General features: G+C 37.2%; 2 protein-coding genes and 1 pseudogene across 5 annotated transcripts; all 3 read right to left on the bottom strand.

Annotated features, from left to right (window-relative positions):
• Window positions 1-22273: 22273 nt before the first annotated feature.
• On the bottom strand, window positions 22274-25605 carry LOC115991491 (annotated as a pseudogene).
• A 2004-nt stretch (window positions 25606-27609) lies between these two features.
• Window positions 27610-34605, bottom strand: LOC115991487 (ABC transporter C family member 8-like). Of its 3 annotated transcripts, none has more exons than XM_031115226.1 (12): window positions 34411-34605; window positions 31754-33696; window positions 31350-31670; window positions 31154-31240; window positions 30405-31025; window positions 30110-30274; window positions 29719-30013; window positions 29404-29519; window positions 28981-29286; window positions 28817-28880; window positions 28463-28702; window positions 27610-27848 (listed from the first exon to the last, which is right to left on the bottom strand). In XM_031115226.1, the coding sequence occupies exons 1-12, from the start codon at window positions 34433-34435 to the stop codon at window positions 27721-27723; spliced, it is 4311 nt and encodes a 1436-aa protein (XP_030971086.1). In that variant the 5' UTR covers window positions 34436-34605; the 3' UTR covers window positions 27610-27720. The 3 variants fall into 3 exon arrangements, with proteins under 3 accessions (XP_030971086.1, XP_030971085.1, XP_030971084.1); XM_031115225.1 differs by having other exon boundaries at window positions 29404-29618; window positions 34411-34604; XM_031115224.1 differs by lacking the exon at window positions 34411-34605 and having other exon boundaries at window positions 29404-29618; window positions 31754-33757.
• Window positions 34606-39025: 4420 nt separating this feature from the next.
• Window positions 39026-45365, bottom strand: LOC115991486 (ABC transporter C family member 8-like). 2 transcript variants are annotated; one of them, XM_031115223.1, is made up of 12 exons: window positions 45130-45365; window positions 42798-44740; window positions 42391-42711; window positions 42193-42279; window positions 41469-42089; window positions 41174-41338; window positions 40790-41084; window positions 40474-40688; window positions 40056-40361; window positions 39892-39955; window positions 39536-39775; window positions 39026-39446 (listed from the first exon to the last, which is right to left on the bottom strand). In XM_031115223.1, exons 1-12 carry the CDS (start codon window positions 45152-45154, stop codon window positions 39316-39318), a joined length of 4413 nt encoding a protein of 1470 aa, XP_030971083.1. In that variant the 5' UTR covers window positions 45155-45365; the 3' UTR covers window positions 39026-39315. The 2 variants fall into 2 exon arrangements, with proteins under 2 accessions (XP_030971083.1, XP_030971082.1); XM_031115222.1 differs by lacking the exon at window positions 45130-45365 and having other exon boundaries at window positions 42798-44801.
• Between the last annotated feature and the right edge of the window lie 26724 nt (window positions 45366-72089).

Genomic DNA, 72089 nt, shown 5'->3' with positions numbered 1-72089 from the left:
AGTGGCGGCACCAAATTGCAGAAATTTTCTTCAATTTTTAGATTTTAAGAATAGATATATACATATTTTTTGGATAAATATGACAAATCAAGTAATGAAAGAAATTAGTATTTGATTTACAACTATAACAGTTATATCTATCTAAAATGTTATCAACAAATGTAGTTTAAGTTTTATTCTCTATTGTTTAGCATATTGTATCTCTTCGTAGTTAAAGCTTTATCATCCATTTGAAAAACTTATTTAGTGACTGTTTGGATTCAGCTTCTGCGTCCACGTTTAGCTTTTCATGCGTTTCAGCTCTTTTTTTTTTTTTTTGGTAGCCGCACTTGTTGACTTTTTGTCCGTGAACAGTGCATTCATGCACTGTTCATGGACCCACAAATTACACTTTTCAGCAACTTTTTCATTAAAAATTGATCTCACGGTACTATTCACACATTTAACAATTATTTTGCTACAGTGTTTTCAGTTTTCAGTTTCAGCAAAATAAGTTCTATCCAAACACACCCTTAGGTGAACTAGATAGCAAATATCATACTAAGCAGGTTTTTTTTTTTTTTTTTTTTTGTGCTACTTATTTTGTTTTGTTAATAATTACACAGAGAGGTTGAGATCAAATAATAGAGATTATTGTTCACAAGCCAAAAATGACCTACTATTGAAAGGTATAACTTCTCAATTCTCATCATATCTCAATGCTATATTTTCAATTGTGGATGAAAACTTATTACCAATGTCTTAACTCTTAGTTTTTCTCAACCAAAAAATAATAATAATAATATTGAAGTTTATATCTATATATATATATATATATATATATATACACACATCCTTTTTGTTTATTATAATTTTTTGGTAGGATGAAAATCACTCAAGTTTTGGTGTCTTCTCCCATGCTTTCAAGGACAAAAATTAAATTTTCATGTAAGTCTCTCTACTTCAAATTCTTAAATGTTTATTAATTTAAATTGTTCTTAATTATTGAATTAATGTTTCCACTTAAATATGCTTTCAATCATTTTTTGGATAGTTTTTAATTACTAAATTTAAGGTTTTTCCACTTAAATATTACTTGAGCCCTAAATTTTAGGTATCTCCTTTCATATTAGTTGCAAGCTATCTACCATCTTCCATTCAATTATTATATATATATATATATATATATGCCTTTTATAATACATTAGTCTTACACAATATACATTCATTATATAACTTAAAAGTAAAATAATCATTTATTTTTATTATCTATTTTATAGTTTACATATGAATTTTGATTAAACCGTTTAGATTTTAAGAATAGATATATACATAGTTTTTGGATAAATATGACAAATCAAGTAATGAAATAAAGTAATATTTCTTTTACAACTATGACAATTGTGTCTATTTAAAAGAATTACCTAAGGATAGAATTTAAACCAAGAAAAGAGAGGAAAACAAAAAAGTACTAATATAATAATCTCATGTCATGAATCGTGATTATGCTAATGGCTAAGTGTTTCTCTTTGATTTGCTACAATCTTCTTCATCACTCTAATTTATTCTTATTATTAAATAAAATTAGATTAACATTATTTTTTATTTGTTAGAATATATTTCTTAAATTAAGGAATAATATTTAACATACAAAAATTTAATTTAGATAATATTTATCATCTAATTAACATTTTTTTTATTAGAATATCAAGCTACAAAACTTGATTATTAAGGGATAAGCACAATCCAAATTCTTCAAGAAGTGATTAATATAAATCTATCTCAAGAAATAGTATATATCTCCAATAATTTGATAATCTCTATCTATCCAAAAAAACTGTATATATCTCTATTAATTTGATAATTTCTACGTTTATGACATTAAAATATATATATATATATATATATATTTAAATTCCTTATAGTTATTGTAGGGGTGAAATTTACAAGTCAACGGTGGGCTTTGGGCCCCGCGTGGAGTCTAGCCATGACAAGAAGGGAAAACGGGGCCAGAAGGTTTCCAGCCCAATCCTGTTGGGCCGGACTTATTTAAGGGGCGTCCGAGGAGGAATGCCTCCTCGGACACGCCAAATGGGAGTCCAACGTACACCCTGCACACAGTGAGGAACCATCCCAAGCAAGAGGAAAATGTTAGACGTTCAGGAGGCAACCACAGCTGCCGCATTAAATGCAAGGGAGCTACTTTTCCAGCCACATTAATGTAGAGAAGACAGGTGAATAGTGTTATCTTGGCCAGTGCAACTCACAGAAAGATAGGGTGGATGTCCGATGGAACAGGCACTCAAGTGAAAGTCCAGATGGTTAACAAGTGTAGGGCCCTTATCAATTTGAGGGTGCTATATAAGAGAAGGAAATCCCCATGAAGAGGGGATGGGAGAATTGAGAAAAAAAAGAAAGAGAGAGAGAGAGGTGAAAGAATTCTGTGGTCTGTAACCAAGAGCAAGAGGTGCACTTATACGTCTCCTCGGATCGATACCTTGTGAACTAAAAAATGGAATGTTCTCACGTTCAATATGCTGCATGGCATACTTCTAACTAACGTTCACTTCGTCTAGCCCTAGTTCTGTAACCCGCTCTCTACAAATTCATTGTCTGGGGACTTTTGGGCCAAAACCACTTACTTGCTGGGCCTGGGCCCCAAAAACCGCCCCTACAGTTATCAACCACGTTCTCTTTCTCTCTCTTTTTTTTTTTAATTTTTTATATGTTACGTTATGTTGAATCAACTCTTTATTTTTTTTCTTTTTTCTTTTTTTCATTCTATTCATATGACCTTTTTTTAATTCCAATTTTTATGGGATAAAAACAAACAAATTGATTAGATATCTTTAATTTTAATAAGATTTAAATGAATTATATTTCAAATGGAACTCTACCAATATCTATAACCCTATATATCCTTTTTGGAGTGAAACTTATTTCAATATGTGAATGCCTAAATCTCATGACAATGCAGGTATGTATTCTTTCTTCTTTTATTATTATTATTTTTATTTTGTTTATTGTCTTTGGTGTTATTATTGGTTTTTTTTTTCTTCATGTAATTTTAATAAATGAATTCAAAACATTCGAAAATATTGTCAAGTTTCTAAAGGCTCCTTCTTTGTTTTTGTATTTTGTTTTTATTAAATTGATTAGGTTTTGTGTATTGGTTGCCTTTTGTTTAAACTAATCTTCTTAGCTTTGATCTAATTTATATGCTTAGGGTTAGGGTCTTAGAATTAATGATTAAATATGGTTAGAATTAATAGATTAATTTTAACAATTTTCTTATTTGATTTTTATGTTACATCAAATTATCAAGATGTTCTACACGTATATTCTTGAATTATCAACTTTAATTTTAATTTAAAATATTATCAAGATTATATTAATTTTAGATTTATCAATTGTTCAGTAAGTTTTTAAAAATAATTATCAATTTAAAATTCAATTTGGAATTATCAATTTAATTTAGATTTAGGAAGAAATATTACCCCTTATTTTAGTGAGATAATTACTTACATTTGATAATTTTTTCTTTTATCTTTATTGAATCTATTAAAATATGTAATTATTTATACATTTATTTTATAAGCTTTTTCATAAAACCGTGCAACGCAAAGGCCTATAACTAGTATATATATAAAAGCAGAGACCTTATGTGGGAAAGCATGAGATTTTGCAATGTGGCACACTCTATGAAGAGAATTGAAATATTCTCAAGCCACATTAGAGATAAGAACAAATTTAAAAATCAAGACTCTTTATTTCCTTTGGTTCAATGTTTCAAGACTTCTTTTTGTTACATTTTTTATTCAATGTTTTAAGACTACTATTTCTTTTATTTGGTTCAATGTTTCAAGATTTTTCCTCTCTCTCACACATAAAAAACTCTTTGCATTTATATTCCCCTTTTCACTTCTACTCTTTTATATACACATGCCTACAACCCTTCATGTCATTTCATCTCAAATACACTCATACAAAAACAATGTCATTTACCTTTAGCCTTTCAAAGACACGTACATAACTTCAACATTGTGGTACCATTTGATTCTAACCTGTGTGAGTACGTAGACTATGACCAAGGAAGAGGGATTGCATTTTTTTTTATTCAAATGATGGAAGCTTACGGTTTTGATGTTGAAGTTGTGTTGTGGATTTTGTGAAGGTTGTGATTTGCTTTAAATCTTTGGGTGTTTGAGATTTTGGTTTGGGAAATTCATAAATGTATTTTATTTGGGAACTAAAGAAAAAGAAAAATAAAAAGAAACATTCTAATTGATTATATATGAAGTTAACTATTTTTTTATTTTGTGTTATAACTCATAATTTGTAGGTTTCTTTGTAGGATTTTTTACTATTGTTTTGTGTGGTATGAGACATAGTAATAAAAATAAAAATTGATGATAATTTCAAAGTATTTTTTTCTTTTTTAAAAAGGACACAAATTAAAAACAATTAAATTTTGATAAATTGATGTGTTTTTAGCCAATGTCTCTTTGTTTAATTACATTCTTTTTATGTTGATACTTAAAAATGATTTATTTAATTTCATTGAGATAGTGACTTGGGTGTTTGCGATTGAGGTCTTCATATTTGGTTGTGATTATAGAGTGGTTGAGGAAGTGTTTGGTAGGTTGCTTAAATTTATGTAATTTTAGAATATAAAAATATTTTATTCTTTAAATTCTTATTTTTAGATTTCAAAATCATTTAATTAGTTTTAAAAATAAAGTTTACTTAATTTGAATGGCAAATATTATAATATTTTATAGTCTTATAGTGTTATACAAATTTTTTAATAAAATATGAATTAAGAAAATCAAGTTTCAAAGTATTCAACTATATTGTGGGCAAACATAAATATTATATAACAAAATAAGTACTATATGTAGGTCTTAATATATATAAAAATGATTTCAAAAGAAATTGTAAAATAGTTTGTGCATCGCACGAGACATCATCTAGTTAGAACCAATAACAACTTACCATTTAGGATTTGTTATAAAAGTATTAAGAAAATGTTGTGGATATAGCACTTCTCAAAAATTGCCCAAACAAATGCAAATTAGTCCAAAAGCCTAAATCAAATGTGTAATTGTGATTTTTTAAATTGTGTTTTCAAAAGGCATATTGTAAAATCTTTTTTTTTTTTTCCTAAAAAACACACATTTTCAAATAGTCAGTCTATTAGTGTTTTCTTTAGTCTTTAACTAAATTTGTTGAATTTATTTGATACATTTTCTACACACGCATATGCACCAGAGTAATACCTAAATACTTTGTAAAACATAATTAATGTAACAGTTGAATACCTAAGTTGAATATATTGAATGAACTTATAGTTTACTGTTTATTCTTTTGCTAGCACTGCGAACAAATTTCCTATAATGAAATCACTTGTATTGCAAGATTCATTTTCTAAAAAAATTCATATTGACTTAAATAATCTTCTTTCTTATCCTAAGCTATGGGAACATGTTTCATTTTTTCATCTTAATGATCGAGATGAAATAAGAAGAGCATATTTACAAAGAGGTTCTTGTCAACCTCTTGGCCATAATTTCCCTTCAAAAAGAAATTAGTTGAGCATTGTGTCTGTTTAATCCTAATTAATTCAAAGAATACAAAAATTACTTGAACATATCAAAAAAAAAGGATGATGCATTTTGTTTATATTGTTACTTATTTTGGTCAGGTGTTAGTAATTGAATGGGAGATCAATAGTTTTATGATTGCTTGGTTGTGTATATTTACAAAGATGATGTAGCTAATAGCATTGATAATGAAACTATCATATAACGATTTCATAATATGAAAACTCGTAAAAGAAAATTTTAAAATTTTATATATTTGTGTGTGTGTACGTGTGTGTTTTTTTCTTTTTTGGTGATATCGATATATGCAAGTTTTATTTTTATTAAATTTTGTTAAATTTAAATTTTTTAATTACAATCTTGAAAAAAATTCCTGGATCCGCCACTGTCTATTGTGAGGCAAAATTTTCATGTAAGGCTAGAAATTTATGTTAAGGACATTTGTTTAACACTTAAAGACTCATGATTGAGTCAAATCTCGTGTGTATGTGCTCTTAATGACATGATTCCATTAGTAGTCCAGCAAGTATGGTGCCCTCAAGTAACTTTTCTATTTGCGTAAACTTGGTTCACTAATACAAGCCATCTCATTTGAGGATTCCCTAGAACAAGTGCATTTGTGTAGGGTTTCTTTTCTCACAACCCTAGACATATATAAGGATTATTTTAAGGGCCATCAAAGGTGATGCAAGGTTATGCAACTTGATGCAAAGTCATTGTGCATGCAAATTGTGACCAAAGACAATTGCCCTAGTTCATCATATTCCTTGTAGAAGCTACTGCGTCTTTGCGCCAAGGGTTTTGTAACCAAGGAGCTTCTTGATCTTCATCGTTGGATGAACTGAAGAACTTTGCAGCCAACATCTTCCTCAAGTTGGTGAGTTAGTCACGTACTTGGCTCCATGCATTGATTGGTTAGTCACGTACTTGGAACCGTGCATTGAAATGAGAGATTGTCACTACATTGTAAGTCCAATTGGGTATTGGAGTAAGGGTTCAACTGTAAGTTGGTATTAGGTACTGGGATTCATTTTACTTGTAACCTATTGTTTTGATAATAGTGGATTGTTGGGAGTAATGACCTTAAATTCACTTGGTGGGGTTTTGCCTCGATGGTTTTCCCCATTCGTAAACAAATCACCCGTGACAAATTTATTTTCCACTGCATTTAGTTTAATTGGTGATTTGTTTGTGCTACCAAAATTATTGCATGTAATTGAATATAATTAATTTCACTTGGCTAAATTAATTAACTAAGTTACCAAAGGGGTCAATACATTTGTGGCCTATCAAGAATAATGAGTAGGGAAAGGATGGTAGAAGATTAATTTTGAGTCTTTGTGTTTGCTTGGACTCTTATAATATTTATTCTTTGCTAGCTAAATGATACGCATTACTAATAAAACACATATGTACTTTTGGTTTCAGACAAACGTGCCCATTTTCGTATAATTGGAAAGGAAATGTGGGACAAGAATTTTCTTGAATTTTACAAACGTACATGTACAATACGCATAACTTATGCCTACTTACTATATGAATATTATTAAATTGTCGAAGAAATATCTAATTTTTCAAAGTGATCAAAAGTTAAAACTCCCTCTCATTTCTAATTGCAATGATTCTCTTCCTATTAATCTCACTAGTTCACAATTCTTTACACTCTTTCCCATATCACAAATCCTTACACTCCATCTAATTGCAATGATTCTTTTGTTGACTAATCCTATCCCTTTTTGTGTGGCTTCTCCAAACTTAATGTCCTAAATCCCAATCCTATATTATAAGACCATACCTTTGAGTACACCCACTCACAAAACGTTAAAGCTTGCTAAGTTAGGATTGAAGTTTGTTTTAGATAATGGGGAGAGGGGGGAGGGGGTAAGATTTGAACCATAAATGTTGGACACTCATTATCACTATTGTTTGAACACCATAGTGTGTTGGTACCTCCCCAAATACAAGCTAGGGGGAGGGTGTGGGTTCGAGCGGCAAGAATGACATATTTAGTACGTAGCGTTTTTAATCACCTTTTTTTTTCTTTTTTCTTTTTTAAATCTTGCTTGAGCGAGAAATTAAGCCAGCGTGGGCTAGCCCATCAAATTTCATTCGTTGAACTAAAAGAGTGTCAAGAAAACACAACTAGAAAGGAAAAAAGTTTAGGGAAAAGTGCAATTTAAAGTAGAGCTTCATTGCTGTAGAGCCAAGCAGAAAATATCAAAGAGGAGCTTTTATTGCTTTGTAAAGCTTGAGTTCTTTTGGGGGACTGGAGAAGCAAGGTGTGGCTTTGTGAGTAAGCACTCTAGCCATTTATTTTTGGGCAATCAAATTGAGATTGAATGATAGAGTTTCATTAGTACCCCCATGTCATTGCCAAGATCATTAAAAAAAACTCATGCTAAGTGCTTGATAAAATGCCCCTTTTATTATCGCACTCCACATAACTTTTTTCCAATGAGATTCAAGAAGTTCTAGCTTTTTCAAGCAGGGAATTCGCGAAGGAAATCACTATTGAAAGATTGCAAAGGTTATGGACTAATGTGGTAGGAAGGCAAGCAATATCATTCTATTCTATTTGAAGTCATACTCTTTATTACTTCCTTAATCGACATATCTTTTTTTTACTACTACTTATGCTATTTTGTCTTTTTCTACCTCTTGTTGTCCCCTCGACTTAAATTGACTTACTCTTTTGCATCCATGCATTTAAAAATTCCTCAATCAAAGCATTAAGATAGTGACGCAAAGTGGAAAGTGGAAAACCAAAAGTGATTCTCCAATGGAAAAACCACGATGAGACACAAACATATTCCAATACTTTCACAAAGAGTCCTATTTTGTGATGACACCGTAGGATAACATGTGTTACATTTAATCACTCATTTTCATGCCAAATTTGTGCTTTATTTATCGTTATCTACATTATTATTGATATTTGTTGAAATCCTGATAGGAGTTCCTCCTGCAGCTGGACCAGTATTCAGCTACAAGCTTAGCAAAGGAGGAGTTAGTCTCAAGAAGCTTCGAAGGCTTATCATATTCTATAAGTTTCCCTGCAAGACCAAACCAACTCAGATTAGCATAAGCTGCCTCAACATCAATACAACTTTGTCAACTAGTCCGGATGGAGACTCTTGGGCATTTCGGACTCAAAACTAGCTTTCCCATGTATCCCTAGGTACTTACAATTGATCTTATTGTAATTGCTTTTTCATTCAGTATATTTCCACTTATGATAAGTTTATTATTCAGTTTATTAATTTATCTACAGTTCTTTAAAACCTCACTCTTTCTAGATACAACTTATTTTACCTATCTTATTTTTTAAGTAAAATAAGCCATTGAAAATTTTCTCATCCAAGCACATTATTAGTTTTGATCAGTTACTGATTCACACAAACCCACCAAAGAGCCAAGGCAGCCCTTAAGCTAAAGCAATTCTTTTAAAATCTATATATATATCTAAAAGCTGAAGCGTAGCATTTATTGTTGCTACGCTCCAGTTAAGCCACATCAGCGCCATGTCATCATTTATTTTCTTTCTTTCTTTTTTATTTTTTGTTTTACTAATTGCCATTTATTGAGTCTCTTCTTAATTTCAGGTGTTACTTTATCTCCATATCTATTGCGTGTCGCTCTATTAACCCAAACTCTTGAGATGCTACTATTATATAAAGACTCTTGAGATGCCGCTATTATATAGAATTCTTATAGTCACTGATACTTTATTTCCAAATCTGTTGTGTCTTTCCATTAATCCAAACTCTTGAGATACCGCTATTATATGGAATTCTTATAGTCACCAATAGATCGCAACCTCCTCACCCCCTCACCTCTCATTTTTTTTTCTATAAATTTTCAATTGTTCTCTTTTTATAAATTGATTGGTATGGCCTTCAATGCGATAGTTTCTTGAGTGTTTTTTCCGTTCTTTTGATCATGACTCAAGTTCGTCTACCAAAACCCAATCAAATGAGTGCAAGAGACAGACAATGACTCTAGAGCTCGCAGACAAAATTGAAGCAAATGAGAGGTGAACATTGGTAGCCCAGGTCCAAAGAGTATAAACTCAAAATGAGTTATGCTATTTGTATTATTCTTATTCTTTTATTTATTTATTCCCATCTCATTACTAGGAAGAAAAAAACGTGGTTCAATTTTGGGATTTCATTATGAACAAGATTGAGTTTTCATGGTCTCAAAACTATTAATATATATATTTTTTTTCTTTTTTAAAATTGATTTGAGTTGGGCATTTGATCATGTTTGTTATAAAATGTTTTATGATTGCCCTTCTTTGGACTGTAAAAATGTTACTCTCAATATGTTTGCTACAATGTATGATAATTAATTTCAATGTGATGTTTTTATTTTGGTCTTTGTTTTATAGTAAAAGTGTTATTCATTTTCATCAAAGAGAAATTGCTATTGTTCTCTTTTTCCAGTCATCTTATATGTTGAACTAAATTTCATTTTTATCTCTGTTTCATTTGTCAATTCCTCAACAGATGTCAATGACCAAGACTCACAACCATTGGAGGCTTTTTAATGTATTGAAGGTCATACTAATCAATTGGTAATCATTCTTTTCTTAGAACCTTTTGAAGGAAAGAGGAATAAATTTGTTGCTTTTCTTGGGTGGTTCTTGATAATTTGCTTTTTATGGTTCAATAAACATCAGCTATATTAGATTTTCATTTCCTTAAACTAATAATTTGTTGTTTATTGTTTAATTTGACTATTTGGTGTCCCAGAAATTGTGGGAAAATGGAAGAGAAAAGAGAGTAGAGTTTGAACCTTAAATTTTTTTTGTGTATGGAACTTGGGATGTAACAGTTTAAATTTTTTTTATCTTAATTTTTTTAAAGAAAACTCTAATTCTTCAAAGTACATTAGCTTAAGTAGATTGTTGTGTTGTGGCTAAAATTTTTGTGTTTGGGACCTAAGTTGGCTAGTTTGGTTGACGAATAACTTTGGGGATTGTTTAGCTCAGGAGAAATTTTTTGGTATTTTAAGAGTGACGAAATTCAAAAAACTGAATCATTTTTAAATTTCATTAGTACCTAGCTTTATGCTAATTGTTGTGTGGATAGAAAAACTAATTGGTTCTTGATTTTTGAATACCTATCTATAATACTGTGTACATGAACAATAATTGGGTTTTTAGTTTTAAATTTTGAATTATGCTATTTTTTCAACAACTTAATTTTCTTTTTAGAATTTTCACTTCTTGGATATCTAGAATACTATGTACATGAGTTTTAGACAAAACTTAACAATACTATTTCTTTTGGATTTTACTATTTCTTTCCTTATTAAACACAATATGATATAGCTAATGTGTTCCAATGAAGGCAAAAGCAATTGCTATTCTTGGGGCATAGCAACTAATACAAACTAATAACTTTCTGTAGCCATTTGAAATTCATAACTTGAAATGTTAATAGACATCCTCTACGAGGTAAGAACAATTGGCCGAGTTTGGCAAGTTTGCCACCAACTTTGACCATGATATGGCAATACAAGTGACTCACTTACTTACAATTCATACATGCACTATTTTGATTTTCTTTGAGAATTCAAACAAATGACAATTGAGTGATTTATATATGGACACATTGATAAATGTCTGTGGTGGACATGGGTGAAATCAATGGCACATTACTATTTGACAATTTGGTCTTTGATGGAAATTGATATAAGTGATGGTCTATTAAATTTGATCGTTTTGCTAAAGTAATGTTTGTTTAGTATTGAAAGGGTAAAAAATCGCATGATGAACCTTCGCTACATTGGGCCTGACGGATCCTAGCCCATGGGCCGGCAATAGGTGAAAGCCCAAGGCCTAGCATGACTTAAAATACTTGTTACACACGTTTGAAATCCGGTAGAATCCCAAAGGAAATCAGAATTCTAGTACAAGGATAATTCTGGAAGATACGCGCTCAATGAAAGACCCACTCTACAAGGAAATGTTTTGCCCATCACGTTTGGGATTACTCAAGTAGAGTCCTATAAGGAAAAGACTTCTACATCAAGGAAGAAAGGTCAATCTTCTACTACTATAAAAGCCCCAATACCCTCACAAATCAAGGTACGCATAATTTCCCCTTCTCTAGCACTTTAGAGTTGAGAATAGTTCTAACTTGACTTTCGGAGGGTATTTGGCCGGCACCACACCGGTGCCCTCTGCTAGATCACTTCTTTCTTCTTGCAGGTTGTTAGTTCAAGCGTGCGAAGATCGTGTAGCTCACTGGTGATTTTACGGCATCATCAGTTGGCGCCGTCTGTGGAGATCGAAGAGTTTAGCCAGACTATTGCCTCTCGAACATAAGAGTTGCATGGTACTCACTCGTTCGATGGCTACCACCAACAACGTTCGAGGAGATGAGCCACCAAGATCTACTGCATTAGAGAGGCAGGTCCAGACTCTCATGGCAGCAGTAGAACGACTCACAAAACAGAACCATGATCTGAAGGAGCAGCTACGCCAAAGGGATGCAGGACATAACGTTTAGGAGGAAAACCAAGAAGGTACTAGTGCCGAACGAAGGGACCAAGAGAAGCCAAAGGGCAGCAACGCCCCAAGCATACCAGAACGGCAAAACATGAGCCTTCCATCCCTCATGGATTCGAACCCCTCCACCTATTATCGCAGAGATGCAGGCGATGAAGGAGCAGATGGAGGTCATGATGAATGCCCTCAAGGGACGAATGTCCAATGATCTTGACGACCTAGTAAACAGAATTGACTCACCATTCACTACCTCTGTCAACTCATTCCCCTTGCCCCAGAAATTCTGCATGCCCCAGATCGAAAGCTACGACAAGGTCAAGGACCCCCTCGATCATTTAGAGACTTTCAAGACCCTGATGCACCTTCAAGGGGTACCAGACGAGATCATGTGTAGGGCATTCCCAATGACGCTGAAGGGCCCTACGAGGGTTTGGTTCAGTAGATTGACACCAAGCTTCATCAACACTTTCAAAGAGTTGAGCGCCCAGTTCACCTCGCACTTCATAGGCGGACATCGGTACAAAAGGTCCACCGCTTGTTTAATGAGTATCAAGCAGCGAGAAGACGAGACACTGCGGGCCTACATAACTCGTTTCAACAAGGAAGCCCTTTCAATTGACAAAGCTAACAATAAGATACTCGTAGCTGCATTCACTAACGGGCTACGGAAGGGTAAGTTTTTGTTTTCTTTATACAAGAATGACCCAAAGACCATGACGGACGTGCTCTATAGAGCCACCAAATACATGAACGTAGAAGGTGCATTACTAACCCGATAAGAGAAACCTAAGAAGAGGGAGAGACAGGAGGACACACGACAGGATAGGGGGCGAAAGGTTGCTAGAACCGGAGATCAACGAGATGAAAGGCGCCCTAGACCCCCCACTGGAAAGTTCACCAATTTCACCCCATTAACCGCCCCGATAGATCAAGTCTTGATGCAAATCAAAGATGAAGGAGCACTAACGTTCCCTGGTAAATTAAAGGGAGATCCCAACAAAAGGCCAAGGGACAAGTATTGTCGCTTTCACCGAGACTACGGGCACGACACAGCCAACTGCTATGACCTGAAACAACAGATTGAGGCCCTTATCAGACAAGAGAAGCTATAGAGGTTCGTCAGCAAGGAAAGAACCAATCCGCCGCAGGAACAGGCCCCACAACGGGAGAACGAGCGCCCTAGACCACCTATAGGGGACATAAGAATGATCGTAGGGGGCACAACCGCAGCCGGATCTTCCAAAAAAGCCCGCAAAACCTACCTCAGAATGGTCCATAGCGTCCAACTTACAAGATCCATACCCAAGATGCCGCGAATAGATAACCCCATTATCGGATTTTCAGAGGATGACACTCGAAGACTTCACCATCCTCATGACGACGCACTTGTGGTCAGCTTGTAAATAAGGGATTATAACATGCATCGGGTCCTCGTCGACAACGGTAGCTCAGCAGACATCCTGTACTATCCAGCATTCCAGCAAATGAGAATTGATAGGGAATGGTTGACCCCAGCGAATGCCCCACTCATGGGATTTGGGGGAATGAAGGTGTTCCCCTTGGGCGCAATAACACTAGCTGTGACAGCAGATGACTATCCTCAGCAGATCACTAAGGAGGTAACTTTTCTCGTAGTCAACTGCTCGTCCGCCTACAATGCCATCCCCGGGCGACCCACTCTCAATTCCTGGAAGGCAGTGACTTCAACATACCACCTGATGATTAAATTCCTGACGGAGTATAGGGTGGGAGAACTGCGGGGAAATCAAATAGCAGCACGGGAATGCTACATTGCCATGTTAGAAATGAAGGATCAACAGCAAACAATGTGTATCAAAAAGCAACGAGCATTAGCAGAGCCGGTTGAAGAGCTGGAAGAGGTGAGACTTGATGACACACAGCCTGAACGGACGACTAAAATTGGCACACTAGCTAGTTGGCCAGTGCGCCAAACGATCACGACTTTCCTTAGAGATAACCAAGACGTGTTCGCCTGGAGTCATGAAGACATGCCAGGAATCGACCCCTCAGTCATGGTCCATAAGTTAAATGTGTCGCCCTCATTCCTTCCAATCCGGCAAAAGAAACGAGTCTTCGCCCAGGAGCGGGACAAGGCCATAGCCGAGGAAGTTCGAAAGTTACTGGAGGCAGGTTTCATCCGAGAAGTATATTACCCCAACTGGTTGGCAAACATCATCATGGTTAAAAAGGCCAACGAAAACTAGAGGATGTGCGTAGACTTCATGAACCTCAACAAGGCTTGCCCTAAAAATAGCTACCCGCTCCCACGGATAGATACCTTGGTAGATTCGACTGCGAGACACTAGCTCCTAAGTTTTATGGACGTTTTCTCCGGCTACAACCAAATCAGGATGGACGAATCTGATCAAGAGAAGACCTCTTTCGTTATAAGCCAGAGATTATTCTGCTACAAAGTGATGCCTTTTGGACTCAAAAATGCTGGGGTAACATACCAAAGGCTAATGAACAAGATGTATGCACATCAGATCGACAAGAACGTACAGGTTTATGTTATCGACATGTTGGTAAAAAGCCTGCATGAAGTTGATCACCTAGACGACCTCAGGGAGACATTTGACACGCTCCGATCATTCAACATGAAGCTGAATCCAAATAAGTGCGCGTTCGGAGTGACAGCTGGGAAGTTCTTGGGTTTCATGGTGTCCCAAAGATGAATAGAGGTCAACCCAGAGAAGGTGCGGGCCATAATGGAGTTGGAGCCACCAAGGACGGTTAAGGAGGTCCAAAGTTTAAACGGAAAGATCGTAGCCCTAAACAGGTTCGTCTCAAGGGCGACGGACAAGTGTCTACCATTCTTCCGCACTCTAAGGAAATCATTTAAGTGGACGGATGAATGCCAGACGACATTCATCGACTTAAAGGCATATCTCTCATCTCTACTGTTGCTCAATCCATCCATGCCGGGAGAAGAGCTCTACTTATATTTAGTCGTTTCACAAGTTGCAGTAAGCGCAGCTTTGGTAAAAGAGGAGGATGGATCCCAGAAACCAGTCTACTTTACTAGCTGAGCACTCCGAGGGGCAAAAGAGAGGTATCCTCAGATGGAGAAGTTGGCTTTCGCATTAATAATCGTGGCGCGAAGACTTAAGCCATACTTCCAAGCGCATACCATTGTTGTCTTAACAGACAAGCCATTGAGAAAAGCCATGAGTAACCCAGAAGCGGCAGGAAGAATGGCTTTGTGGGCAGTAGAGCGAACGAGTTTGACATCCAATACCGCCCGCGGACGGCGGTAAAAGGGCAGATAGTAGCTGACTTCATCGCCGAGTTCACTCTCGGAGATGGCCAGGTGGAGGAAGAAAAAGGACAATGGAATATCTATACAGACGAATCTTCAAATAGACGAGTCGGAGGAGCCGGCGTAGTGATCCAAACTCTGCAGGGGGAAAAGATCCAATGTATGATCCGACTGGATTTCCTCACAACCAACAACGAGGCAGAGTATGAAGCCGTGGTGGTAGGGCTAGACCTTGTAAAGGTTGCGGGAGCAGAAAACATAGTCGTACACTGCGATTCACAGGTGGTAACGAGTCAGATCAATGGCGACTACGAGTGCAAGAACGATAGAATGAAGAGGTATTTAGAAGAAGTAAAATACCGAATCAGCGAACTCGAAGTCAAATTCATTCAGATCCCAAGAGAAGAAAATGAATGTGCCGACCATCTAGCAAAAGCTGCGTCCACCGAGTTTATGCTGGTTCTCGAACAGGTATTATCATTCATTCAACTCTCCTCACTTATCGATGATGGAATAAGTATGCAGGCAGTAAACTCTGAATGCAATTGGACTACGCCATTGATATCCTACCTAAAAACTGGGGTGTTACCGAATGAGAAGGGCGCCGCAAGAAAATTGAAGGTCCAGGCATCACGGTTTGTGCTGATAAAGGACATTTTATATAAAAGAGGTTTCTCTCGACCGTACCTGAGGTGTTTAGGCCAAGAGGAAGCAGATTACGTGATGAGAGAAGTACACGAGGGTATCTGCGGAAACCACTCAGACGCGTGATCATTAGTACACAAGTTGATCCGAGCAGGATACTACTAGCCTACAATGATGAAGGATGCGCAAGCTTATGTCCAGTCCTACAACAAATGCCAGAGGTTCAGCAATTTCATCAGACAGCCATCCGAAGAACTGACCCCTATGACGGTACCCTGGCCGTTCGCATAATAGGGACTTGATATCATGGGCCCATTCCCGACAGTGATCCGGCAGCTAAAATTCCTAGTAGTTGGCATAGACTACTTCATTAAGTGGGTAGAGACGGAAGCCTTAGCCACCATCACGGAGAAGAACATCCGAAGTTTTGTCTGGAGGAATATCATATGCAAGTACGGGATACCCAGAGTACTGGTCTCTGACAACGGTAAGCAATTCGACAACAGCGCGTTCAGAGACTTCTGCTTGGAGTTAGGGATCAAGAATCACTACTCGTCGCCCGCACACCCACAAGCAAATGGGCAAGTCGAAGTCATAAATCGATCTTTGCTCAAGATAATTAAGACCCGGCTTGAGGGGGCAAAGGGTATCTGGCCGGGCGAACTACCAAGCGTCCTATAGGCATACCAGACCACAGCAGGAACACCCACTGGAGAAACACCATTTCAACTTGCATATGGAACCAAAGCTGTCATTCCCGCAAAAGTGGGGCTCACGAGCTACCAGGTGGAGAGCTACAACGAAGATAAGAACAAAGAGGCCATGCACCTCCAGCTCGACCTAGTGGACGAAGTCAAAGCGGCAGCAGAGCAGAGGTTGGCGTGTTATCAGAATCTCATGGCAAAACACTACAACACCAAAGTGAGGCATAGGGATTTCCAGGTCGATGATCTTGTACTACGGAAAGTAATGGGTGCCGCTAGAGATCCTTCGCAAGGAAAGCTCGGCCCCAACTAGGAAGGACCCTATAGGATCGCATCATAGCAAAGGAAAGGGACCTACCACCTCGAGACAATGGACGAACAAAAGCTGCAGCACCCTTGGAACACAGAGCATCTACGAAAATACTACCAGTAAAGAGAATATGAAAAACTAGCAATGATCCCCAATTTCCGAGTTTATTTAATTTTAGCTACAATTACTAGTTTTCCTTTAATAATTTTTGCTACAATATTTTGTGTCTTTTTAAGCCCAAGGGGGCAGGTACTTTTCCTACAAACGCATTTTCTTTTTAAAGAGGAATTATTCAGACACAACCATGTTTTTCTAATTAAATTCAAGGATGGATAACCGTGGGTGCAGATGACTACCAGAATCCACAAAGTGGACGGATCACCCATAGGGTGAGAATATCTACAAAGTCCACAAAGTTGACGGATCACCCATAGGGTGAAAATATTTATAGTCCACAAAGTGGACGGATCACCCATAAGGTGAAAATATTTACAAAGTTCACAAAGTGGACGGATCACTGATAAGGTGAAAATAGTTAGTCTACAAAGTGGACGGATCGCCCATAGGGTGAGAATATCTACGAAGTCCACAAAGTGGACGAATCACCCATAAGGTGAAAATATTTACAAAGTTCACAAAGTGGACGGATCACCAATAGGGTGAAAATAGTTATGAAATCCACAAAGTGGACGGATCACCCAAAGGGTAAAAATATTTACAAAATCCACAAAGTGGACGAATCGACCATATGGTGATATAAAAAGTGGACGAATCACCCAGTGGGTGGAAATACCTACCAAGACCACAAAGCGGACGGATCACACGTGGGTTGGAAATATTTACAAGTCCAAAAAATGAACGGATCATCCTAGACGGGCAACAGTCAAAGGCCATAAATAGATGGATGAAATTAAATTACGCTAAGCAGGCAAATTGTCCCTGATGTAAGAAAACTCCTTAAAGTCAATAAAAATGGACGGTTAAATCAAAATCCACCAAATAGACGGGTAGTCCCAGACAAATAGCATTTGATATGCAATAAATTCTAATTGGATGGACACAAGCCTGTCAACTGCACGAATTGCCCCGTTAGGTGAAAATTTCCAAGTCCACAATAAAGGACGGGATAGGTTACCTGAAACATTCAAGTAGGTTGGATCGTCCAAAAACAAAAACTACACAAGTCCATAAAAATGGCCAGTTCTATAATGAACAACTTGAAGAGGACGGATATTTATGCATCATTCAAAAAATAATAAAGATTGATATAGCAAGCATAAAATTGTAAAATAATGCAATAACGACGGATAAAACCCTCAGAGGGTAGCTTTTTAATACACAAAATTAAGGACAGATCGTTCTCAAAAAAAAAAAAAAATTACATTTTCGGGTCAGCATCTTGAACATTTTTTTCTGAAGCTGATTCTCCGTCACCTTGAGCTGCCTCCTCAGCAAAGAGGTCGTCTGTGTTCTCTGAGGCAACGGGCAAAGCAGACGTTTGGTCCTGGTCATTGACATTTATCATTGACATGTCCAGTTCAGGGTAGGCTTTCTTAACTTGACGGAGTGCGTCATCAAAGCCTTGAAGGAACGAGCCCCCCAGCTCGCCCAATAAGGCATCGAAATCACGGTATTCTCGGACCGCTACCTCCTTAACCTGACGGAGCTTTTCCTTCAAGTCTTGGATTTCCTTTTCTTTGACCTCCAGGGCCTTCCCAGCCTCATCCGTCTTTTGCTCAAGCTCTTTCCTTACCTGCTCTGAAAGGTCAAACTTTTTCTCCATAATGGACTTCCACTTGCTAAGTTGACTCAGCTCACTCTCCGTCTGCTCCGCCTTTGCTCGAACACGTTCCAAGGCCGCCTCACGGTTAAGGCACCGGTCCATTAGACCCTTCATCATGACCAAGGACTGAAACAAACAAGTTAAGAGTGTTAGACGAAGACAAAGTAGAATGGACGGGCGTAAACCGGCGGACAAACATTACCTGTGCAACAGCAAAGAGACCCGTCTCCCCCATCGCCTCCGTCGAGTGATTACCCAAATCCTCGTAATCCTCAGACGAGATTATAGAAGAAAGCTTCTCCAGGGCGAATTTGGAGTCGTCACGAAGGAAAGGAGGAGGCTTCTCTTGGCTTGTGGACGGGGCCTTCATCAAACCTTTGCCCGACCCATGCTTTACTGGGGTGACGATCTTCGCACCCTTAGTCATTAACCCGACGATGGGGTCCAAAGAGACTTTCTGCTGCTTAAGCGGACGGTCAGATTTGGACGGAGGCTTTCTTTTTATTGACGGAGCCGTCCCCTTAGGAACCACCTTGTCGGACTCTTTTCTTTTGGCAGCCTATGCCTTTATCAGAGCCCTCCTCTTAGCATCGTCCATCTCTGCAAAGAAGGACGGATAAAGTCATTAACTAAGGTGAAACCGTTTATACAAAATAAAGGTTAACGGGCTTACGTCTGTGAATTCTTTCGTTATATCTAACAGCTTCAGGAGTGGGTTCAAGACCGTCACAATACCAGTAAATGGTGTTTAGGTTTACCAACTTTGCCCAAGTCCTTTCTTCTGGCTTGGTCTTCTGAAAAATCTTCTCGAGGAAGCTAAACTCCTTAATACTAACTTGTGGGCGCCGTCTACCTGCAGAGAAAATGGACGATTAGAAGAAAGAACCATAACTAATGAATATAAAAAGTATTTGCAAATTAGGACGGATGCATACGAGATGAATGTAATACTCCCCATGTTATGTCGACGGGCATATACTCCGTCTCTCCTGGACGGCTCATTCACTCGTCACCCTCTAGGAAGAAGTAACGACTCTTCTAGTCTCTATTTGAGTCGGGTGTTTCAAAAATGACCTTCAACAATGGGCTCCTACTGGCAAAACTATACATTCCTCTTGACCTGTCAATTTCGTCTGGACGGTAGCAATGAAGGAATTCACGCACCGTCAGCCTCCTAGCGCCGTCTGTCATAGCACCATAGAGAATTTCCATTGCTATGAAGACCCTCCAAGCGTTTGGGGATATCTGAGTGACGGACAGACCCAAATATTTTAAAAGTTCTCTATGTAGGGTACTTAGCGGAAACCTAGAGTCCCGCCTTCAGCATCTGCTTGTACACTCCGACACCTTCTACCCCTTCGTAATAACATTTCTCTGATACATAGGATAGACGGATTGGAATGTAGTCCAGAATTTGAAAGTTAGCCCTAAAAATGCTGAAATGTTTCTCCCTGATGATGGATGTAAATTTATGCACCGTCCACTCTGGTAGCATGATGAACTCCCTAAGTCCATCAGCACCGATGATAGATCCCAATGGTTGATCCTCGCCGTCATCAAACGTATCTTCTACTTCAACCATCTCCATATCCTCATTTGTTGAGGACGAGGAAGAGGCGGACGGACTCCTCTCTTCGCCGGGACTCTCTGGGTCTTTATGACCGGACGGGTATACTTCCTCGTATTTCGCCCCGTCACGAACTACTGACTGATTACTTGACGCACTAGACATTGCCTACAATTGACGACAAAACCTAAGACTAACGGATCTAGTAGTGACTGACGAGTGTGTAGGTCTAGCAAAATGTAAGCACAAAATGCAAGACTTGAAAAAAAATAATAATAACAATACTCATCGCTCTCTGAGTAACGAAAAGTTGACGGTTGTATAGTTGACGGGTACAGATGTTCAACGGAGTGCTCTGACAAGGTTGACGATGGCGCTCTGACAATATGTTTTAGCTGAAAAGTGTAGAAATGAGGGAGGAGAAGTGTGTTATATATATGAGAGATGCACGGAAGACGAAGCGACGCTTCAATCCGGTACAAAATCCAATCAAAAAGTGACACGTGGCATGCCTCATAAATTCTTGACAACCTGTCAACAAATGTTCGCAGTTCATGTCCTCTTGAAGAACCGTCAACTTCAAGAATCTTCAACCGTCAACTTCAAGAGTCTTCTACCGTCAACCTAAATAATCTTGGACCGTCAACCCCAATTAAAATTGAACGGTCACCCTACTGGTCCAACCACCTAAATCATGACGGACCATAGGGTGAAGGGGGCAACTGAAGGGGTAAAAAATAACATGACGAACCTTCGCTACATTGGGCCTGATAGATCCCAGCCCATGGGCCGGCAATAGGTGAGAGCCCAGGGCCTAGCATGACTTAAAATACTTGTTACACACGTTTGAAATCTGGTAGAATCCTAAAGGAAATCAAAATCCTAGTACAAGGATAATTCTGGAAGATACGCGCTCAATGAAGGACCCACTCTACAAGGAAATGTTTTGCCCATCACGTTTGGGATTACTCAAGTAGAGTCCTATAAGGAAAAGACTTCTACATCAAGGAAGAAATGCCAACCTTCTACTACTATAAAAGCCCCAATACCCTCACAAATCAAGGTACGCATAATTTCCCCTTCTCTAGCACTCTAGAGTTGAGAATAGTTCTAACTTGACTTTCGGAGGGTATTTGGCCGGCACCACACCGGTGCCCTCTGCTAGATCACTTCTTTCTTCTTGTAGGTTGTTAGTTCAAGCGTGTGAGGATCGTGTAGCTCACTGGTGATTTTACGGCATCATCAAGTATGTATTTTATTTATTTACCTTATTGTAAATAAGTTTTTGTACATGATGATTCTAACCTATAAAACTTCACTATATTTTTATTTTGTGGTCTTATTCTTTTCTGTTGGCAACTAACTAGACATTACTTTTAGGAATTAAGAATTTAGCAACTGGTACGAAGGTTGCTCCTCAAAATTTAGTAGAATTAAAATATGATACAATCTCATCATGGGAAGAAAAATACGAAATCTAATGTTGTGTTGGCATGTCCCTCCATTATTGGGTTACAAATATCATATCTAAATAATAATAATAATAATATAATGATATATTTGTAGAGATAGAGAGTTGGAAAATAATTTTAGAAATAGTTCAATTTTTTAGGAGAAAACTATCTTTAGTAAATTGTAGAGAATAAATTATGAATTGTATCATATTACAAAATAATTATATATGCTCACGCATCATGTGAGTCTGCGACTAGTTATAAGATAATTGTCAGATATAATTGCCACCATGTTGAGACATATTCCAAAATGACACTTATTCCAAAATGACACTTTCCCTTACATTTATTAATAATTTCAACTGTTTCTCAAGAATCTAGTTTATATTCATATTTATCTATTTGGCTAAAATAAAAAGGAAAAGGGGAAATTTTTTTAACTGGATTCCTTCTTTATGTATAAAAGAAATTTGTAAAGTAAAAAAACATACCGTAAGAGAGGACCATGACCGTATCACTATCAATAATAGTTTATATACATATTTATCTATTTGGCTACTTTTATCACCGTGCATTCTGAGAATTCCTGCCTGATAATTCTTTGTAGAATGGCATCTGTTGCAGAATCAATGGTAGCAGTAGCTTCATCAAGAACTAGAATTTTATTCCTTTTAAGGAGGACTCTACCAAGGCAGAAGAGTTGGCGTTGCCCATCACTCCAATTTTCACCTTCATCACTCACTGTTGAGTATACCAGAGTTAATGAATATTCCATATTGCTTTAAAACCGCTTTAGAGAAATTGACATGTTTAATTCTTGTAGTTAGTTCTAAAAAGAATCGTAAACTGACCTGAAGAGTCTAGCAGATTGGGTAGGCTACTGATTGTTGCCTTAAGCTGACACTTCTTAAGAGCCTATAAATGAAAATGTTAGTTGCGTTGCTCCAAACTTGCAAAGAAAAGAAGACAAAACAATACAGAAGAATTTGTAGAAGATGAGAATCAGTAGGCTTACCTTCCATATTTCATCATCAGAGTAAAGACCTAGAGGATCCAAGTTTGTTCGCACACTACCCTTAAAAAGAGTTGGCTCTTGAGGGATGATGCTGAGTTTCATCCTTAAATCCTTCAAACCAATAGATCATATGTCAAGCCCATCTACAAGAATTTTACCACTTGCAGGCTCTACCAACGAAATAAAGCACTAATAAGTGTAGTTTTTCCACTTCCTGTTCTTCCCACAACTCCTACTTTAGTCCCTTCTTTGAAAGTGCAAGTGATTTCCTTGATAACTAATGGAGCATTTCGACGATATCTTATCTTGAAAACCAACCAAAAGAATGAATAGTTGGAGTCAATTTCATCAGTTAAAAGTCAAAATGATTGAGGTAGCCATGTGAAGAACATTAAGAAACTTATGTCTGACTTGCTTCCTTACCTTCAAAGCTGGCAACTCTATCCTACCCATTGAAGGCCATGAAGATGGTGGCCTGTTGTCCTCCACAATAGCAGGACGTTCTGATGGAATGTGCATGAATTATTTGATCCTTTCAACTGAGATGAGGTAGTTTGATAAGTAGCAATACCATTGAGTGAAAAACATTTGGGTGCCTGTTAGTGACAGAGCATAAGAAAGAGAGAGTCCCACAAGTCCTTCAAAGAAACCATGAAAGAAGGAACAATGAGTAACAATTTTTGAGAGTCTGAAAACTCCTGGCTACAAGAATGGAAAGTGCAAATGAAGTTATGTTACCTGGAGCTACAAATCCCTTAGGAAGCAAAACAAGAAGAAAAGCTGCAGTGAAAAGGGTCAAATTCTGAAGTGCATCTATTCTTAAAACTAACCACTCCATGGCTGCATTTAAATAGAAGAAAAGCCGAGCATTAGAATCAATGAGCTTTACATAGTTCTCAAAAAACTTGTCCGCCACGTTAAAAGCTCTAATTGTGACCACTCCAAGTGATGTCTCAGCTGCATAATTCATAACCAGTGCTTTTGTAGTTCCATTTATCCTTATTAGTTCCCTCGCAGAGGGTTGATAATACCCCTTTGAGCAAAAGCAAAAGAGAAAGCTTTGTCATTCCGTTATTGATGAAAGAGGTTTAAGAAATGAAGACTAAAAATAATACTTAGATCTACCTACCTGAACATATTTTGTAGCTACCATAGCAAGAATGGCGACAAAAAGAACTTGCCATGTGACAGAAGCCATAATTCCTATTGTTGTGAGATTTTCAATAGTAGCAGCCACTACAAATATAGTGGAGAAAGGTATGTTGAAATCCAAAATACTCAAATCTGATGAAGCCTGCACGAGAAACAAAAAGATTAAAGTGCAAAATGAGAACTGGCTCTGAATATAAAATACCCTTTCAAGGATACACAATACAATATAGTTCTTTTTATATTATTTATGGTCGAGAAATAAATAATCTTACTCGAGTCAAAATCCGCCCAACAGGGGTTGAGTCAAAGAATAACAAGGGAGCTTTAAAGACAGCATGGAAGCTTTTAATCCAAGATGGGCTGCAAAGAAAAACCTTAAATATACAAAGACAGCACTGAGTGTTGAAATTGCAGTGTAGACTCCAATCAAAATGCCACTACTGATTTTAGGAATTTGAATCCCCAGAGCTAGCCAATAAGTTGCAGCAGCCTGAAGAGCAACAAAACCAGACTGAGTTACTATGCCTAAGAAGAGAAGAGGCAATCATTTTGAGACAATGATATAATCCCAGAATGGCTTCCATCCAACATCATTAATCTCAGTTTCTTCTTCTTCAGTTAGTTGTACTCCTGGTAGACCACTCACAGCAATCTCCCCCTCACTGTTTTCCTCAGTGAAGCTAGACCCTTGAGACATCTCTGGCTGAACTGTATCTAACTTCTGAGTTTCTTCTTGAGTTTCATCATTTGAAGGACCCAATCCTGTTAATACATCTCTATGAGCATTCACAAGCTGTTCAAATGCTGTCCCAGCTGTCAACAGCTCCTCATAGCTTCCTGATTGAGTAATTTGTCCATCCTTCATAACCTATGAAGTTAAGAAACAGAATAATTTGACTTACAGGAAAAGTACATAGATATGGGTAACAAATTTATGCATACAAAATTTAAAATTAAGCTGATTTATTAGAACTTAGTTTTGGTAAATACTTACCAGAATTTTATCAACTTCTGAGAGAGACTCCACTTGATGAGTCACTAGAATGACAGTTTTCTTTTCAAGAGCAGCCATGACACAATCCTGCAAATTCAAATTTTTACTTGGTTAAGTGAACTACATCAAAGCTGAGAATTCTTGCTTGATCCTAGATTTCACACGCATGAAGAAACTTAAAGCAAGTTTATATTACATTAAATAAAACTGCAGCTGTATGAGCATCTACTGCACTAAATGGATCGTCAAGGAGATAGATATCGGCATCATTATATACAGCTCGAGCTAGTTGAATCCTTTGTTTCTGTCCTCCACTCATGTTAAGCCCTCTCTGACCTATTTCTGCGAGATCACCATGGTTGAAATTATTGATGTCCTTGTCCAAAGCAAAGACCCAATCAATCTGATTCAATCATGCCCAGATAAAAAACAAAAAAAGTGAATCAACAAAAAACTTATAATTACAAAAAATAAAAAATAAAAAATAAATTATGCTTGGTTAATATAAAAAATAAATAAAACAAAATCAAAGGCAGCACCTAACTCAGTGGATCTTGAAGAAACCTGACATAGGCATTTTTGTCTAAATATTTTTCAAAAATTTTCTCTCAAATTTGGGTATATTGTGCTTTGGTAGGCCCAAGAAGAAAACTCCTAGGCCTCACCAAATCCTTTTCATTTTCCACCGTCAACCAAACAATCACAAACCTCATTTTTCTCTCAACTCTTTTCTCCTTTATTTTTCATTCCTCCAATAACCACTTCAACCACATAGGGTTTAAAGTCAACTCAAGCGAGGATTAAAGTGTTCTTTATTTTATTTTATTTTTTTTCAAAAAACAAGCACACATAAGAAAGAGAAAGAGGTTTAAAGTTTCTTTAGATAGCAAGGAGAGGAGGGAAAATCTAATAACACAACAAAAATGTTTTAGTTGCAAAAGGTTTTACTATAACGTTTTATTTTATTTTATTTGACCTATAATAAGATAACACCTCAACTCTTGTAAAAATGTGAGACATTAACAAATCAAAGGTAGTAAGTTATTATTAATTCTAATTTGAACCTATCACTGAAATTACTTTTTTTGCACTTACAACTTAAGATTTATTGTGAAAATGTTGTGCAAATATTATGGATGCAACATTTCTATTTATTATAACCATAAAACAACTAAGTGGAGTTCAAGGTTAGAACCACATACATGAGACATTGATTTATTATTTAAACACCCCTAGGGAAAAATCTTGTATGCAACAATCTTATGAGATCCATGTCTCACTGGCACATGTGGTTCCACATGCGCAAGAGATACTTGACACTAATTTCACTCTCATATGTTTCACAATATTCAAGCAAGAATCTCGCTCCAGCAAGAAATTAAGCCCACAAACCCATAAGAAGAACTCGTTTTATAAAACAAAGAGTATCAAGGAAGTGATGTTGAAGTGTGTGCTATTAGAGCCACTACAGTAGAGCTTGGTAGTTGTAGAGCAAAGCAGAAAATATGAGAGAGGAAGAGGCAAGGTGTGGCTTTGTGAGTAAGCAGTCCAGCCGACTTTGGGCAAGCAAATTTGAGCTTTGAATGATAGAGCTTATGTCATAGTCAAAAAGATCATTAAAAAAACTCATGCCAAATGCTAGATAAAAAATACCCATTTTTATTATTACTTTAATTTCAATACCACATATTGTATTTGAGAGATTAAAACCAGGTAACATTTTTTTCCAATCATGGAGGATCTTTGGATCTTCTAGAAGTTCTGGCTTTTGCAAGCAGGGAATTTGCGGATTAAATCACTATTGAAAGATTGCAGAGATTTTGGACACACAATATCCATTAAATCAGAAACAATTACAATAGTCAATGACTCACAAAACTTCTAGCCCTACGAGGATAGTTTGTAACTTTGTATATATGTGAATAATATTGGACCAAATTAGGAATTGGCATATTGGAACATAAATTTCTGTTTCTTTATTCTAAATTAAGCTCACTGGTGTTAGGGAATGGGAGGAACAAGTAGAACTTATTGTATGATGACAATAATATATTAGAACAAGCCACTTCATGCTAGTGCTGTACTTATCATGATGTTAATATATATCTTTATATTAAGTGTTAACTAATTGACTATTACCTACTGTCGAGCCATAAAGATTGAGTGGTCCTTTGTCTCTCTCCCCAGTTGGAGAGAGTGCAAGTTCAATACCAAAGTTCTAATTTCCTTGAAACTATTTATAGCAGAACTATAACTGTTACCCTTTCCATTGTGTTGATTAGTGAAGCTATTTTTCCTTCTTCTTCTTCTTTTTAAATGTGTTTTTCAATGTTGATCAAAGGTGTCAAATTTTTATAGGCATAATGAGCCTACAATGGACAAGAAGAAAAATATTTATGTAAAAGAGTATGTTGGTAATAAGGTGAAACACACTACAATACTCGCACACCTGTAAACAATAACGATGATACCCAAATGGAAAAATATGGCATTGCATCTTTTCCCATAGCCTATAGGCAAATCCGCTTAGAAAATACAAGATAGCCCAGGATTCTACATGCTAATCAAATATTCCAATACTTTCACAGAGTCCTTTTTTGTGATGACACCTTAGGATAACCTATATTACATGTAATCAACTTAGTGTGTTATAAAGTCACATAAAAATCTCTCATTTTCATGCTAAATGTGTGCTTTATTTATCACTAACTACATTATTATTGATACTTGTTGAAATCCTGGTAGGAGTTCCTCCTGCAGCTGGACCAGTATTCAGCTACAAGCTTGGCAAAGGTGGAGTTAGTCTCAAGAAGCTTCGAAGGCTTATCATATTCTATAAGTTTCCCTGCAAGACCAAACCAACTCAGATTAGCATAAGCTGCCTCAAGATCAATACAACTTTGTGAACCAGCTTGGATGGAGACTCTTGCGCATTTTGGACTCAAAACTAGCTTTCACATATATCCCTAGGTACTTACAATTGATCTTATTGTAATTTCTTTTTCATTCAGTATATTTCCACTTATGATAAGCTTATTTTTCAATTTATTGACTTATCTACAGTTCTTTAAACCTCACTCTTTCTAGATACAACTTAATTTACCTATCTTATTTTTTAAGTAAAACAAACCATTGAAAATTTGCTCATCCAAGCACATTATTAGCTTTGATAACCGTTACTGAATCACTCAAACCCATAATTGCCAAGGAAGCCGTTAAGCTAAGCAATTCTTTTAGCATTTTATAAGATAGTTCTCAGATACAATTGCCATCATGTTTATGCATAATCCAAAATTATACTTCCTCTTGCATTTATTTAACCATTTTAACCGTTTTTCAAGAATCTTGTTTATATACATATTTATCTATATGGCTAAAAGGAAAAAGGAAAGGGGAAAAAATTGAATTGAATTCCATCTGTATGTATAAAAAGAAAGTTGGAAAGTAAAAAAAACATACCATAAGAGAGGACCATGACCATATCACTATCAATAACAGTAGGAACTCTATGAGCTACTGTTATCACCGTGCATTCTGAGAATTCCTGCCTGATAATTCTTTGTAGAATGGCATCTGTTGCAGAATCAATGGAAGCAGTAGCTTCATCAAGAACTAGAATTTTATTCCTTTTAAGGAGGACTCTACCAAGGCAGAAGAGTTGGCGCTGCCCGGCACTCCAATTTTCTCCTTCATCACTCACTGTTGAATATACCAGAATAAATGAATATTATTATCCATATTGCTTTAAAATCACTTTAGAGAAATTGGGTGTTTAATTCTTGTACTTAGTTCTAAAAAGAATCATAAACTGACCTGAAGAGTCTAGCAGATTGGGTAGGCTACTGATTGTTGCCTTAAGCTGACACTTCTCAAGAGCCTATAAATGAAAATGTTAGTTTGGGTGCTCCAAACTTGCAAAGAAAAGAAAACAAAACAGTACAGAAGAATTTGTTCAAGATGAGAATCAGTAGGCTTACCTTCCATATTTCATCATCAGAGTAAAGACCAAGAGGATCCAAGTTTGTTCGCACACTACCCTTGAAAAGAGTTGGCTCTTGAGGGATGATGCTGAGTTTCATCCTTAAATCCTTCAAACCAATGGAGCATATGTCAAGCCCATCTACAAGAATTTTACCACTTGCAGGCTCTACCAAACGAAATAAAGCACTAATAAGTGTAGTTTTTCCACTTCCTGTTCTTCCCACAACTCCTACTTTAGTCCCTTCTTTGAAAGTGCAATTGATTTCCTTGATAACTAATGGAGCATTTCGACGATATCTTATCTGAAAACCGACCAAAAGAATGAATAGTTGGAGTCAATTTCATCAGTTACAAGTCAAAATGATTGAGGTAGCCGTGTGAAGAACATTAAGAAACTTATGTCTGACATGCTTCCTTACCTTCAAAGCTTGCAACTCTATCCTACCCATTGAAGGCCAAGAAGATGGTGGCCTGTTGTCCTCCACAATAGCAGGAGGCTCTGATGGTATGTTCATGAATTGTTTGATCCGTTCAACTGAGATGAGGTAGTTTGATAAGTAGCAATACCATCGAGTGAAAAAAATTTGTATGTTTGTTAGTGATAGAGCATAAGAAAGAGAGAGTCCCACAAGTCCTGCAAACCACCCAAGAAAGCAGGAACTATTGAGTAATATTTTTTGAAGGTCTGAAAATTCCTAGCTACAGAAATGGACAGTTCTAATGAATTTATGAACCTGGAGATATAAAACTCTTGGGATGCAACACAAGAAGAAAAGCTGCAGTGAAGAGGGTCAAATTCTGAAGTCCTTCTATCCTTAAAACTAACCACTCCATGGCTGCATTTGAATAGAAGAAAAGCCGAGCATCAGTATCAATGAGCTTTAGATAGTTCTCAAAAAACTTGTCCGCCAGGTTAAAAGCTCTAATAGTGACCACTCCAAGTGATGTCTCAGCTGCATAATTCATAACTGGTGCTTTTGTAGTTCCATTTATCCTTATTAGTTCCCTCGCAAAGGGTTGATAATATCCCTTGAGCAAAATCAAAAGAGAAAGCTTTTTCATTATGTTGTTGATGAAAGAGGTTTAACAAATCAAGACTAAAAATGAATACTTATATCTACCTACCTGAACATATTTTGCAGCTACCAAAGCAAGAATGGCGACAATAAGAACTTGCCATGTGACAGAAGCCAAAATTCCTATTGTTGTGAGAATTTCAATAGTAGCTGTCACTACAAATATAGTGGAGAAAGATATGTCGAAATCCAAAATACTCAAATCTGATGAAGCCTGCACAAGAAACAATAAGATGAAAGTGCAAAATGAGAACTGGCTCTGAATCTAAATACCCTTTCATGGATACAAAATACAGTATCGTTTTTTTTTTTTTTTTTAATGGTCGAGAAATAAATAATCTTACTCGGGTCAAAATCCGCCCAACAGGGGTTGAGTCGAAGAATAACATGGGAGCTTTAAAGACAGCATTGGTAAATCCGGTAAAAAAAGCTCTCGAAGCTTTTAATCCAAGATGGGCTGCAAAGAAAGACCTTAGGTAGACAAAGACAGCGCTGAGTGTTGAAATTACAGTGTAGACTCCAATCAAAACGCCACTAGTGATTTTAGGAATTTGAATCCCCAGAGCTAGCCAGTAAGTTGCAGCAGCCTGAAGAGCAACAAAACCAGACTGAGTTACTATGCCTAAGAAAAGAAGAGGCAATCCTTCTGAGACAATGATATAATCCCAGAATGGCTTCCATCCAACATCATTAATCTCTGTTTCTTCTTCTTCAGTTAGTTGTACTCCTGGTAGACCATTCACAGCAATCTCCTCCTCACTGTTTTCCTTAGTGAAGCTTGACCCTTGAGACATCTCTGGCTGAACCGTATCTAACTTCTGAGTTTCTTCTTGAGTTTCATCATTTGAAGGACCCAGTCCTGTTATTACATCTCTATGAGCATTCACAAGCTGTTCAAATGCTGTCCCAGCTGTCAAGAGCTCCTCATAGCTTCCTGATTGAGTAATTTGTCCATCCTTCATAACCTATAAAGTTAAGAAACAGAAAATTTTGACTTACAATAAAATGTACATAGATATGGGTAACAAATTTATGCATACAAAATTTAAAATTGAGCTGACTTATTAGAACTTAGTTTTTGGTAAAGACTTACCAGAATTTTATCAACTTTTGAGAGAAACTCCACTTGATGAGTTACTAGAATGACAGTTTTCTTTTCAAGAGCAGCTGTGACACAATCCTGCATATTCAAATTTTTACTTGGTTATGAAAACTACATCAAAGCTGAGAATTCTTGCTTGATCCTAGATTTCACACGCATGGAGAAACTTAAGGCAAGTTTATTTTACATTAAATAAAATTGCAGCTGTATGAGCATCTACTGCACTAAATGGATCATCAAGGAGATAGATATCGGCATCGTTATATACAGCTCGAGCTAGTTGAATCCTTTGTTTCTGTCCTCCACTCATGTTAAGCCCTCTCTGACCTATTTCTGTGAGATCACCATGGTTGAAATTATTGATGTCCTTGTCCAAAGCACATGCTTTTATGGCCTTCTCATATTTAGTCTTGTCCATAGGCTTTCCATATAATATGTTATTGCGAATAGTCCCACCTTGGATCCAAGAAGTTTGAGAAACATAGGCAATGGATCCAAATGCATTAACCTGTTAGTGAGCAATAAAGACCAAAATCAGTGACAAAAAATTCAGTTGCAAAATTATAAGCAATCAGTCAGTTTTTTACTCACTGTCCCAGAAATTTTTGGTATCTCCCCTAGTACAGCATAGAGAAGTGATGATTTCCCAGCCCCAACTGGACCACAAACAGCAAATTTCTGCCCACATCTTATTTCCAAGTTCACATCTCTCAGAGTTGGAATCATTATTTCAAGATCCCAACTGAAATTGCCTGATTGTATCTTTACAATCTTATCCGACTTCTGAAAGGGGATTCTAAATAATTCTTCATTTTTTAGCTCATCATCAAGCAGAAAAGCATTGAGACGATCAAAAGATACCTTCACTTGGATCAAAGAAGAAAGAGCTTCTGGTATCATTCTCACAGGATCTCCCATAGTCCTCAATGATGCAAGAACTGTGAAGATGGTGCTAGCATTTAGAGGGGCACTTCCAAAAATAATACATCCCAAGAAGACCACTGAAGAAATAATGGTTGGAGACATCCAAAACAACAATGTGCCATAAGCCTTTGCAAACTGAATTTCAGCCAACCATTTGAACTCATTTTCGCGGACAGATTCAATCAAATTCTTAAATTTATCTTCCCATGATTGCAACTTAATGATCTTCATACTGTTTAGGATCTCGGAAGTGGATCTCAATCTTTCATCCTGGGCAATCATAAACTGAGTTTGACACTTCTGTAGCGAAATTGCGAAAGGCACGTTAAGGAGTCCACATACGAGAAGAGGAACTAGACCTATAAGTGCACCAAGACCCACAACCCATAAAAGAATGCCAATGCCTAGGAAAAGTTGCAGTACAAAGCTCCATGATGAATGGAACCACCAGGGAAATTCACCCATTCTATAAGCATCAACTGCAATATAATTCACTATCTCCCCAGTTGAGTGCCTTCTCCTTCCTAAACTAGAAAGCTTTAACTGCTTTTGGTAGACTGCCACCATTAAGGCTGATCTCATTCTCATTCCTGACCTCCTTGAATCAAAGAACCAGTGCCTTTGAGACAAAGACTCAACTAACTTGGTAACAACTAGACATCCCACAATAGAGAGACCTTCATCAAGGTTCCTCTCATTGCCATTTGCATAATTTACAAAAGCATAGAGTATTAGCGGAGAAACTACTACAGCAATTGTCCTAAGAAATGCACAAATGCATATGAATATATTCTCTTTCAGGTAAACTTTTGCAATGGCCCGAAGAACCAAGTTCTTGGTATTGTTCGAGTTTGTTTCCCTTAAAAGAGAATCCCATGCATGAGCAAACTTTTTGTAGGCAAATTTGGCTTCATCTTCAGGAACTACGGGGGGGATGTCATCAAGAGCCAATCGTTTTGAGTAGCCCAAGCTAAGTAAACTATTAATCCAAGAAAATGTCAATTTTCCCAGAAAACTAGCCTGGTCTAATTGTATTTGCCTTTTTTCAGCCTCTTTGGCTAATAGAGGTTCAGATAGATTGTTTTCTAGATTATGTTGAGAAACAAAGTGAATTTGGTTCCTAAGGGCACAGAGGAAAAGTAGAAAGTTAATAGACCAAGGCACTATGTCCAAAATTTCAATGCTATGTGTTCGTAGTAGAATTTGGACATTCAGAATTGAAATCAATACAAAAGAGAAGGCCCACCAAAAAGAGTTTAGAAGACTGATCCATTTGGACCATTGAGAAAGCAGGGAAACTGTAAAAGAGATCCAAACCATTCCTCTAACAAAGTAAACCAACCAGCTCATATGATTGAATTCGTCATTTTTGGCCATTAGATTCCATAAACCCACACTAAAATAACTAATGCTACAAAGAGCACAACACAGTGAAACTACCACCAAGACCCAATCTTTTCTACTACTTCTTGTAGAACATTTTCCTATGATAGCTATGATCAAAAATAGGTAGAAAGCACATAGGAAGAATAGGTTTACGCCATCTACAATTGTTCGTTGAAGGCAGTAAGAACCCAAATAAAGTTCTTCACAAATCCATGAGATGCCCCCTGCATAAGCATCAAAAGAGAAACAGTAAGAACAGCAAAGATTCATGCTAGAAACACAGGAAAGTTGGAAAAATCAAAACAAATAAAATAGTGATGCAAAAGTAAAAGCTAATGAGTTTGCCAAGAACACATTAGGCAATTCATTGACAACAAAGCAAGAGAGAAAAAAAAATTTAATGCAATAGATCGAAGAACTGAAGAAAAAAATTTAAAAGAATATTCAAAATTGAAACTCATTTATTGCTTGAAAAATTATTGTACATGCCATAATAGGAAACCTTTTTTTTTTTTTTTTTTTAACAGACGAGCATGTCCAGACTTTTTCGCCTTTCTAAATATTCCCTAAGGTGTATGTAGTCCCCTCATCCCACATGTACCATATTATTACAAGGAAAAATCCCATAAGAGTAGCCCTAAGATGCTAGTATGATGTTTCAAACCCAAGATCTCATAAATATCATAAGACTTTAGGAACTACTAACGGTTTGCATCAATCTAAAATGTCTTACAACGAACAACATAAATTCTTTACTTAATTGTAGAAGAATAAAATCTATAACCCAACTTTTCCATCTTTTATAAAAAAAAATAAAAAAAAAATAAATAAAAAAAACCTTCTATAACCCAACTCACTGCAACACATGCTTACTTAATGGTTAGTAAGGGTTAAGGAAACAAAAAAACATTCACACAGAGAAGGAAGATTGCATGTACCAAGTGAGCTCCCCAAGGAAATCATTGCTGGAAGAATTTCTATGGTTCACTTGGCACCTCTAGTAGCGCACCAGCCCACTTATTATGTCTGAAGTCAAGAATAAGAAGTGCCCCCACGTAGCTTCCTCGTAGCATATTCCCATCTAATTAAAGCTGTCAGAATCATCAAAGCTCAACCAGTCACTCCCTTGTCATCATTTTTTTTTCATGTTTGGCACATTTATTTCTTTGTCTGATTGTGTGTCATTTCCTTTCATTAATCATTCTAATAAAACGTGGAGGATGAGATTATTCATGACCAGTTCAATACGTCTATAACTTCAATAAATAAATATATATATATATATATATATATATAAGTCCATATAAATCTCCAACTCTTCGTTTTCTTTTTCTGTTTGGGTAGTAAGAGAAATCTTTAACCAAATAATTGGAACTGTCTAAGGTACTTTAAGCCTTCTTATTGAACAAAAAACGTTTATGAAAAGTTATTTGATACTTCAAGCTTTTTTGGGTAGAAAGGGAAATCATTAAACAAACAATTAGAACTGTGAAAGGATTGAAGTTTTTCTTTTTGAACATAACCACATCTTTGGGAAATTATTTCAAAGACAACAAAGTTCCTTTTGACTATATTAGGGAATAAATTCAACACATTATTGCATTGACTAATAAAACATAAACAAGATTATCGTTTGTAAAACAATTGAATTCAATACAACTGTCTTTGAATTTAATCGGAGAATCTAACGTATTGCACCTAAAAAATTTATACCTAAGTCTTAACTTAAATTCAATACTTGAAGAGTAATGCTTTATCCTCTTGCTTGAACCTTAAAATATTTTATAATATTTTCAATGAAAATATCTAGAGTACTCTCTTTCCCCAATATATATATATTTTTTTAATTATAAACAAGACTCAATACTATGTTTTTCATTTAATTTATCAATTGTGACTTGTGAGTTAATTTTTTTTATGAGAAAAAAGACTTTATAAACGACAAACCAGATTACACAGAACAGACTCTTTAACCAAAGCAGCCTCTAAGCAGGGAGGGTAGCAACCAACACCAAAGGACCCCACAAAATTATAATTCAAAAGACCATTTTGCAAAACAATGAGCTGCACCGTTCTCAACTCTAGAGACCCAACTGAAGGAAACTCCTTGAAAGCGAGAGATGATGACAACTATATTCTTTTCTTTTTCTTTTTTTGGTAACCAAAAAATGGGTAGAGGGGGACGACCCGTGTGGTTTTCCTACCTGGGCGTGACCATAATAGTACCCTACCAAATCCTAGGCGAGACCCCATACTCCTGATCTGTGAGAAACTCACTTATTATTCTTTAGACCGTTTTGGATAGAGATGGGATATAAGGAGCACCTATATACAGCTAATTGTTTGATGCTCGAACTCAAGTCCTAAGCCTTGATGGCCCAGTATCTTACCAACTAGGCCACCCGAATGTAGGTTATGACAACTATATCCTAAACCATAATGGATACCCCTTACATATTTATGTTGTCCCCTTACTAATGACTATCCAATTAATGTTATCAAAAAAAAAAAAAAAAATTTATTTTTGCTAAAGGGTTTGGCTTACCTCCAATACTTTTTTAACTGGACACTTCCTGTTGTTTTAAATAAACAATGGCAAGTGATAGTGGATTTTAATCTCCACATTTCATTTAGTTAGTAGGTAATGTGGCAGTTTCTCATTAAAATAAAAAGAGATTTCAGTTAAAAAAGTACAGGAAGTAAGCCAAACCCTTTAGTAAAATGCTATCAAAAGATTTAATAGTCTATATAAGGTAAGATTAAAAAAATAATAATAATAAATAAAGGATTACTTTCAAAACCTTCTCTAGTATTCCCGTATATATTAAAAATACTTAGTATTCTTCAAAATAAAAAACTTTTAATGAAAAAAGAAAAAAATTTGAATTTTTTTAATTATTTTTTTATATTTCTTATCAAAATTTTCCTAAAATTTTTTAGTAATAAATGTTCTAAGGGCACCTGTTAACCAGACCTATAAATAAATAACACCACGAACCACTTATATGAATATTATTAAATTGAAAAGGTTAACAGATGCCCTAAAAGCATTGATTTAAGAAAAAATTTTAGAAATTTTTTATGAAAAAAGTAATTAATTTTTTTTCAGCTTTTTATATTTTCCATGAAAGTTATGTTTAAATTTTTCTAAAATAGCTTATTAACAATTGCCCTGAAGCACTCATTAACATAACCCTTATTGAATTATCTAAGAAATATCTAATTTTTCAAAGTAATCAAAAGCTAAGACTCCTTCAAATTTCTAATTGCAATGATTCTTTTGCTAATTAATCTCATTTGTTTATAATTGGTCAATTCCTTACGCTCTTTCCAACATTACAAATCCTTATACTCTATCTAATTGCAATGATTCATTTGTTGACTAATCCCTATGCCTTTTTATGTGGCACCCCCAACCCTAATTTGCCAATTCCAATCCTATTTTTATAAGACCAGACATTTAAATACGCCCAATTAGGGAAAAAAAAAGTGAATGAACAAAAAATTTATAATTAAAATAAAACCAATCATGCTCTGTTAATAAAAAAAAGAACAGAAAACCCAAAAAATAAATAAATAAATAAATAAATAAATAATCAAAGGTAGCACCTAACATAGTGGAGTTTGAAGAAACCTAACTTAGGCATTTTTGTCCAAATATTTTTCAATAATTTTCTCTCCAATTTGGGGATATTGTGTTTTGGTGGGCCCAAGGAGAAAACTCTTAAATCTCACCAAATCCTTTCCATTTTTCACTGTCAACCAAATAACCACAAACCTCATTTTTCTCTCCTCTTTTTTCTCCTTTATTTTTCATCCCTCCAATAATCACTCCAACCAAATGGGGTTTAAAGTCTACTCAAGCAAGGCTTAAAGTGTTCTTTATTATTATTTATTTTAAAAAAAAAAAAAACAAACAAACAAACACACACACAATAGAGAGAAAGAGGTTTAAGTATTCTTTAGATAGTGAGGAGAGGAGGGAAAATCTAGTGATACAACAAAATGTTTTAGTTGTGAAGGGTTTTAGTATAATATTTTATTTTATTTTATTTGACCTATAATAAGCTAACACCTCAACTCTTGTAAAAATGTGAGATATTAATAAATCATAAATAATAAGTTATTATTGATTCTAATTTGAACCTATTACTGAAATTACTTTTTTTGCACATAAAACTTAAAATTTGTTGTGAAAGTGTTGTGAGAATGTTACGGATACAGTATATCTCTTTATTATAACCATAAAACAACTAAGTGAAGTTCAAGGTTAGAACCACAGACATGAGACATTGATTTATTTTTTAAACACCTTCGCAAGGGAAAAATCTTGTATGCAACGTTATGAGATCCACGTGGCATGTGGGGTTCCACATGCGAGGGAGATACTTGACACTGATTTCACTCTCGTATGTTTTTCAATATTCAAGCAAGAATCTCGCTCGAGCAAGAAATTAAGCCCACGAACCCGTAAGAAGAACTCGTTTTATAAAACAAAGGTTATCAAGGAAGTGCTGCTGAAGTGTGTGCTATTAAAGCCATTACAGTAGAGCTTGGTAGTTGTAGAGCCAAGCAGAGAATATGAGAGATGAAGAGGCAAGGTGTGGCTTTGTGAGTAAGCAGTCCAGCCATTGTTTTTGGGCATGCAGATTTGAGATTTGAATGATAGAGCTTCTTTAGTATCCCCATGTCATAGTCAAGAAGATCATTAAAAAAACTCATGCCAAGTGCTTGATAAAAAATACCCATTTTTATTATCATTCTAATTTCAATACCACATACTGTATTTGAGAGATTAAAACCAAGTAACATTTTTTCCAATCATGGAGGATCTTTAGATCTTCTAGAAATTCTGGCTTTTGCAAGCAGGGAATTCGCAGAGTAAATCACTATTGAAAGATTGCAGAGATTCTGGACACACAAAATCCATTAAATCAAAAATAATTACAATAGTCAATGACTCACAAAACTTCTAACCCTCCAAGGACAGTTTGTAACTTTGTATATATGTGTATAATATTGGACCAAATTAGGAATTGGCATATTGGAACATGAATTTCTATTTCTTTATTCTAAATTAAGCTCACTGGTGTTAGGGAATGGGAGGAACAAGTAGAGCTTATTGCATGATGACAATATCATACTAGAACAAGCCACTTCATGCTAATGCTGTACTTATCATGATGTTAATATATATCTTTATGTTAAGTGTTAACTAATTGACTATTACCTACCGTAGAGCCATACAGATCGAGTGGTACTCTGTCTCTCTCCCCAATTGGAGAGAGTGCAGGTTCAATACCGGAGTTCTAATTTCCTTGAAACCATTTATAGCAAAACTATAACTATTACCCTTTCCATTGTGTACATTAGTGAAGCTATTTTTCCTTTTTTTTCTTTTTTTTTTAATGTGTTTTTCAATGTTGATCAAAAGTGTCAAATTATTTTACCTTCCTTTGTATAGTTTATAGGCATAATGAGCCTACAATGGACAAGAAGAAAAATATTAATGTATAAGAGTATGTTGGTCATAAGGTGAAACACACTTCAGTAGTTGCACACCTATAAACAATAATGATGGTATATTATCCAAATATTAAAATATGGCATTGCATCTTTTCCCATAGCCCATAGGCAAATCCGCTTACAAAATAGAAAGTATCACGGGATTCTATATACTAATCAAATATTCCAATACTTTCACAAAGAGTCCTATTTTGTGATGACACCTGAGGATAACATGTGTCACATGTAATCACCTAAGCGTGCTTTAAAGTCACATAAAAATCACTCATTTTCATGCCGAATGTGTGCTTTATTTACTTTATTTATCATTATCTACATTATTGTAGATATTTGTTGAAATCCTGGTAGGAGTTCCTCCTGCAGCTGGACCAGTATTCAGCTACAAGCTTAGCGAAGGAGGAGTTAGTCTCAAGAAGCTTCGAAGGCTCATCATATTCTATAAGTTTCCCTGCAAGACCAAACCAACTCAGATTAGCATAAGTTAAACTGGATTCCTTCTGTATGTATAAAGGAAAGTTGGAAAGTGAAAAAACATACCATAGGAGAGGACCATGACCATATCACTATCAATAACAGTAGGAACTCTATGAGCTACTGTTATCACCGTGCATTCCAAGAATTCCTGCCTGATAATTCTCTGTAGAATGGCATCTGTTGCAGAATCAATGGAAGCAGTAGCTTCATCAAGAACTAGAATTTTATTCCTTTTAAGGAGGACTCTACCAAGGCAGAAGAGTTGGCGTTGCCCAGCACTCCAATTTTCACCTTCATCACTCACTGTTGAATATATCAAAGTTAATGAGCAATATTATCCATATTGCCTTAATAACACTCCATAGAAATTGACATGTTTCATTCTCCTAGTTAGTTCTAAAAAAGAATCATAAACTGACCTGAAGAGTCGAGCAGATTAGGTAGGCTGCTGATTGTTGCCTTAAGCAGACACTTCTCAAGAGCCTAGAAATGAAAATGTGAGTTGGGTTGCTCCAAACTTGCAAAGAAAAAAAGATAAAATATTACAATGGAATTTGTTCAAGATGAGAATCAGCAGGCTTACCTTCCATATATCATCATCAGAGTAAAGACCTAGAGGATCCAAGTTAGTCCGCACACTACCCTTGAAAAGAGTTGGCTCTTGAGGGATGATGCTGAGTTTCAACCTTAAATCCTTCAAACCAATGGAGCATATGTCAAGCCCATCTACAAGAATTTTCCCGCTTGCAGGCTCTACTAAACGAAATAAAGCACTAATAAGTGTAGTTTTTCCACTTCCTGTTCTTCCCACAACTCCGACTCTAGCCCCTTCTTTGAAAGTGCAGGTGATATCCTTGAGAACTAATGGAGAATTTGGACGATATCTTATCTGAAACCCAACAAAAATAATAATTGGAGTCAATTTTGACCAATTAGAAGTTGAAATGATTGAGGTAGTAATGATAAAGCTAAACGGGGGTATGTATGACATGCTTCCTTACCTTCAAAGCTTGCAACTCTATCCTACCCTTTGAAGGCCATGAAGACGGTGGCCTCATGTCCTCCACAATAGCAGGAGGCTCTGATGGTATGTGCATGAATTGTTTGATCCGTTCAACTGAGATGATGTAGTTTGATAAGCTGCAATACCATCGAGTCAGAAAAATTTGGGTTCCTGTTAGTGATAGAGCATAAGAAAGAGAGAGTCCCACAAGTCCTGCAGACCACCCAAGAAAGGAAGAACTATGAGTAATATTTTTTGACGGTCTGAAAATTCCTTGCTACAAGAAATGGACAGTTCTAATGAAGTTATGTTACCTGGAGCTATAGAACCCTTGGGAAGCAACACAAGAAGGAAAGCTGCAGTAAAGAGGGTCAAATTCTGAAGTACTTCTATTCTTAAAACTAACCACTCCATGGCTGCATTTGAATAGAAGAAAAGCCGTGCATCAGAATCAGTGAGCTTTAGATAGTTCTCAAAAAACTTGTCCGCCATGTTAAAAGCTCTAATTGTGACCACTCCAAGTGAAGTCTCAGCTGCATAATTCATAACAGGTGCTTTTGTAGTTCCATTTATCCTTATTAATTCCCTCGCAGAGGGCTGATAATACCCCTTTGAGAAAAAGTAAAAGAGAAAGCTTTGTCATTCCGTTATTGATGAAAGAGGTTAAAGAAATCAAGACTAAATATCATTAGATCTACCTGAACATATTTTGCAGCTACCATAGCAAGAATGGCTACAATAAGAACTTCCCATGTGACAGAAGCCATAATTCCTATTGTAATCAGAAGTTCAGTACTTGCTGCCACTACAAATATTGTGGAGAAAGGTATGTCATAATCCAAAATACTCAAATCTGATGAAGCCTGCAAGAGAAACAATAAGATGAATGTACAAATTGAGTACTGGCTCTGATTATAAAATACCCTTCCAAGATACATAACAGAGTATAGATTTTTTATTTTTTATTCGTGGTCGAGAAATAAATAATCTTACTCGAGTCAAAATCCGGCCAATGGGGGTTGAGTCAAAAAATAACATGGGAGCTTTAAAGACAGCATTGGTAAAACCGGAGAAAAAGGCTCTGGAAGCTTTTAATCCAAGATAAGCTGCAAGGAAAGACCTTGCATATACAGCGACAGCACTGAGTGTTGAAATTGCAGTGTAGACTCCAATCAAGATGACACTAGTGATTTTAGGAATTTGAATGCCCAGAGCTAGCCAATATGTTGCAGCAGCCTGAAGACCAACAAAACCAGCCTGAGTTACTATACCTAAGAAAAAAGGAAGCAATCCCTTTGAGACAATGATATAATCCCAGAATGGCTTCCATCCAACATCATTAATCTCTGTTTCTTCTTCTTCTGTTAGTTGTACTCCTGGTAGACCCTTCACAGCAATCTCCCCCTCACTGTTTTCCTTAGTGGGGTAAGACCCTTGAGACACCTCTGGCTGAACCATATCTAACTTCTGAGATTCTTCTTTAGTTCCGTTATTTGAAGGACCCAGTCCTGTTATTGCATCTCTATGAGCATTCACAAGCTGTTCAAATGCTGTCCCAGCTGTCAAGAGCTCCTCATAGCTTCCTGATTGAGTAATTTGACCACCATTCATAACCTGGAAAGTTAAGAAACATAATACTATTAGATATGGGTAACAAAAATTTATGCATACAAAATTTAAAAATAATATTAACTTTTAGAATTTAGTAAATACTTGCCAAAATTTTATCAACTTCTGAGAGAAACTCCACTTGGTGAGTCACTAGAATGACAATTTTGTTTTCAAGAGCAGCCATGACACAATCCTGCAATTTCATATTTTTTTTACTTGTTTAAAAAACTACATCAAAGATGAGGATTCTTTCTTGATCCTAGATTTCACATTCATGAAAAAACTTGAAGCAAGTTTCTCTTACATTAAATAAAATTGTAGCTGTATGAGCATCTACTGCACTGAATGGATCGTCAAGGAGATAGATATCAGCATCGTTATATACAGCTCGAGCTAGTTGAATCCTTTGTTTCTGTCCCCCACTCATGTTAAGCCCTCTCTGACCTATTTCTGTGAGATCACCATGGTTGAAATTATTGATGTCCTTGTCCAAAGCACATGCTTTTATGGCCTTCTCATATCTAGTCTTGTCCATAGGCTTTCCATACAGTATGTTATCTTGAATAGTCCCACTTTGTATCCAAGAAGTTTGAGAAACATAGGCAATGGATCCAAATACATTTACCTGTTTGAAAGTATCAAAGACCAAAATTCGTGATTAAAAAAAAAAAAAATGCAAAACTATAAAATATCATTCAGTTTTTGACTCACTATTCCGGAAATTTTTGGTATCTCCCCTAGTACAGCATATAGAAGTGATGATTTCCCAGCTCCAACTGGCCCACAGATAGCAACTTTCTGCCCCCATCTTATTTCCAAGTTCACTTCTTTTAGGGTCGGAATCATTATTTCAGGATCCCAACTGAAATTTCCTGATTGTATCCTTACACTCTTATCTGACTTCTGAAAGGGAATTCTCCTTATTTCATCATTTTTTAGCTCATCATCAAGCAGAAAAGCATTGAGACGATCAAAAGATACCTTCACTTGGATCAAAGAAGAAAGAGCTTCAGGTATCATTCTCACAGGCTCTCCCATAGTCCTCATTGATGCAAGAACTGTGAAGATGGTGCTAGCATTTAGAGGGGCACTTCCAAAAATAATACATCCTAAGAAGACAACTGAAGAAATGATGGTTGGAGACATCCAATACAACAGTGTGCCAAAAGCCTTTGCAATCTGTGCTTTAGCCAACCATTTGAACTCATTTTCGCGGCGGGATTCAATCAAATTCTTGAATTTCTCTTCCCATGATTGCAACTTTATGATCTTCATATTGTTTAGGATCTCGGAAGTGGATCTTAATCGCTCATCTTGGGCAATCATAAACTGAGTTTGACACTTCTGTAGCATATTTGCAAAAGGCACATTAAGAATTCCACAAATGAGAAGAGGAACTAGACCTGTAAGTGCACCTAGACCCACAACCCAGAAAAGAATGCCAATGGCTAGGAAAAGTTGAAGTACAAAGCTCCATGATGAATGGAACCACCAAGGAAATTCACCCATTCTATAAGCATCAACTGCAATATAATTCACTATCTCCCCAGTTGAGTGCCTTCTCCTTCCCAAACTAGAAAGTTTTAACTGTTTCTGGTAGACTGCCACCATTAAGGCTGATCTCATCCTCATTCCCGACCTCCTTGAATCAAAGAACCAGTGCCTTTGAGACAAAGACTCAACTAACTTGGTAACAACTAGACACCCCACAATAGAGAGACCTTCATCCAGGTTCCTCTCATTGCCATTTGCGTAATTTACAAAAGCGTAGAGTATCAGAGGAGAAACTACTACAGCAATTGCCCTAAGAAATGCACAAATGCCTATGAATATATTCTCTTTCAGGTAAACTTTTGCAATGGCTCGAAGAACCAAGTTCCGGGTATTGTTTGAGTTTGTTTCCCTTAAAAGAGAATCCCATGCATCAGCAAACTTTTGGTATGCAAATTTGGCTTCATCTTCAGGAACCAGAGAGGGAATGTCTTCAAGAGCCAATCGTTTGGAGTAGCCCAAGCTAAGTAAACTATTAATCCAAGAAAATGTTAATTTTCCAAGAAAACTAGCCTGGCCTAATTCTTTTTGGCATTTATCAGCCTTTTTGGCTAATAGAGGTTCATTTAGATTGTTGTCTATATTACGCTGAGAAACAAAGCGAATTAGGTTCCTAAGAGCACAGAGGAAAAGCAAAAAGCTAATAGGCCAAGGTACCATGTCCATAATTTCAATGCTATGTGTCTTTAGTAGAATTTGGACATTCAGAACTGAAATAAATATAAAAGAGGATGCCCACCAAAAAGAGTTTAGAATACTGATCCATTTGGACCGTTGAACATGCAAAGAAACTGCAAAAGAGATCCAAAGCAGTCCTCTAACAATGAAAACCAACCAGCTCATATGATTGAGTTCATCATTTTTGGCCATGAGATTCCATAAACCCACACTAAAATAAGGAATGCTAGAAAGAGCACAACATAGTGAAACTACCACCAAGACCCAATCTTTTCTAATACTTCTTGTAGAACATTTTCCTATGATAGCTATGAGCAAAAATAGGTAGAATGAACAGAGGAAGAATAGGTTTACACTGTCTGCAATTGTTCTTTGAAGGCAGTAAGAACCCAAATAAAGTTCTTCACAAATCCATGAGAAACCCCCTGCATGTACATCAAAAGAGAAACTGTAAGAACAGCAAAGATTCATGCTAGAAACACAGGAGAGTTGGAAAAGTCAATGAAATAAAATAGTGATGCAAAGTAAAAGCTAATGAGTTTGCCAAGAACACATTAACTGCAAATCATTTATAACAAAGCAAGAGAACAAACTGAAAAATAAAAATAAAAAAGTAGAAAGAATATTCAAAATGGTATTTTATTTATTGCTCTACAAATTATTGTACATGGCAGCATAATAGGCAACAGTATGAAAAGTCTTACAACAAACAACATAAATTCTTTACTTAATAGTAGAAGAATAAAATCTATAACCCAACTTTTCTAAGAAAAAAAAAAAAACATTCACACAGAGAGGGAATGATTGCATGTACCAACTGAGCTCCCCAAGGAAATCATTGCTGGAAGAACTTTTATGGTTCACTTGGCATCGCTAGTAGTGCACAAGCTTACTTATATGTATGAGCTCAACAATAAGAGGTGCCCCAAGTAACTTCCTCCTGGCTTATCCCCATAAAAGCTGTCAGAATTCTCAAAGCTCAACCATTCACTCCCTTCTCATAATTATTTTCATGTTTGGCACGTTTATGTCTTTGTCTGGTTGTGTATCATTTCCTTCTATTAATCTTTTTTTTTTTTTTTTGGTTCAAAGGAAATTGATTTTCAAAAAAATATTTTTAGTATTTACTGATGTTTGGGGCAACTAAAAATATTGGTCAACCGAAATCAATTTTTGATTGGCCGTAAAATTATGACACTTTTGGTGGAAATTGGTTTACATTTTATATTCTGTAAACCATTTTCCACTTCACCCAAAACTCATCAACCCAACCTCCATCCACCAGTCAGTCATCCAACCACTACTCCCGCTAATGTCCCAGGTCACCAGTCACCGTCAGTCACCAGCCACCACCACCGTCGTTGGCCAGTCTTCACCATCACTATTCGCCTCTGGTCTTTGCCATTGCCAGTGGCCAATGGCCATTGATCTCTGCCACCATCGGTCCAGCTGCTGCCAGTCTCAGTCACCACCAGTTTTCATTGCATTTCCGAACGCAACCAAATACTTGAAATTATTTTCCAAAGTATTTTTCGGAATGCATCCACGCGCCTGAAAATTTTTTTTTTTTTTTTTTTACAGAAAACGTTACAGATTAGGTTGTTCTAGACCAATTCAATAATCCTATAACTTAGCAATAAAAAAACAAAATTATAATAAAATACAAAGTCCATATAAATCTCCAACCCCTCGTTTTCTTTTTCTTGTTTGGGTAGGAAAGTAAATCATTAACCAAACAATTAGAACTGTCTAAGCAAATTAAAGCCTTCTTATTGAACAAAAAGGTTTATGAAAAATTATTTAATACTTCGACGTTTTTGGGTAGAAAGGGAAATCATTAACCAAACAATTAGAACTGTACCAAAGGATTGAAGTCTTCTTGTTGAACACAACCACGTCTATGGGAAATTATTTCAAAGACTTATCTGTACATTAAGCTCCTAATTAAATTCAACATACTGTTGCATTGACTAATAAAGCACAAATAATGTTATTTTTTTCAAGGACAAATAAATTCAATACAAATTTGAATTTAATTGGAAAATCTAATACTATATCTAAGTTTTACATTTAATTCAATACTCAAAGAGCAGTTATTTTTCTCCCCTTACATCAATGGTGGGTCTCACCTTAAAATCATTTAATGAAATCTTTTATTACTTAACATTACCTTGAATTACTAAATAATTAATCAAACATTTATTGGCCTTTTAAAAATAATAATAATAATTCTGTAGTTGGGAGAGTGAAAATTGAAACCTTAGATGTTTCTGTTGGAAACATTAAAATATGTTAGTGTCAATTTAACTACTGGATTTTTGGTATCTATTGGCCTCTCCATAAGCTGGAGGTAGCAAGTAGCTTCTTAACTGTGAAACACAACTACGTGCATCAGCAAATATTTATTGGCCTGTCAAGCAATCATCTGTGACTGTGAGTAGTGATCCAAGTCGGCAATCGGCATACCAGAAGCTATGTTATCAAAGCATCAGCATAACTCAACTAGAACAATACCTGTTATTCTGTTAATAATGAACAAAATTAATTATCTTATGCAACAGATAAAATTGTATGTTACATTCTTATCACATGTGTTGATGGAGTTAGGATTTCAATCCAGGGAGAATAAGATTAAAATAGAAAACTAGATGCAAAATTATCTAAAGATATTAATCAATAATGATTAATAACAAAATAAAAAGGCAATTGTAAACAAATGTAACTACAAGTATAAATGTCATGTTATTAAAAAAAAAAACAAAAATAATCAATCATAGTTACTAACAATCATAGTAAGAAATTAATGTGAGTTTTAATTAGCTCAACTAATAAAGTTTTTAATGATTGAATAAGAGATTTGGAGTTCAATTTCTACTTACACCAAAAAGCGATTAATATTTTAAATACATAAATTTAGACATCTAATTTAATTTCTTAAAATAAATCAATCTAAAACTGTTAATTAAAGATTGTTGAAATAGTTGACTTGATTTATGAAAAACAAAATGACGGGACCATGAATGTCGGTTGCGTCAATCATTCATAATTAACTATTTTCGCAATCTGTGAAATTTATTATATAAAAAATAAAAAAATAAAGTTATTTTCATAATAACATTATAATTACCATGAGAAAAGGGGAAAAATAAAATGAGGAAGAAAAGGACTGAAAATAAGAATGGGTGGGACAAGATCAAAATTACGAATAAATAATCATGCATACACAAAAAAAAAAAAAAAAAAAAAAAAAAAAAAAAAAGAGAAAAACTATTTCCGTTCTTTTTTTATGGTGTTCTGTTTCATAATAGCGGGAGTCCCTTTTTTTCTTTTTTTCTCGGACACATGAATGTTAGGCTCATATAGCCATATATGTGGATCATGTTTGTTCATCAAAAAAAAATTTGGGTCACGTTTGTTCATCAAAAATGTCCATTTCCATCCTGATGGCTCTAAAAAAGCCACCAAACCATTTTCTTTTATCATTCTGAATTCAACCTTATGCGGAGTATTTGAAATTCGTTTCACATTAACTTATTTAATTAGCTCTTTATTGATTGCTTTTCATTAAAAGTGAATTATAATGTATTTGAAATAATAAGATTTTAAAAAATTATACATAAACAAAGTAAACAACAATGTTTATGACAAATAGACTTTAAATAGTTTGAACCAACCCCATGGAAATGAACATATATGGTCCATTTCTTTCGAGATGTTAAGTGTCCGTTTGGCATGATTAATTTTGCCAACTTATTTTACTATTCAGTTTATATTTGCTATTATTTATGAGTCTCACTGTACTTTTTGATACTATTTATGAATCTCACTATACTATTTTAGTTTATTTTTACCTTTATCTACATTACTTTCAGCAAAAAAATTTCAATTTTAATAAAATAAACGAACCCCAAATAAACCCTAATTAAAAAATGTCAATCCCCCAATCGAGCAAGGCTCTTGGACTATTTGAGCCATTTGACTGTTTATGAAGTTTGAACCCATGCATACGTTCATGCACATCTCAATCACAGCGGTACCCTTCTGTCCCTAAAATTCACTATTTTTTTTTTTTTTCCTTCCATTTTCTAGTGGTTCAAAATCTCATTGTGTTTATGGACCACATGGGCGGCGGTAGACAAATGTTTGTATGATTGATTCTTCATCTTATTTAAGTAATAACACATTTTATGGTGTGTCATATTTATGGTTCAAACATCATCCGTTTTTCTTTTCTCTGCTATCTACCTATCTAAAAAAAAAAAAATTGTCAGAAAGTAGTAAAAAGTCTCCTATAAATGCAAACTTGGAAAGAACAATTAAGATGAAGCTCACACATAGTTGTACTATTTTGATTCCATTTGGACTTTGTAACGTGATGTATTGCATGATATCAGTTTTCCCTCAGGAGAAAAAAAAAATCTCAAGAGTGGAAAAAAGACAATACTCTCAATTTCAACTTTTTGTGTTAATCCCTTTACAGTTCTTATACATGTTCCAACTGGTAAGGCCATGTTTATTATACACTTTCTCTGTTAACAGTTAAAGCACGGCACTTGTTCTTCTTTATTTATTTTTTAAAAGAAAAAAAAAAGTACACACGGCTCCTCACACATTATTTGGATAGAGAATTCATGAGCATCTGTTTGAAGATATGATTTAGTTTTTCAATAGAAGACAAAAGAAGGGTACAGATTTCCAGCTAGATGTTGTGCATGCGTAGGTTTGAATTTGTTGGATAAAAATGAGGCAAATTACTTCAATTTTTGTCTTGTAATTTAAAAGAAGTTCTAAATTAAATCTTAGATTATAAAAAGTTTCAATCAAAACCTAAAATTTTTATAAATTGTTTTCATTTGTCTCCTTAAAGAGTCCTTGTTGACTAAAAGAAACAAATTAAAAATAAAGTAAATTGCACATGAAACTTGTATCAAACAAAATAATTAATATTCACATGTTTATTAAATTGTATTTATCAGTGATAAATTCTTTAGTGCCAAAGTGCTATATGTAATTCAAAGAAAAATAGACAATGCGGGACTATAATAACATTGTACTCCCTTCCTCTCTAATAAATAATGTTTCTCACTATTAATTTAATTAATAGAACTTATTATTATGTAAGAGGATGGAATATGAAACTATCATATTCTTGAAATATTAATATAATTACTCGAGATTCACGTGGAATGGTTTTTTTTTTCTTTTTTGGTTTAAAAGGTTCATTATTTAAATTTAAAAATAGAGAATAAAACATAAAGTTTAGTTTGAGATCACACTATGACTAAACTAAAGGATGATTTACATGATTTACTGTGATTTTTTGTTCGTTGTTGTGGCTCAATTAAAGTTCTAAAACAAAGTGTAGTAGTCAACAAACATTATCGTTGGCGGGTGATAGAGAATGAAGTCAATTTCTGTTGCTGCAATTGATATAGTAATCCCAAAAGTGTTTTAACTTTTATCAGAAAGTAATGTTTTTTCTATTCACGATGTTTGATTGATATATTGAGTATTGTCCACTATGCTATTTTTTTTTTAATCGCATAGTGGTTAATACTCAATATATCAATCAAACATATGAAAATATCAATTAATTTCTATGCTATTATTATTCTTTTAGTCACAAGCATTTCACATCAATGAGTTGGATTTTTCCTCAGATCACCAAACTTAGCAACTTTTTTGCGTTTTGATTTTTATTTTTGATTTGTGGAACAAGATCAAAATTATGAATAAATGGTCAGAATTGTTGATTAGTACATGATGAGTGAGTGACAAAAAAAAAATGTTGTTTTAATTAATGCCTTTCTTTCGTTTCGTGTCTTATATGAATTAATAGTTGTTGAGGTCTAAAAAGGGTCATAATGAAATAAGCCCAAAACAGAAGAACAAGTCAAGCCCAAAAGGAAAAATCTCAGGTTAAGCCCAAAGTAATAGGCTCGGATGACCCATGGGGGATAAAAGGAAGGCCCAGAGGATCCTGAAGCCCAGAAAAGGAAGAAGCATCCCAAAAAGAGACCACGGCAAAATATAAAGAAGCAAGGATCCTCAAATCCCTTCAAGCACAAATAAAAAGGAAGACTGGGACAGATCGGTAGAAAGAAGACAAGAAAAGAAAAAAACAAGAAACGCGAGCGACCTCTCATGGCACAGACAGCAAAAGAGCCTCGGGGAACCAGGACAGGGAAGAAGAATGGCAACGAATGACTTTCAAAAATGGCAGAACAGGATTCCGCCCAAATAGGAAAGAAAGGGAAAAGAGGAATGCGCCAGAAATTGGGATGCCGAGAAGGGCATACCTCAGCACGTCCCAATGAGGATGGCCAACCAGAAGCTTTCGAAGGAATCAGAACCAAGAGAAGGAAAGAATGAGAGAAAACAGCAAAGGGACTTACCGAGGCGACAGTGACAGAACATGCTCTGTTTGCAAAAGAACAAAACAGGGGAACCCGGGACACCCAGAAAAACTCCATTATAAAAGGAGGGGACGGGTTGTGAAGAAGGTAGCGAGAAAAAAAGAAAAGAAACACAAGAAAGAAGAAATTCTCTAGGAAGAACCATCAGAAAAATCTATGCAGAAAGAAAAATACTAAGGGAAGAACAAATACTGCTTCCCGATATCCTGTAAAGGCCACTATTGCACATACTCGGATTCAACGAGAATCAAACTTTGCAAGTTTTGAAGGCTGAAATAGCCATTCAAGACTGCAATTTTTGAGCTTGATTGGACCTTGTATCACGTCCTAGTGAGCTTTCTGTAATCAAAACAGATAACTTATTAATGAAACACTGCTTAATAATTCCCAGGATCCTCACAGCACTATTTCTTTGTTTTATCGTTTTGCTAATCCTGCTTTGTTTCCTTCTGAACTTACGTTGTTAATTTTGGTACTCCTCGATATCCTTGTTTGTTGTCTTTCTGTATATTGTCAGGAGTATTCTCTGCATTCACTTGATTCTTAAACAGCTCGTTAGCTGCGGTGAATCAAGGCCCGGTCCACCAAATCCTTCCTTTTCATTCAGGCCCAGGATCCTTGGGCTTGAGTATCCTGAAAAAGGCACTCTCACATTTTGGTGACTCCACTGGGGACTGGGCAAAGAAGAAGGAAGAAGCAACCCTTCACAGAGAATGCCTCTGAGACAAAGAAACAGCAAGGGAACTAATGTGCCACCTACGGCCTCTGAGCCTGTAGGAGAAAACGAGGAAGTCTCCAGGCAAGGAGGTGGGATACCCTTGGTAGAACAGGAAGTGGTGTCAGAACAAAGACACGCAAGGCAGGAACCAGACCTAATGGCCAGAATGACAGCAATGTTAAAGGATCTGGAGCAAGAAGTTCGTCTTCTCAAAGAAGGCAGGACACAGGAAGTCAGAGATAATATTCCCCCTACTGGCCACCAAGATGGGACGCAGCCAGAAGGAGGGTCAGCAGTGGGAGGAAGGGCCAACCCTCAGTACTTGACACTGGCAGACGTCAATGCCCTCCTGGAGCAAGAAAGGGAAAAACTCTCAGGGATCCCCAAGCAATTCTCTCGGGATCCCCCGTTCCCTCCAGAACTTCTTGGCAAACCATACCCTAAGGGGTACGAACCCCCAAAGTTCCATCCTTTCGATGGAAGGAACGGAAGTGCCGTGGAACATATGAGTAGGTTCGTTCACACTATGGGCCCCTATGCAGGAGACAAAGAATTATGTCTAAGGGGATTCGCCAAATCCTTAGTGGATAGGGCATACACTTGGTACACCACACTAAGACCCGGGTCCATCAAAACCTGGGATGAGATGATGAAAAAATTCTGCGCCAAATATTACCCTGGTGAAGACAAAATCACTTTCCAGAACCTGCAAATGGTGAGGCAGAGACCTGGAGAAGATCCTGTTCAATTCATTAAAAGATTCGAAGATGTGTCCTTAGACTGCTATGGAGACCATGAAGAAAAGGAGCTCGTGGAAACCTGTATAGCCAACATGCTTTTTTATTACAGGCTCAACCTTGAAAATTTATGTATCACACAATTTGCTGACCTGCTACAGAGAACCAGAAGGACGGCGCAAACCATGAGAACAAAAAGGCTGCCCGCATCCCAAGCTATGACAGCATCAACAGGAGAGAAAAGGAAGAGATCAGATGGGAAGGTGTTTGAGGAACCACCAGTGATCCCATGTACAGCTGAGGAGTTAAGCCATGTCCTAGACAAGTGGATTGGAGATGGGGTTGTCAGGCCATTCACTGTGTCCAGGCCACCAACAGAAGAAGAAAGGAAGAACCCTTTATTTTACAGAATCCATAATTATGTCAAGCACTCCACCAAGGATTGCTGGACCCTTCGCAGACTCTTCCACAAAAAGTTGAGAGAAGGAACCCTGGAGCTCACTCAGAAGGAGCCGGAAGTGCAGAGGAACCCATTGCCTAACCACAAAGGAAAAGGGGTGGTAGCAGTGGTAATACACGGGAACCCGGCAGAAGCAGGAGAATCTGAAGGATCCTTCCACCCGAGCACAGTCAGAACCCTCCAGAAGAATCCCAAGTTCAGGTCACTATTCAATCAATTAGGATTCGGACCAGAAGCAAGGAGGGTGGCCACAGAATCTCTCATGAGCATGGCAGCAGATTCAGGGATGGAATGCTTTACAGCTGAGTCACATGCTAGTTGAGCTTTCCTGGAAACAACCAATGCAATAACCTTCACTGATGAAGACATGGAGATTGAGCACCCAGACCACCGTAGACCCCTTTATCTAATGGCCACCATAAACGGCGTTCAAGTCAGAAGAGCACTGGTGGATACGAGGGCATCACTCAACCTCATAGCCTTAAGTACCCTGGAAGCTGTTGGCTTAGTTGACAGAAGGATCCTGGGGACTCCCATGGAGATAACAGGATTTGGAGGATCAGTAGAGTCAACAGAAGGATACGTGCAGCTAGCCTTAAGGGTGGGGCCGATAGTAGCTCTGACAAGATTTCATGTGATTAATGCAGAAGTTTCTTATCACGTGTTGCTGGGACGCCCGTGGCTTCACAAACATCGCCTTATTCCATCCACGTTCCATCAATGCATTAAAGGGGGACTGAATGGGAGGCCCATAAGGATCCCTGCCAATCATAATCCTTTCAGCCAGGGAGAAGTGAACTTTGTAGAAACGATGTTTTATGATGAGTTGGAGCCAGATGATGAGAACCCCGCCCCGGGGGCACCTGTCCTAGAAGAAGGAGAAGGAGGAAGGGGCACCCGTGACCTGAGAAACCTTCTAGAAAGAAAAAGACAAAAGAGGGAGCCCAGCTCTTCAGGATCCCGAGAATGTGTGGTGGTGCGGGAACCTGGGGGAAGGCTAATTTATCGTTTGTGAAGGTGCGCGGGACCCGAATGCATTGTGCAGGAAGGTCCCAGACCACCGAGCTGCATGATGGCCCAAGAATAAATCCCAGAAGAACCAGTTAAGGAGGCTCAGATTCAGCCTGAGGAAGAATTAAAGGAAGTAGACTTGGGGACAGAACCAGGATCCCGAAAACCTGTCTTCATTAGCAGTCAATTGGTGGCTCAAGAAAGAGAACAATTGATAACCTTGCTTCAAAAATACAGAGATGTGTTTGCATGGACCTATGATGAGATGCCAGGTCTAGACCCAGAGTTGGTAGTACATTCTCTTAATGTGGACCCAGGGATGAGGCCAGTAGTCCAACCAGCTAGGGTCTTCCACACTGAGGTAGAAGCTCAAATAGTCCAAGAAGTCAAGAAATTACTAACAGCTGGTTTTATCAAACCCATCCAACACCCAAAATGGCTTTCCAACATTGTACCTGTGAAGAAGAAAAATGGTCAGATCCGTTGCTGTGTAGATTTTCGCAACTTGAACAAGGCATGTCCTAAAGATGAGTTCCCCTTGCCCAATATCGACCTCCTTGTAGATTCAGCTGCAGGAAATTCAATGTTCTCATTTATGGATGGGTACAGTGGATACAACCAAATCCGCATGGTAGCCAAAGATGCAGAGAAGACGGCATTCAGAACTCCGATTGGGAACTTTTACTACACTGTAATGCCCTTTGGCCTCAAAAATGCGGGGGCTACGTATCAACGGACCATGACAGCCATTTTCCACGACATGATGCATGAGGAGATGGAAGATTATGTAGACGATATTGTGGTCAAGTCAAAAACCAGAACAGGACATTTCCAAGTTCTTGAGCAAGTCTTTGAAAGATGCAGGAAATACAAGTTACGTATGAACCCCATGAAGTGTGCCTTTGGAGTATCTGCTGGAAAGTTCCTTGGGTTCCTGGTACATCACAAAGGCATAAGCGTGGACCCAGCCAAGGCCACAGCTATTGCCACGATGAGAAGACCAACTACTGTTAGGGAACTCAAAAACTTCCTGGGAAGGGTCTCCTATTTCAGGAGGTTTGTGCCTGGTTTAGCCTCAGCTACAGCAGGCCTATCCAAGCTATTAAAAAAGGGAAATGAATTTACCTGGGGAACGAAGCAGCAGGAAGCTTTTCAAAGAATTCAGGGCATTATGAATCATCTGCCCACCCTCCAAGCACCAGTACGTGGGCGACCTCTGTTGCTATACCTAGCATCAAACTCTCAGGCAATAGGAGCTTTGCTGGCACAAGAAGATGACCAAGGAAATGAGCAGCCCATATATTATGTAAGCAGAACACTCAAGGATACTGAGACCAGGTACCCCTAGAATAGAGAAAGCCTGCCTAGTGATCGTTTATGCATCACAAAGGTTGAAGAGGTACTTCTTAGCTCACGAAATCCTCTTGGTGACCAAATCCCACCCCATAAAAGCACTCCTGCACCAGCCCCTTCTCACGAGAAGGATAGCACAATGGCTAGTGTTGCTCTCACAATATGATATAGGTATAAAAACTCCAAAGGCTATCAAGAGCCAGGCTATAGCAGATTTGCTAGCTCAATTCCCAGGAAAGGAAGAAGGCCCGCTGAGTGAAGAAATCCCTAGTGAGGTAGCAGTGATGGAGATCCCAGGGAAGAAATGGACCATGAGGTTTGACGGGTCAGCCACAGCGACTTCAAATGGGGTAGGAATTGTACTAAGCTGCGAAAATGGGGATATCATGCCCCTGTCCTTCAAGCTTGGTTTCCCATGCTCTAATAATGCAGCTGAATATGAGGCATACTTAACTGGGTTGACTATAGCACTCAGCATAGGAGTGAAACATATGAGAGTGCTGGGAGATTCTAATCTTGTAGTCTCCCAAGTGAAAGGTGACTTTGCATTACGGGAACAAAGTTTAGCAGCCTACAGGACTTGGGCACAAAGGCTGGAGATGGAATTTCAAACCTTCAGCATAGAATACACTCAAAGAAGTGAAAACAAGTTTGCAGATGCTCTCGCCACCCTGGGATCCCAAATACCATTTGATGGGAAGGATACGCTGATAAAAATAGGAAGGCAGGAACATTCTATTGTAAGGATCCTCCAAGGGATGTACCCCGGGGAATCCAAACAGTGGGACTGGAGGGACGAAATCAAAGAAAGGATGAAAGAGGCAAGCCCCAGAGGGAACATCAAAGAACTAATGGATTACACTCAGATAGAAGGAGAGTTATATAAGAGACTGCCAGGAGGAATACTATCCAGATGTATCACCGAGAAGGAAGAAAAGGCGAAACTAGAAGAATTACACGCCCAAGCATGTGGAGTTGCAGAAAAAGTCAGCCTATACAGAAGGATGCAACGCATGGGGTATTACTGGCCGGATATGGACAAGGAAGCAACAATCATACAGGAGAAACGCCAGGAATGTCGTTTGGCAATTGATAAAGAAGAAAGCTACGCGGTGTTTATTGCAGAAGATTGGCGGGTTCCTTTCATAGGATACCTAGCTCGGGGGATCCTGCCAACCGACAGGGAACTGGCCCACAAGCTCAAAAAACTAGCGAGCAGGTATTTCTTGCAGAACGACATTTTATTCAAAAAGGGATACCATGGGGATCCCCTCAGGTGCCTGGGACCAAAGGAAGCTAGAGAAGTAGTCAGAGAGGTGCACTCTGAAGATTGTGGAAGTCACCCAAGAAAGAGAAGACTGTATAAGCAGTTATTATTGTTGGGATATTACTGGCCAACGATGAAAAGAGACTCTGAGGAGCTGGTCAAAACATGTCATGCTTGCCAAGTCCTAGGAGATGCAATTCACACTCACCCAAATGTCCTACAGGATATGACGACGCCATGGCCTTTTCATACTTGGGGGCTCGATCTCATAGGGCCCATAAATCCTCCATCTAATGGTTATATATGGATCCTGGCAGCCACGGAGTACTTTACAAAATGGGTAGAGGCCATCCCTTTGAAAAAAGCTACTGGGCAGCTGTGGCAAATTTCATTCGAGACCACATCATTACAAGGTTCGGGATTCCCAGAAGATTGATCAGCGATAATGGAACCCCATTCATAAACAAAGATATGAAGGGATTAACTGAAGCATACCACATCAAGCATGGAAGATCTACCCCGTACTACCCACAAGGAAACGGCCAAGCTGAAGCTACTAATAGGGTAATATTAAAAATCCTTAAGAAAATGAAGCATGAGTATGGAGGAAAATGGAGTGACCATCTGGCAGATGTGCTTTGGGCATGTAGAAGCTCTGTAAAGACAGCCACAGGATTCTCCCCATTCTCCCTGGTTTATGGAACAGAAGCCATCAGCCCTGTGGAGTTAGTCATTCCTACGCCAAGGGTAGTTCTGGAGGAAAACCAGGGAGAAAGTGAGGACGCAAGCAATGAAAAGAGGCTAGCAGATCTGGAAGGAGTAGAAGAAGAAAAAGAACTGGCTAAGAAAAGGAGCCAGAGATACCAGTAAAGAATGACCAGAGCATATGCACAAGCAGTACGCCCAAGAGTGTTCAGTAAAGGGCAATTAGTGCTAAGGATATCGGAGCACGTGAGGAGAAACCTGCTAGGGCCTTCCAAGTTCACCCCAAAATGGGAAGGACCCTACATCATCAATGCAGCTCATGAAAGTGGGTATTATTACCTTGCCAAAGAAGATGGAACAGTCCTAACAGAGCCCATAAACGGAAAATGGCTGAAGCAATACTATGCATAAGGACAAGGGGATCCCGGTACCTCAGGGTCCTTTCACCAACTTCACTATCTGCTAAGTTCTTTTATTTTTGTCTTTTTATTTTTCAGCCTTTATCATGAATTCTGGTCTAAGATAACTTTGTTCAGGAACATGTGATAGATTGACACTTTGTGGTCAATACTGCACCAAAAGACTTTTTCTTTGTTCCTTGAAAATGACCATGTTTTAATGAAATTCCTGTTTCTTCAACATTTAAGTTTTTCTTTAAATACTGCAAAAAAAACCAAATTTGGATAAATTTAAGGAAGGATACCTGAGTCAAAAAAAAAAAAGGGGGAGAGTATGTAATACCCTTTTTACATATGGCCCAGGATTCACCTCACAAATAATTTCAGATATCCCACAAACAGTCCCAAGTGCATAGGTCTAGGATCACAGAATAAAAGTAAAATATCTAGGATACCTAGCCTAGCACTTGGCAAAAGGGGAACCTGTCAAAGTTCATGAACTGGGACCGTATCTCAAAAAAAAAATATGTACATAGGGAAGGATACCAGTGTACCCAGTTCAGTACTTGCACAATAGATTACCGGGTACCTGGACCAGAATTTACAGTGAAGCCTGTGAAGACCATGGTCCAGGACTCAGGAAAGAAAAAAGCCATAGGAAAGAAAAGGCAATATACCAAAGAAAAGGGCAGATTCACATACTAAGAAAAAAAAGAAGCAGTTTTGAAACACAAAAGAGAAAGCAAAGAGCAGAACAATGTTCAAAAAGAAAAACTTATACAATCCCAAATTGTTTATGTAAAAAAAAAAAAGCTAAGGAATGAGGCCGGCCAACAGGGAGGCATCCGGAGAAATAACAGGCACAGCCAAAGTAGCAAGGATCCTCTGCCGCTTGACCTTCAAGTCTTGTAAAACCTTGTGAGCACGAGCCAAAGCTTCCTCAGCAGCAGCTATCTCAGTGTCTATACTCTTGAATGATTGCCTCTGAAACAGCATATGAGCCAGCAGACGCAAGTGATCCAGCAGAAAAGACAAATTAAACTTGGCCTCTAGAAGGTCTTGCACCACCCCTCTCCACTCCAGAAGCTTTTCTTCAGACAAGGAATCTACAGAGGAATTCCTTAGGGAAATCAGCACAGCACACAGCAACTCCATCAAAATATTGCCTAGAAAAACGCCTCCCCTGAAGCCGCTGGTAAAATCCCCATGACTCTTGAGCAGACTCTCTAGCAGCGGCAGGCCTTCCACAGGAACAGAGAAGCGCAGGAAGCTACCATAAGAAGACCCAAAAACATGGAAGTGGCTGGCAGGAAGACTGTTGAATTCCAAGAGATCAAAGCGAGCCAGGAAAGAGGAAAGCCTTGAATCAAGATCTGAGGCAGCCATCTTCGAGGCATCCCCCATCACTGTGTCGCCACTTGCAGAGACAGGAAGACTTGCAGCCTTTTGCTCTGGATGAAGGTCAGCAACTTGAACAGGTCTCACAATTCCTTCAGGGATAACAGGCTCAGAACCTGCAAAGCCTGTATCAATATTCAAAAAAAAGAAGAAAAGAAAAGGAAGAGCAGATTTAGTCAAAAAAAAGAAAAGGAGAAAAAGAAGAACAAACCGGTTCCAGCTTCTTGGGGCAGAGCCTCTTCTTCCTGATCTCCTGACTTCCCCGAAGATTCTGGGAAGGAACATAAGGCAAGTTGAAGAAAAGGTGAAGGACCAATGGTAAAGTGGCTAAAGGAAGGGATAGATGCAGGGGGCTTCGCCATATATATATAAAAAAAAAAAGGGGGGAAGAAAAGGAAACACGATGGGAGCAGCTTGCACTCACCTTCTGAGCTTTCTGATTCTAAAGAAGAGGCAACACTGGGAGCGGATTTCTCACTGGTTTGACCTAAAAGGAAAAGGAAAAGGAGGAACTCAAGAAAAACTGGAAAAGAAAGTAAAATATAACGCTATTTCAAGGAAACAAGGTTTACCTGTTCGTTTGGATAAAGGAGTGTCTCCCAAAGCACCTTTATCTGACAAGGATTGAGGAAACACAGTCCTGATAGGACTAGGAGTGCGCTCAAGATGGGGACTTTGAGATGACGGGATCCTAGAAGCTTTGGGATCCTGAGAATCCTGGGAACCTTGCATCGGTTGCCCGGTTTCCTCAGCTGGATCATCAGTAGGGGGCTCCTCCCCCATAACAGGAAAAACAACAGAAAGAGCTGTGATAGTTTCCTCCCCCAGAGCCTTGTCAGTCATAGGAGGGGATACCTCCACCTAAAGGAAGAAGAAGAGGAGAAGGCAGTGTCAAAAAAAAAAAAGAAAAAAAAGAGAGAAAAACACAACAGCAGGAAATGCAGACAACACAATGTCAGAACAAAAGGGAAAGAACAAAAGAAAAAGGGGAACACACATACCACGTCGTCTCCAGAAGATTGGCTCTTACCCTTCTTGTGATCAGACTTGCGCTTGGACTGCAAAGGAAATCACCACTCGTCAGCAAAATAGAAACAAGTACAACAAGGTGAACAGGTAAAAAAAAAAAAGAGAGAAGAAGGAAAGAAGTCTTGCCCTTCTCTCTCTCTCTACAGATTCTCTGGAAGTCTTTTGCTTACTACGAGTACGCCCAGAGGGTCCTAAAGGAGGTTGGGATACCAAACTAGAGGATCCTAAAGAACCATGGACTAAAGCAGTCACAGGAACCTGGGGAAAAGAAGATTCTACCTTGGTACCAAAGGTTCCCTGACATCCTTGCCTTCCTGAGATGCCAAGTGTGCTTGAGATTTCCCCGTTTTCCTTCTTTTCGCCTCAGAGCCTATCTCCACACCCCCTGTACTTTCGCCAACATCAGCAGCTTTCATTTTCTTCGACTTGACATCTTTACCTTTACTCGGAGCAATGGCAGCACTTATTGTCTTTGTTGCACCCCTTTTGATGGGCACCCCAAAGGAAGCACCAATGATGAGACTATCACCCAGCCAGGTCTCAGGAAAATCCTGTCCATAAGCCACCCAACCTCCCCTGGAGGCATGCCACTCTGCAAACCCAGTCTTGCTGCTTGCAGCAGCAGAAACAATCTCAGCAGTAGGAAGGGATAAACGTCTATTAGATGTCGGAGCAGAAACAATGCTAGGATTCGGGGCATCCCGAATTGCACCAGTGCCAACATAATCAACAAAGGACTTTTGTACTCTTCTCCAATAACTGATATAGCCACTAGAAGCAAATACTCCTCTCTGGGAGTTAGGCACTGCAAATTGGGGGCTCCTCCGTGACCAATAAGAAAAGGCCTGCAGCCTCAAGAAAGGATCCAAGGAAGGAAGGGATGGCACCACATCCTTAAAAACTGGAGGAATGTCCTGATCAAAACCAAATTGCCGGAGCACCTGGTGTGCTGAATAATGAGCCTTGTCAGTCACAGGAGGGGATACCTCCACCTAAAGGAAGAAGAAGCGGAGAAGGCAGTGTCAAAAAAAAAAAAAAAAGAGAAAAACACAGCAGCAGGAAATGCAAACAACACAATGTCAGAACAAAAGGGAAAGAACAAAAGAAAAAGGGGAATACACATACCACGTCGCCTCCAGAAGATTGGCTCTTACCTTTCTTGTGATCAGACTTGCGCTTGGACTGCAAAGGAAATCACCACTCGTCAGCAACATAGAAACAAGTGCAACAAGGTGAACAAGTAAAAAAAAAAAAAAGAGAGAAGAAGGAAAGAAGTCTTGCCCTTCTCTCTCTCTCTACAGATTCTCTGGAAGTCTTTTGCTTACTACGAGTACGCCCAGAGGGTCCTAAAGGAGGTTGGGATACCAAACTAGAGGATCCTAAAGAACCATGGACTAAAGCAGTCACAGGAACCTGGGGAAAAGAAGATTCTACCTTGGTCTTCTTCCGGGTCCTTGAAACCAAAGGTTCCCTGACATCCTTGCCTTCCTGAGATGCCAAGTGTGCTTGAGATTTCCCCGTTTTCCTTCTTTTCGCCTTAGAGCCTATCTCCACACCCCCTGTACTTTCGCCAACATCAGCAGCTTTCATTTTCTTCGACTTGACATCTTTACCTTTACTCGGAGCAATGGCAGCACTTATTGTCTCTGTTGCACCCCTTTTGATGGGCACCCCAAAGGAAGCACCAATGATGAGACTATCACCCAGCCAGGTCTCAGGAAAATCCTGTCCATAAGCCACCCAACCTCCCCTGGAGGCATGCCACTCTGCAAACCCAGTCTTGCTGCTTGCAGCAGCAGAAACAATCCCAGCAGTAGGAAGGGATAAACGTCTATTAGATGTCGGAGCAGAAACAATGCTAGGATTCGGGGCATCCCGAATTGCACCAGTGCCAACATAATCAACAAAGGACTTTTGTACTCTTCTCCAATAACTGGTATAGCCACTAGAAGCAAATACTCCTCTCTGGGAGTTAGGCACTGCAAATTGGGGGCTCCTCCGTGACCAATAAGAAAAGGCCTGCAGCCTCAAGAAAGGATCCAAGGAAGGAAGGGATGGCACCACATCCTTAAAAACTGGAGGAATGTCCTGATCAAAACCAAATTGCCGGAGCACCCGGTGTGCTGAATAATGAGTATATTTTGGGCCACTTGAAGAAGGCACAGGAAGCCAGGAGGGGCTAATGCAGGCAAGATAAGCCAGACTGCCCTCATCACTACGGCGCAAGTCGAAGGTATTACCTGTAGAAGATAAAAAAGAAGACAACACAGAATCACACGCAAAGCCAGGACCAAACTCACGAGGGGATCTCCAATATAAGCTCCCTGCTTGGTCAAACAACTCCACAAGATTGAGGCCACCACCTTTCAAGCTAATCCAACGAAAAATAATGGGAAAGGCATCAGTAGAATTGCCACAAAGACCCTTCACTATGTCGGGGGATCCTTGGAACTTGTCCTTCACAAATTTCAAATTCCTGCACTTAGCCAAAGTAGCTGCAGAACGGTCCCACATGAAAATCTGAAGAATAGCACAATGAAGAGATGAAGTGATCACATAACAAGAATCACCCTCAGCCTCATCTCCATGAAGCTGGTCCAATTGAGAATAAACGTGACCCAAGAACAGAGGGGCCAAAGGATACTGGGTACCTCGAGCCAACTTGATTGCCAACGGAAAAAACGAAGACTTAACTCCGTACCCAGGGAACTCACTAAACAAAAACTTACTAAGCCAAAAAGCCAGGAAACCGGCCCACCTCACTTCCTTATCTTTTTCACGAGAGAGGGTCATCACCCATCTCCCCATCCTAGCCGGCTTACCACCAGAAGAGGCGGCGCGACCACCGAAATGACCAAATAATTTTTCTTCTACCACGAGATCCTCACCAGAAAGGCTAATATCAAAGGGATTCTCTTCACCAAACACTGGGAGGAGGAAGTTATTAACCACATCCTCTAAGGTGATTGTCAATTCACCAGTAGAAAAGAAAAAAGTATGAAGGGAAGGGCACCAACGACGTACCAGATGCCTGAGCCCTTTGGCGTCTCTGAAGCCCTCAAGATTTCTGGAAATAGCCACTGCCTTTAGGATACCGGCGCGCTCCAAACGACCCACAAATTCAGCATCAGATAGTTCCTTGTCTACCCATATAGGCCAGCCCTGAATCTTTCCTGGAACAAAATCAAAGAAAATAGGAACCGCCTCTCGGATTCCTTGTCTGATCTGGAGATCAAAAATCTCTCTAGGGTCAGGAACTTGGGCGGAACCAGCGAAACCCGCTTGACCAGAAAACATCCAAACGTGAGGGGATGGAGGAGCCTCACCATGAGATATATGAGGGAAAAATAAACTGAGAGAATACCAAGGATCCCGTAAAGGGAAGGCCGGACGTTCAGTAACCTCGTGAGAATCACTCGGAGCAGAACCAGAAGAACCTTCACCCTCAGAAGGACTGGGAGTACGCTCTCTCCTCTTTCGAGAAGAAGAAGAAGCCATCGAAACAACACGCACTCTGAGAAGAAAAGAGATTGAAAGTGCGAAAGGGAGGAAGACCAGAGTAACAGAGAAGAAGAGAAAAAAAAAAAAAAAGAGAAACACAAAGAGTGAAAAACTCAGAGAAGCAAAGTGATAAGATGAAACGGCTACAATAAAGGCACGAATAGCAGTTGGGGAAAACAGTTTATGGAAAGACGCGCCAGTTGCCAAGAAATTTAATTTGAAGTGATCAGCAGTTATTAATGAGAAATAACGGGAAACGAGAAAAGTGGGTAGAGGAGTTTTACCTCAAATACCCAACTGCCACGTCCCGTATAAAGAGGAAGCTGCAAAAGGTAATAATTATAAGGGAATGCAACATGCAAAAAGGAGGTGACTAAAAGCAGCAGAAAAGGGCCGGGATCCCAAGTAAAAAGGAAGGGAACCCAGTAGAAGACAAAAAAAGGGGGATACCACGAAAATCTTAGGAAACCTAAATCACTCACGCGTGGGTTTCAGGCAACCCACGAGCTCGGGGGGCTAAATGTTGAGGTCTAAAAAGGGTCATAATGAAATAAGCCCAAAACAGAAGAACAAGTCAAGCCCAAAAGGAAAAATCTCAGTCTAAGCCCAAAGTAATAGGCACGGATGACGCATGGGGGATAAAAGGAAGGCCCAGAGGATCCTGAAGCCCAGAAAAGGAAGAAGCATCCCAAAAAGAGACCACGGCAAAATATAAAGAAGCAAGGATCCTCAAATCCCTTCAAGCACAAATAAAAAGGAAGACTGGGACAGATCGGTAGAAAGAAGACAAGAAAAGAAAAAAACAAGAAACGCGAGCGACCTCTCATGGCACAGATAGCAAAAGAGCCTCGGGGAACCAGGACAGGGAAGAAGAATGGCAACGAATGACTTTCAAAAATGGCAGAACAGGATTCCGCCCAAATAGGAAAGAAAGGGAAAAGAGGAATGCGCCAGAAATGGGGATGCCGAGAAGGGCATACCTCAGTACGTCCCAAAGAGGATGGCCAACCAGAAGCTTTCGAAGGAATCAGAACCAAGAGAAGGAAAGAATGAGAGAAAACGGCAAAGGGACTTACCGAGGCAACAGGGACAGAACATGCTCTGTTTGCAAAAGAACAAAACAGGGGAACCCGGGACACCCAGAAAAACTCCATTATAAAAGGAGGGGACGGGTTGTGAAGAAGGTAGCGAAAAAAAAAAAGAAAGAAACACAAAAAAGAAGAAATTCTCTAGGAAGAACCATCAGAAAAATCTATGCAGAAAGAAAAATACTAAGGGAAGAACAAATACTGCTTCCCGATATCCTGTAAAGGCCACTATTACACATACTCGGATTCAACGAGAATCAAACTTTGCAAGTTTTGAAGGCTGAAATAGCCATTCAATACTGCAATTTTTGAGCTTGATTGGACCTTGTATCACGTCCTAGTGAGCTTTCTGTAATCAAAACAAATAACTTATTAATGAAACACTGCTTAATAATTCCCAGGATCCTCACAGCACTATTTCTTTGTTTTATCGTTTTGCTAATCCTGCTTTGTTTCCTTCTGAACTTACGTTGTTAATTTTGGTACTCCTCGATATCCTTGTTTGTTGTCTTTCTGTATATTGTCAGGAGTATTCTCTGCATTCACTTGATTCTTAAACAGCTCGTTAGCTGCGGTGAATCAAGGCCCGGTCCACCAAATCCTTCCTTTTCATTCAGGCCCAGGATCCTTGGGCTTGAGTATCCTGAAAAAGGCACTCTCACAATAGTATAACGTTAAACCAAAATACAATATGGTTCGATCATCAATGCTAAAGATAAAAGGATATATTTGGCATGACATGTGAACGTGAAGGTGAGCACGTGTGAACACGTGAAATAAAATCATATAATTTTTATAAAAAAATTGTCAGCACGTGATAACGATATAGATATTGACTCACTACATAAAATGTGAAACAAATATTAATTAAGAATGAAATGAATAGAAAAACAACTAAAAAAAAAAGATTACGACGACACAGACTCACTTTAGTGTTGTCAAAAATTCCGTAGGATTGCTCAAAAATTGTAATTTTTTGTTCTCTTGTATCATTGTTTTCTTGACATATCAATACAATTTCTATCTTTATCTCAAAAAAAAAAAAAAAAAAGAATTTAAGATTATTTTCAATTTAAACTCCTTTTTTTTTAAATGAACGGTTTAAATTCCTTTTTTTTTTTTAAATTAGATTCTAAACAACTCACTTGACCATTATAATACCATTATAATAGGAGAGACTGAGAGCTTTTTTTTTTTCTTTTTTTTTCCCTTTTTTGTAGAGATAATAGGTGAGACACTCCGTTCGATTCGGTGGAAAATATTGTGTAATGATAGTTTTCTGTGTTTTCCAATGTTTGATAGCATTAGAAAAAATAAATTAAAGAAAAACTATCTTCGATCAACATAAAATGTATGATTTATTTTTAAAGATTGATTTTCACTAATTTTTTTTTGGAAAACAATTCTATCTTACAACAAGCTAAATAAAGGAAGTTGAAAGATTATTTTTCAACTCATTTAAAGATACTACCAATCATAGAAAAATGAGATAGTTATATAGAAAATATTTTTTGTAAAAGATTCATTTTCAAGAAAACATTATTGTCGAAACAAACTTGATAAGAAAATTTAATTATAGTTTGAGGTAGGATTTGCTACAGTTCTAATCAATTAGATTAAGTGCAAATCAGGAGAGATTCAAATTCTAAACTTTTAGTTGAGACTTTAGAAATGCATAAATTTTAGGAATTTAGATATCTCAAATTTTTTAAACTCTCACAATATTAATCAACCAAACATTCTTAATTTTAATAACTCCCAAAAATCATAAATTCTCACATCAAATTCTTGCCAATGAAACACAAAATTTAAAAGGAACAAATTATTGACAAACAAAAAGACATGGATTGAAAAGACATGACATTATTGGTTGGGTTATTGTTTGTTGAGTGAAAACTAGTAGTGTTAGTATGAAACTCATTTCCATTTCTTTGTTCTCTTTAAATAAAAGTATAGTATTAATAAAATAAAAACAATTTTAAAAAAAAATGATGCTATAAAACACCATACATAAGTTAGATAATAGAAATATAAAGGGACATTTTAAGTTAATCTTTAACCCAAAAAACAGAAAAGATTATTTAAATTATAGTGTTTTTGTTGGATTGTCATAATTAACTGTGATTATAAAGCTTAAGCATAATAATAATTCAAAATTAAATTTTAGATGAACCCCCTATTAAGATAGATTTTGTGAATCTTCTTGTGATTGACATAGAGCAAACTCAAAGATTTTACTTATAAAAGGAACATATCAACTAATTAATCATATTTTTTTCGTAAACAGTTCTACGGTTCCATTCTCACATTGAATAGTTCCAACATTACATTTGACAGTTTTTTTTCACATTTGGTGGTTCCCTTTTTTTTCACATTTAACAATTTCATTCTCACATTGTGTAGTACCAACATCACATGTAATTTTTTTTTGTCACATTTTGTGGTTCCTTTTTTTTTCTCACATTTGATGGTTCCATCCTCACATTATGCTGTTCTAATATCACATTTGACAGTTCTTTTGTCACATTTGGTGATTCCCTTCTTTTTCTCACATCTGTCAGTTTTATTCTTACATTGTGTAGTACCAACATCACATGTAACTGTTCTTTTATCACATTTGGTGGTTCCCTTATTTTTTTTCCTCGCATTTAACGATTCCATCCTCACATTATGCAATTCTAACATCAAATTTAACAGTACTTTTGTCACATTTAGTAGTTCCCTTTTTTTTCTCACATTTGATGGTTCCATTGTCACATTTGGTGGTACAAACATCATATTTGACAGTACTTTTGTCACATTCAGTGGTTCATTTATTTTTTTCTCACATTTAATGGTTTCATCCTCACATTGTGCAGTTCCAACATCACATGTGACTATTCTTTTGTCACATTTGGTAGTTCCCTTATATATTTTTTTCCCCACATTTGATGGTTAAATTGTCACATTCGGCAGTACCGACATAACATTTTATAATACTTTTGTCACATTTGATGGTTCCCTTTTTTTTCCTCACATTTGACAGTTTCATCCTCACATTGTGCAGTACTAACATCAAATGTGACTGTACTCTTGTTACATTTGGTGGTTCCTTTATTTTATTTTTTTTTTCTCACATTGATGGTTCTGTTGTCACATTAGAAAGTACCAACATCACTTCTAACTATACTTGTCACATTCAGTGGTACTCTATTTTTTTTTCACATTTGACAATTTCATTATCACATTAAGCAGTACCAACATCTCTTCTGACCGTACTTTTGTCACATTCGGTGTACCCTATTTTTTTTCCTCACATTTAACAGCTCCATTGTCACGTTAGGCAGTACCAACATCACTTCTGGCCATTCTTTTGCCACATTCAGTGGTTCCCTTTTCTTTTCTTTTTTTACTCACATTTAATGGTTTCATCGTCACATTCGGTGATACCCTAATCTTTTTGCTCATGTTTGACAGTTACATGGTCACATTGGACAATACCAACGTCACAAATGATTGAACTTTTGTCATAATCTGTGGTTCCATTATTTTTTATTCACATTTGACAGTTCTATGATCACATTAGGTGATACCAACATCACATATAATCATTCTTGTCACATTCAATAATTCTCCTTCCTTTTCTCATATTTGACAATTTCATTATTCTATTGAATAGTACCAACATCACATATGACCGAACTTTTGTCACATTTGGTAGTTCTCTTATTTTTTTCATATTTGACAATTCCATCATCAAATTAGGCAATAACAACATTACAATTGACTGCACTTTTGTCACATTCAATGATTCTTTTTTTTTTTTTTTGTCACAAAAAGTCTAATACAAAAATAGCCCATGCCTATTGCCATATGAAATCTCTTGGCAACCACGGGTAGAACATAGGAACTCCTATCTTTTAAAAATAAGTATTCAGGTTGTTTTGTTTTTGGCTCTACCCCTTCGGTTTTTTGTGATGTATTAGCTCTTGATCAAGTTAAGTTTTTGGCTTCTTGTATGTAGTGTTTGGTTCCTTTGTTAATAAAATTTGTTAATTAAAAAAATAAAAATAAAAAATAAAAAGAACAAATGGCTTTCCAAAAAGACTGGATTTATTAGCTCTAATTGTGGACTTTAATAAAATTAAACACAAAGTATAGATACAAATTAACTAACATAACAAGCCAAAAAGACCCCAAGACACACTGGGAATTCCAACTAAAATAGAACACGACTCTGTTAGCAAACCACTCAAATAAGACACGCAACTGACTAAAACAACCCAAACTTTATTGATGAACAGGTTCATTCTCATGTGGGAAGTGTCTTCTAGAAACAACAACGTGCACTGTTATATGTGAAGATTGAAACATGTTGATTGGAATATAGTATTATAAAAGATATTGCAAAATGCAGACTTTTTTTTTTTTTTTTTATCTGTGGTTAGAAATTTACTTAATCTACCCCCTGGGTCTGGCTAGTGGCTACCACTCGGGAGCCCCATCATCCCAAAACCTTATGGCTTGAGAGTACACCATCCCACCTAGCTAACAAGAGGATGTGTTTTATTTTTAATTTTTTTACCTTATACTGTAGAACAACTTCTTTTTTTGTTTTTTTTGTTTTATATCATATTTTATTTTTTTAGAATTGATTTTGCTCAATCTTGCTTTTTTAACTTGTCCTCGTACTAAAATTTTGGCTCCAACACTATTAGCAACATTTTGAAGGTTGACTCTTCAATAGTGACCATTTGATGGTGTCTCTTCATTGTTTTATTAACATGTTCCATATTTAGTTTTTTTTTTTTTTTTTTTTTTTTTTTTTTTTTTTTTTTTTTTTTTTTTTTTTCATACACGCAAGCATGCATTGTGTTGGGAATATACATGAATTCTCTTATCCGTGATATGCAAAAATAGGAAATATATATTTCAAAGAAAAACAGTCACACAAGACAATATTTACGTGGATCAGCAATTTGCCTACGTTCATAGAATTGCAGTGATTTAACTATTCACAAAGTAAAAAAAAATACAAGATAAGACAGTACAATTTTTTCTCTCTCATCAACGCAAAAAACCCTAATCTAAAATAACAGTATTTATATATTACATAGAGGATCCACAATGGGCTAAAAGATGGGCCAAAAATTTTCTGGTCTAAGCTTCCACTTCATGAACTAAGTTTCAAAAATCTCTCATTAAAATCATAACACTTTTATCTAGAGTTAAGTCATAATCCATATCAAACACAATTAGACTTCACATAGCCCAACACCTTAAAATTCTAGAATTCTTCCAAATTGTTGAATGTAGAATTCAGGTTTTGTTGAATCCTAGAGAACTAGTGAGGATTTAATTAATTAAAAATAAATGAAGTAGAATGAAAAAGATGCAAAATCAATAAAATAGATAAATATTGTCTTAAAGATAAAGAGCATGTTCATAAATAAATAAATAAAATAGGAAGTTTTTTTTTATCTTGGATTTCCGAACCTATGTTACTCTTGATTTTTTATGGGAAGTAATGGTCAGAATCTTTGTAGTACATGTACACGAGTAAATGATAATAAATGTTAATGTTTAATATTTTTTTGTTGTTCAATGTTGGGTCCCAAATAATATTATTAAAAAAAAACTATTAATTCAAAATAAAAATCACACACAAAAACACAAATATTTACGTGGAAAACCCTTTCTCTTTGAAGGGAAAAACCATGGGACAAACTCCGAATAATTTCACTATTATCAAATTAACTACAATAATTCTTGTGTATGCTCACTGCCAAAGAAAAAAAAAATCTCTCTTATTTTTCTTTACTCTCTCACACACAAATTATCTTTCTCAAAAACGGCAATCCTTTTTCTCTATTCTTCAATGTGTGGCTTCAAAACTGTGTTTCACTTTTCAGTCTCTTTCTCTCACACATTAAAACAAAAACAAAAAACCACATGCACACAATATACTGCTTTATATATAATGCACCTGCCATCGCCTAACACTCCTAGTATAATTAGGAATAGGAGTTTTACTCATGCAAGCCTCCTTCACCTATTTCCACTTGCAATGGAAGTCTAAGTGGGCTGGACTACCATTAGGTGCCGTGCACCTAACAATCTCCCCCTCCAGCCCATCGATGGGGGGAGATTTTCAATCTATTTCTTCAATTCAATTCTGTGTCGATCAAGCCAACTCCAAGCTTGACCTTCTTCATTATCTTTATCAATACTGAGAACACCTCATCAACGTCAATCCCTTTCATTCTCAAATAATTAATCTCATCTTGGATTTCTTTAATCTCATCTTGGATTTCTTTAATCCAATCCCTTGGCTCCCCCTCATTAGAAACTCAATTATTCTTGGAGCTAACAATATGATGTTTTCCAGTAATCCTCTTCTCATGAGGTTCAACAATCTCTAGTGGAGGATATTGCTCCCCTTGCTCAAGACCTCTAGGATCTTTCACTTCATCATCAACCCATGTAACCTTAGCATCTTCGTATTCTTCATCACCTACCACTTCCTCTTCTGAAGCACTATTAGGCAATGAGAATTTCACCCTCTTAGTTTCAACATCATTAATCCCAACACTCATCTTTGGAGTTTTCTCAAAATCTTTAATCTCATTGAACTTCTTCTTACAGATTGTCACATGAGTCCTGCACATACCACAACATGCATGTCCTCTTGCAACAACCAATGGCCCCTCAATAAGTTTCCATCTTCCATTACCAAGGTAGTTACAATAATCAACTGATCCATAGTCAATGTAGAAAACACATTCATCCTTAAATCTGGAACATGTCGCACGTCCTTCAACATCATAGTGCTACTAACATTGGTTTTAATGCACACATCATCAATTTCCACAATTTTTGAGTAACTAGAATTATCCATCTTCACTGTACCAAAGTCTCTTGCTTTGTACCAAAGTCTCTTGCTTTATACGTGGTAAACAACCCCTTCGTAGGAATAATATGGTGGGGTGCTGCAGAATCAACAACCCACTCAACATCATTATTAGCAACATGCTCACACTTTTGCTCTTCAATAGAGAGCACCACAACATCCTCAACAATCACAGCAGCTATAGTATTTTTCTCACTATCATTTTTTTCATATTTTCCTTTATTTTGTTCTTTATTCCAATGCCAACAATCTCTTCTTAAGTGACCTTTTTTTCCCACAATGGAAGCATTCTCTAGTTTCCTTGAACTGAGATCTATCTCTTGATTGTGACCTATCATTGAATTTTCGATCATTAGGTCCTCTGCTTCTACCTCTACTCTTGTTCTCCGTGACAAAAGTTGGATCTTGTGCATTGTCTTTATTCGCATCTCTCCTACGAATCTCTTCACTTAAAATCAAATCTAAAATATCATCATATTTGAGTTTGCTTTTCCCTGTAGAATTACTCACTATCATTCTCATGGCCTCCCAACTGTTTGGTAAAGAAGCCACAAATATCAATACACGAACCTCATCATCAAATTCAATTCCCATCGTGGATAATTGATTTGTGATTGTATTGAACTCATTCAAATGCTACACTACATGAGTGCCTTCTGCCTTCTTCAAATTAAATAACTTCTTCATCAGATACACCTTGTTGTTAATCGATGACTTTTCATACATGCTAGACAAAACCTTCATTAGATCCGCTATGGTCTTTTCTTTCACAACATTGTGCGCAACTGATCTTGACAGAGTTAA

Source organism: Quercus lobata, chromosome 5 (genome assembly GCF_001633185.2).
Source record: "Quercus lobata isolate SW786 chromosome 5, ValleyOak3.0 Primary Assembly, whole genome shotgun sequence".
NCBI lineage: Eukaryota > Viridiplantae > Streptophyta > Magnoliopsida > Fagales > Fagaceae > Quercus > Quercus lobata.
This window is presented reverse-complemented; position numbering and strand designations above follow the sequence as displayed.

Coding starts and splice junctions, on each gene's coding strand:
- LOC115991487 (XM_031115224.1), bottom strand. CDS start 33,742: ATGAATCTTTGCTGTTCTTACTGTTTCTCTTTTGATGCTTATGCAGGG. Junction 30,014..30,109: donor TAGCTGCAAAATATGTTCAG/GTAGGTAGATAT, acceptor ATTTTGCTCAAG/GGATATTATCAACCCTTTGC. Junction 29,287..29,403: donor TAGAGTTGCAAGCTTTGAAG/GTAAGGAAGCAT, acceptor GTCGGTTTTCAG/ATAAGATATCGTCGAAATGC.
- LOC115991486 (XM_031115222.1), bottom strand. CDS start 44,786: ATGAATCTTTGCTGTTCTTACAGTTTCTCTTTTGATGTACATGCAGGG. Junction 42,090..42,192: donor CAGAAGTTGATAAAATTTTG/GCAAGTATTTAC, acceptor TTAACTTTCCAG/GTTATGAATGGTGGTCAAAT. Junction 39,447..39,535: donor GGTCATGGTCCTCTCCTATG/GTATGTTTTTTC, acceptor TTGGTCTTGCAG/GGAAACTTATAGAATATGAT.